This window comes from Rutidosis leptorrhynchoides, chromosome 3, assembly GCF_046630445.1.
Source record: "Rutidosis leptorrhynchoides isolate AG116_Rl617_1_P2 chromosome 3, CSIRO_AGI_Rlap_v1, whole genome shotgun sequence".
Taxonomy (NCBI): Eukaryota; Viridiplantae; Streptophyta; class Magnoliopsida; order Asterales; family Asteraceae; genus Rutidosis; species Rutidosis leptorrhynchoides.
This window is the reverse complement of record NC_092335.1, coordinates 555,478,689-555,550,777: the sequence shown is the minus strand read 5'-3', so window position 1 is coordinate 555,550,777 and position 72,089 is coordinate 555,478,689. Positions and strand designations below refer to the sequence as shown.

Below are 72,089 nucleotides of genomic sequence, written 5' to 3'. Positions count from 1 at the left end.
AGCTCCGAAAGCAGTGTGACCGGAATAGATCAACCAATCAGTCATCACCTATTCTGGATGAATTGGGGATGGGTTCGTAGCCTCCTCAATCATTGGAGACAAGAAGAAGGTGATCCCTTCCATCCACCACATTGCCCTCTTGATGAAGAACCTGAAGCACTTACCGGCGAACCTGTTCGAAACACCATTTTCTCGCTCATTTCCAGAGTATCTCGTCACGATTATATATTACATCAAATTTTAGATTTTATTTATCCGCTCGTCCGAACCGACAATCACCCCAGTGTAATAGAAGAAGTCAACGAGCTTCGCGCTCGGGTAGTGGCTTTGGAGAATATGGTGCAGAGATTACAAACACCAGCAGCAGCATCAGCAGCATAACCAGTAACACCATCATCAACGCCAATAGTACCATTACCACCCCAACCACAACCACATCGTAAACCTCAACTTTACACTCTGTCCCACGAGCACCAATGTCATACGCCCTGTAGATACCAAGGAATACCAACAACAATAACCGACGAAGTATTAATTCATAACTTCATTGGAGAAACATTCCGCGCAGATTATGTAATCTCTAAAGTCTTAGAGATTATCTAATCTAGCCCTAACCATAAATCAGTTAAGCGAACCAAAATGATAGAAGGAAGAGTAGAAACCCTGATAAAAATGGTGTGTGATTAACAAGCTAAACTTGTTTTACCAACAGCATCAACAGTACCGTCAGCGTCACCAGCATCATCAGTACAGTCAACATCAGATTCAACAACACCTATAACATCACAAACTCCGTCAGCTCAAGAATCACTATGGACATCATTACGAATCAATAACCCGTATATTGTATCAACGAGTTATGAAGAATTAACTCATTCCCTTTGAAGAAATTATATGTATATTTTATATATTTTGAAATAAAAATAAATCTTTCCGTGCTAAGCTATTGTGTGTGAATCTTAACTACTCGGTTAATTCATATTACAAATATGCAATAATGTACGTCCTTCGACCGCAACTTAACCAGCGTTAACTACAATCTCTGTCGCAATTCAACAAATTCCAATTCATAATAAATCAAGTATATATTTGATTTTACACTTTCATCATCGATGTACCCGAAACTTTTCAGATAACATCATTCGTACTTTGCGAAATTCACAAGAATTCCACGAACCGAACATCATACATCAATAAATAACGAAGTATTGATTCATAATTTCAATGTCATTAAAGAAATACTGCGTAAAAGTTATGTACTTTTTAAAGCCTTTAGGGATTATTCAATTCTAGTTTCAACCGTAAATCAAATGAGTTTAATTTAACATTAACTCATTAAATCTATGTTGCATCTGAAGAAAATATACATATATATATTTTCATAAAGACTGTAATAAAATTCTTTTGTACAAAATATTAATTGTAAAATTTTTTTTAACGGGTAGGTAATACCCGAGAGATATATAAATTCACAATTAATATATTACATTCTTCGAATCTGATTCAGCAAATCATCCATTATACTCCCTACTTTCACAACAATATACACTCTTTTATAGAAATAAAAACAACCATACTCATTCAAAATTTAATTACATATTCTGATTTTGAAATCTCAAAATTCAACTTGAGATATAACCAAAATCATCACTATTAGATCCTTACATCTTTCACAAGCTATATTTTGACTTCAAAACTGTGTTAGAACATCAAATGTATGTTAACGATTACAATCTGTGTTCAAACCCTTCGAAAATTTCTGAAGACACTTTGAATGATGAGCAATCGAGATGATGATCCAACCACATGTTACCACAGTTATGTACCCGAAAAACTCTTGAAACCAAAGTAAAAGTTTAAACAACGTATCCGCGTCAGATTCTTTAGCATTTATTAGCAAAAATAACTTTTCGACTCCTATTCAAAGTAGCCAGTTTTGTCACAACTCCTGCAAGTCAACTTCGACTTTTCAGTCAGACTAACCTTATTATAACCTTGAGATATACACCATCGTTACCAGGGAACCTTTTACATTCCACCACATTATTAACAGATGTATCAACAACTTCATTACCCTTTGACTTTAGCCTCTCCAAAAAGTCATTATAATTATTCATTGAAACCCCATCATTTACTCATTCGCATCTTGTAATGAGAATTTCCATACGAATCATTGGGAATTAGCAATCAGTATTTTGAAATCTCGCAGCATGTCTACGCCAACAGTTATATGTGTATATATAACGTCTATCTTCGGGACTTAATTTGAATGTGAAGATTCTGAAAAACACTTTGAACTACGAATTGGTTCTCCGAAAATGGAAAAATACTGATGAAGCAGCAAAAAAAAACTATAAACGACCTTAACAGTAAAAGTTTGATGATAATGAATAGGTGTGCTGGCAAAGCGCAGAAAAAGAGAAGTCTTGGAACTGGAAAACGGATTGAGCAAAGTAGGAAGGAGGCTGTGGACAAATTACAAAGACTGAACCTGACTTCAAAGGATCCAAATAATTCAGTATCTGCTGAAGTCATTAACGAATACCTTGCTCCTGACTCTAAACTCCTGCGGACAATATTCTTCATCATCCTCTGATATTAGAAATTCTAAAATATCATCATACCTTTCATTATAAATATCCTCCATATTTCTGAAGATATTTTCTTAATTTTTCTTATTTGAAATCATTTACCTCTTCGCGCTATCTGTATTACATCATAAAAGAAACTATTTTAGTTTCTAAATTCTGAAACATTCAAGTTTAAAATAGGAATATTTTGAAGTAGTGTTGGGAACTGAAGCATGAATTAGTATAATATAATGACACTTGATCAATGTGATTATATTACAGTAAGTCATGCTGAGTTTCTAAATGGAACGTGATGATTCACAGATCATAACATCATCATGTGCCATGTTATACGACTCTTGTATTCTATTTAACCTCTAAAATATCAAGAAAATATTTCTTGATGATTCGGCTTTTTCCAAGGTATTTTAGTAATTTGAGAAGTCAAGATCGTGCCATCTCAATTTCCTTCCTAGAACATTAACAATGTTCATTTCGAAATTCATATCTGTGAATTCTGGACCATTACAAGCGGTGCTTAATCGCAAGAAGAAGAAACGAAAGGACAAAACTCCGAAATAGAAATTGGGGTATAAATTGCAGCAAATAAAAGAGAGCATTAACTGTGAATGATAATGATTATAGAAGACAGAAGCAGAGACTTTGAAATATAAGGGAACATATAAAGCCCAACGATAAACCAGAAATTATAAACCATATATATCGATGCATATAGCAATATAAAGACATGGGAGAACTAGGAACACTATAAACCCAAGAGTATAGTAGAAGTAAATAGATTCTTCCGACGGTAGATGAAAAAAAGAAGAATGACCGATATGAAAGTTAGAAGTATATCGAGAATCAGAACTGGATGGAGCATATTGATGAATACTTTAAAATATGAGTTGAGGGGGAAAGAATAGAAGGTGATGAAACATGACTAGGAACTTAGAAATCAACAGATTTAACTCACACAATAGTAGAATAAGTGAATCAAACTCTCTAGTAAATAGGTTAAGTTTTTTTTTTTGATTAATTTAGTCAAACCACAACTAAATCAAGTGTGATTAGATCAACACCTAGAGCTATTATTCACCACCTGGGTGATTTGGACTGAGAGAGAATCGAAGGAGCTCACTAGATCTGAGTGTGTGTAACAAATGAGAGGCTTAACCTAAAATGAAGAACATAAGACTTTATATACCCCTGCTGTTGACACACCCATACGATTCATTCATCACACGTACGAGTTGGCTTCATCAACCGTACGGGTGATCACTCACTCGTGTCTTATCATTTATGTTGTAATTGTGACTTAGCTCAGCATCAACCATGCGTATGAGCCTGTCAGCCGTACTAGTGAGGCTTCACTCGTACGTCTGACTAAGCCTAACATAGTCAAACATCTAAATCTCGTTCCTGCAGTTCCTGTAACCACATACAAACACGGATAGGATAATAACGAGCAATCATGGTGGCCTGTAAACTGTTGTACCTGCAATGGACGTGGGTAGATATCTAGGGACTTGCATAAAATGCATCAACAGATGGTGTGAGTTGTAAGGAAACGAAGGAGGTGAATTTATAAGAAAATCTCCGACAGAACAATTAAAATGGATGATCGCATTTAAAGCGGATCCTAATTCCCTTGATTACCGGAGAGTCAAATCTTATTAAGAAGATTTTCTTCAAATCCCTTAAAATCTGGGAATCAATCATATCTACGTCAAATGATAAGATGAATCTACACTTACTCATTTCACTCTTCTATGTTAGCTTCATTCGTACTCTTCATATAAATGGATTGTTTATCCAAATTATTCGTTGATGATAAAACTCTAATTTTCAGCCCGTGTGCATCATGAAAACATACTTATTATCATTCACGACCTTTCCACTCAAATTTCGGGACGAAATTTCTTTAACGGGTAGGTACTGTGACAACCCGGAAATTTCCAACCAAATTTAAACTTTAATCTTTATATGTTTCTGACACGATAAGCAATATTTGTTAAGTTAAATTTCAAGAATTTTAAACTATGTTCATACATTCATTCAACCTCGACCAAGTTCCAACGATTCACGAACCATTAAACGAATATGATTATATATGTATATGTGTATATATATTATAACTTGAAACGTAAACAAAATATTAGATTAAATACTTTATATGATTGTATCTGTTTCAAAATGTTTATCAATGGAATTAGAAGATAAGATCAAATGATTGAATTATCAGATATATTAAATTATGATTACAAGTCTCTGTTGAAAGGCCCACGTTGATTTGAGAAATCTTTTCATTTTAACAATATTCGGAAAATGGTAAAGTGATTTATAAATATGAACAAATTGTCAATCATTGAGAACTAGACAAAGGATAGTGGAAGATTGAATCTCATAAAGACTCGATTGATCTATTTAGTTTCAAACGTACAAAAACTTTTTCAGTTTAAAAATAACTTTATTATTAAAACGTATATAACTTTTATAAATATCTAGAACCACTTTTGACAACTCATTACTTAACTAGTATGATAAAGATAACGATATTTATATTTTATTTTATTAAATATATATAACGATTTAAATTAATATTATATATATTATACGCGTATTATACGTACATAGTTTTATACTTTTACTATACTTAAACTTTACCTTTACTTTATTTTTACTTTACTTTAACTTTAATAATTCATACTTTAATAATTCACTTTAATAATTCATACTTTAATAATTCACTTTAATAATTCATACTTTAATAATTCACTTTAATAATTCATACTTTAATAATTTACTTTAATAATTCATACTTTAATAATTCAAAAATCTATTATAAATAGAATTCAATAGGTTTCATTATTTCATAGAAACTTGAAAATAGTTTTCTCTAAACTCTCTCAATCAATTTACATATATATATTTACTCCGTATTATCTCAAGATATTATAAGTATACATAAAATATTACGACGGAGTGCTGTCCGAGTGATTTCAAAGTTGTTTTTTCGAGTGGGATAGGATTAAGGAAATTATGGGTTATAGCTATGGAGGTGATTGAGTATGGTTCATGGGTATGCTCGTGAGGTCAATATAGTGTTTATCATCTCCGTTGCGTTTATGTACCTTTCCTGCAATATTGAATCTCAATATTGATATGTGAGTACTCATAATTTAATTTTTACATACTAATAGTGTATCCCTGACTAGTGCTCGAGTATATAGGATTATGCATGCTTGTACTTTTGATATTGCCATTAGATAGGTTATGTTGATTCCTGAATTAGTTACATATACGATTGAGATAAGGTATAAGATATGCATGTCGTTGGAAAGCTAGCGAAAAATAGTTGAATTTTGGTTTAAGAATCACTTGAATCCAAGTAACGGTTAGAAAGTTATGAAATAAACAAATTGCATAATTAATTTCGTAATTAAAATTGCTGATGATAATTAGTGAACTAATTTTCTGGGTTATAAAAAGTGGTTATTTGGATTCTACTCGTCGAGTAGATGAATTTTCATATAAAGCACGTCTCGTTTCATTGAACGGTTGTCAAGTTATGGACAAAAGAAGTTTTGCAAATTTTGATGAAATGTCGAAACGGGAACTGAAATTCTCGCTGATCTGCGTTGTTTCATATATAAAAAAAATACCACTGAATTCTTTGCTGTAACGTCTAACAAACGACTCTGGCCGTTTATCAATTCGAGTCTCGACGATTTTTCTAAAAATCATCAAAGTTGACGGTTTGGTCACATTTTAAAATTCTAAAAAGAGCCGAGACTTTTTTATTTAAAAATTTCAGTTTTGTATCAGTTGTCATGGTCGGCCTGATATGTGTTTACTCTTGCCAAAAATCATGTTATATCTTTGTGGTAATGAGAATTTGCAGGCTTTGACCGTTTGTCAATACGAGTTTTGAGGAATTTTCTAAAAATCTTTAAAGTAGGCTACTCGGTCACTTTTGTAAATTTATTAAAGCTGAAAAATTAACTTTAAAACGCCGAAAACGCGTTGGTAACTACGAGTTGTCTAGGTTTAGTTTACTTCTGTAATATTTATACTTAATCTTTTTGGTAATGTGTAACTTTTATCTTTGGCCGTTTATCAATCGGAGTTCCGATAATTTTTCTAAAAATAGCTGAAGTGGCCCGTTTAGTCATGTTTGACCGAAAATCATTTTTGTATAAGTTATTATATATTTGCATGCGACCTCATTTTTACTTTGACCTTTGACTTTTGACTTTAACCTTTGACTTTTGCATATTAGTCTCGAGCATTAGGATTGTGGTACACTATGACATAACCTAATTTGTTAGACAAATATTGACCAACACATAAATATATATAATTAATTTAGGTTCGTGAATCCGAGGCCAACCTTGCACTTGTTCAATGACGTTATATGTATTTTTACTACGAAATACAGTATGGTGAGTTTCATTTGCCTTTTTACCCTTTATATTTTTGGGACTGAGAATACATGTGCTTTTATAAATGTTTTACGAAATAAACACAAGTAATCGAAACTACATTATATGGTTGAATGATCGAAATCGAATATGCCCCTTTTTATTAAGTCTGGTAATCTAAGAATTAGGGAACAGACACCCTAATTGACGCGAACTCTAAAGATAGATCTATTGGTCCTAACAAACCCCATCCAAAGTACCGGATGCTTTAGTACTTCGAAATTTATATCATGTCCGAAGGAGGATCCCGGAATGATAGGGGATATTCTTATATGCATATTGTTAATGTCGGTTACCAGGTGTTCACCATATGAATGATTATTTTTGTCTCTATGCATGGGACGTATATTTATGAGAACTGGAAATGAAATTCTTGTGGTCTATTAAAATGATGGAAATAAATGATTATGATAAACTAATGAACTCACCAACCTTTTGGTTGACACTTTAAAGCATGTTTATTCTCAGGTGTTAAAGAAATCTTCCGCTGTGCATTTGCTCATTTTAAAGATATTACTTGGAGTCTTTCATAGCATATTTCGAAGAACGTTGCATTCGAGTCATTGAGTTCATCAAAGATTATTATTAAATCAATTTATAGTTGGATAGTGGATATTATGAAATGGTATGCATGCCTGTCAATTTTCGATGTAAAGAAAGATTGTCTTTTAAAAACGAATGCAATGTTTGTAAAATGTATCATATAGAGGTCAAATACCTCGCAATGTAATCAACTATTGTGAATCGTTTATAATGTATATGAACGGGTCCTTTCAACCACTTCCAACACCATCATAATATTTAACTTGATCACCATCTTATACTCTTATTTCATCTATTTTTGTTTCGTCTCTCGTAGCCCACAACTAATCGATCACTGATCACTACTATGAATTTATGTTCGGTTTTGAACCAACAACGAACACTATGACCATCATATACACCACACGAAACCATTGTTGTTTGTTTTTGTTCGAAGATCTTCACAACCATCTCATCTTCAACAACCCGACACCCTAACCACCACCCTCTACCACACAACCACCATGTCAATCCGTTGCTCACTGTTTCCGTTTTTCTAATCGTGATCAACCCCAATCCACAACAAACCCACGATCATACCATCGTCATCGACTGTTACTATTGATCGTCTATTTGTCACTCATGGCTTCTATTCGGATTATGTTTTATTATTAAACAAGAACTATCACCTTCGTGTGTTATCTTTTTCTTTCTTCTCTCAACAGCCGCAAGTCATCACCATCGTCCAACACCTCCAAGTTTCTATTTTACAGCTCAAGAACAACCTTAGGAGACTGTTAAAGCAACCTGTTATCATTACATTTTTATGTTGGCGGTCACGAAAATGATTTGAAACTGCTACTGCTATAACATTTTCTACTTTCCCTTCCAAATCAAAACAGTCCTCCACCGGTCGTCACACTCGTTTATTTGATTCAGTTTTCGACAACCATCATGATCACCACACCACCACTTCCACGACCGAAAACAAAACCCATTTGTATGGTACTTTTAGCAGTTGTAACCCTGGAAACCCAACAATCATTTATTAATGATAAACCTGCTATGTTTACAACCGTAAATCACAGCCCAACCGCCACATCAAGATTACTGTTATTTCTGTCGTTTGTCACTCCAAAGCACTACCTTTTGTGTACACTACAAACTCCATTTTTCTGTTTGAAATATGCTATTGTTATTATATTGTTGCTGCACATTTCCTTGTTGGCCAACAACTATCCACTCTTTTCTTTGTGGCCGACAACTCCAAATTTCATAACCCCACTTGATAAATCTTGTGAGCTGTCTTTTTTTTATTATTAAGGAATCCTTTTTGAGTCAAGTAATAAAACTGAATACTACATTACAAAAAAAAAAAAAAAAAAAAAAAAAAAAAAAACTCTCGTTTACCTAAGATAAGTTGGTTAGTTGGTGAATTCAATTAAATGGATTATAGAAACAGAATCCTTTAGTATATTATATGGGCTGCTATGGTTATGATATGATGGGTCAAAATCCATTCCTTCTGTTTTCGTGTGGGATGTAAGTGAAAAGGATTCGAAAATAAGATGATAGTGATGATCATGAGTTGATGGTGATGACGATTAAAGATCATGATAAACGTAATGATAATCGTGTTGTTAAATAATAATACGATAATAAGAATGATGATGATTAAATGATTGATGATTACGGGAATGATTTTTGGGCTTCATATTAGTGATAAGATTGGGCTTCCCTTTTAAATATCTTTGGCCTCAATGATTTTGGACAATGATTAATTTAGTTGTTGGGGCCGAAGGGGAATTGGGCCACTGCATGTTGTTGGGCCGAGATGAACATGGACTCTTAGTTTAATAAGAAGAAGATAGTGGGCAAGGGTTAAAAGGATTAAATCCGAGAATTTAATCAGGATGTATCATACAGTGGAATGGTTAAGAGTATTATTGAGTTAGCGGGAGGTTGCGGGTTCAAACCCGGGCTTGGGCATTTTTTTAGACTACTTCTTGGAGGTTCGTGAATCCGAGGCCAACCCTATAATTGTTCAATGACGTCATATGTATTTTTACTACAAAATACAGTATGGTGAGTTTCATTGATCCCCTTTTACTCTTTACATTTTTGGGGCTGAGAATACATGCAAATGCTTTAGTAACTGTTTTACAATAATTATATGCGTGAGTTTCATTAATCCCTTTTTAAATGCTTTCGCAATATATATTTTTGGGACTGAGAATACATGCGCTGCTTTTATAACTGTTTTACGAAATAGACACAAGTAATCGAAATTACGTTCTATGGTTGAATGATCGAAACTGAATATGCCCCTTTTTATTAAGTCTGGTAATCTAAGAATTATGGAACAGAAACCCTAATTGACGCGAACTCTAAAGATAGATCTATCGGGCTCAACAAGTCCCATCCAAAGTACCGGATGCTTTAGTACTTCGAAATTTATATCATGTCCAATGGAGGATCCCGGAATGATGGGGATATTCTTATATGCATATTGTGAATGTCGGTTACCAGGTGTTCAATCCATATGAATGATATTTTTGTCTCTATGCATGGGACGTATGTTATGATAAATGGAAATATGAAATCTTGTGGTCTATTAAAAGTATGAAATGATTATTTATGTTAAACTAATGAACTCACCAACCTTTTAGTTAACACTTGAAAGCATGTTTATTCTCAGGTATGCAATAAATCTTCCGCTGTGCATTTGCTCATTTTAAGGACATTACTTGGAGTTATTCATGGCATATTTCAAAAGATGTTGCATTCGAATCGTCGAGTTCATCAAGATTATTATTAAGTCAATTGTAGTTGGATATATTATGAAATGGTATGCATGTCGTCAACTTTCGTTGTAAAGAAAGATTGTCTTTTAAAATCGGATGCAATGTTTGTAAAATGTATCATATAGAGGACAAGTACCTCGCGATGTAACCAACTGTTGTGAATCGTTTATAATCGATATGGACTTTGTCCGGATGGATTAGGACGGGTTCTTACAGTTGGTATCAGAGCGGTGGTCTTAGCGAACCATGTCTGCATTAGTGTGTCTAACTGTTAAGTCGTTAGGATGCATTAGTGAGTCTGGACTTCGACCGTGTCTGCATGTCAAAAGTTTTGCTTATCATTTTGTGTCAAAAATTACCTGCTTATCATTCTTAGAGAATCACTTGCTTATCATTCTTAGTCTAGACACGTTTTACTGCATTGACTGCATGAATAGTGTATAGACAAAATTCATATCTTAGCGTATCTGCTACTTCATATCTTAGCGTATCTATTACTGTAACTTTGCCTGACAACTTTCGTAGATTCCTCCGTAACTTATGGGATTTTAGTATTATATATGCATATGTAAATTATGTATTGCAGGGTACTAATCTACATCCTATAATCTATTTCTTATCGAAAATTCTTCATCTGATCGTACCAGATGAATCCTGCAACCAGTTCGAGTCCCTCAGATTCCAATAGCTATTCCGATAGTTATTCCGACAGCTATTCTGACATAGATGTTCATCTAATCTCCGAAAACAGCGTCAGCGGCATGAATTAACCAATCAGCCATTATCAATTCATCTGATGGGTTCGTAGTCGACTTAATTAATGGAAACGCGCAGAAGGTAATCCCTTCCACCAACCGAATTCACCTCTTGACAATGAACCTGAAGCGTTTACCGACGAACCTGTTCGAGACACCATTTTCAGTTTCATTTCCAGGGTAACTCGACAAGATTATATTCTATCCACAATTCTGAACCTTATTCATCCGCTCGTTCCGACCGACAATCATCCTGGAGTAATAAGTCAACGAACTTCGCCCTCGAATAATCAATTCGGAGAATATGGTGCAAAATGTACCTGCTTCAGCAACATCACCGGCACTAACAGTACCATCAATAACAGCACCAGTATCATCAACAATCCATGCTTCAATATCATCATCTGTACTTTGAGCATAATCATCGTTCTACGAATCGTTCTACATAAACTATCTTCGTCCTTCATGGTGATTATGTAATCTCCAAGGTTTTAGAGATTATGTACTCTAGTTCTAGCCGTAAATCTAATGAATTTAATATCACATTGACTCATTAAATCCATAATTACGTCTGAAGAAAATATATATGTATATATGTTTTCATAAAGATTGTAATTAAAATTTTTATTGTACAAACTGTTAATGGTGAAAATATTTTAACGGGTAGGTAATACCCGAGGAATATTTAGATTTCGCATTAATAAGTTACACTGTACATTCTTCGAATCTGATTCAACAGTCATTTACTATCCTACTTACTCCACAGATATACGTATCTGTTCACCAAAGAATAACCATTTTCATTCCAATTAAATTTCACATACGAGTTTCTGCCGATCAAAACCCAAGTCAAGATTTGACAAGTGGCATAAGGAAGAAAATAATGAACAAAATAATGAACAAAATAAAATTTATTAGTAACCAATTAATTAACTACGTAAAACTTTAAAACTATGTTAACTGTTCCTAGCTAACTGTTACTATATGATTATTTCCTTAAAATATACTAGTTTTGGTGGGACTATTGAACTATTGGACTATTGGACTACTATTATGGACAATTAAAATTTATTAAAAGAGTAGAAAATATTAAATACAACACATTTCGACTTAAAAGATTGTAACTAAATTTCATCTTCTACAATTAAATAATTCCTCAAGTTGCCACTTGATTTCGTCTTAAACCTCAATTGTATCTTGACGATTTCAATTTGCGTTCAAACCTTTCATGATTCTTGAAAACACCTCAATCGATAGGATGAATCAACCACACTTTATCTACGGAAGGAAAGATTTATGCCTATAATTATGCACCTGAGAAATTCTCGGCAACTGAGTAAAAGTTTAACACGTAGCTGCGTTAGATCCTTTGGCATTTATTAGCAAAAATAATTTTGCGATCCCTTTTCAAAGTAGCCAATTTTGTCATAGCTCCAACAAGTCAACTTCGACTTTTCATTCGAAGTAGCCTTACTATAATCCTGATATATATACGATTAACCTTTTTATACCGGAGAAATCTTTTATATTCCACCATATTACCAGCAGACGTACCAGCAATCTCGTTGCTTCTTGGCTTAAATCTCTCTGACAAATTATTATATTTATTCATTGAAACCCTATCATATACTCATCCGCATCTTGTAACGAGAATTTCCATACCAATTACCGGGAATCAGCAATCAGTACTTTGAAAACTCACATCATATCTACATCAACAGTTATATGTATGACATTTATCTCTTAGAATTTTGATCTCTCATTCTGAAATTCAGAAAAGCACTATTTCACAAATCAATATTATGAATGTTGAAAAAGTTGCATGAAGCAGCAGAAACCGTAAACGACCTTAATCATCGTAAGTTTGATGATAAAGAATAGTATGTTGGAAAAGCTCAGAAAAGTTGGAACTGGAAAACGGATTGAGCTAACCACGAAGGAGACCAAGGACAAATACAAGGACCATACCCTATATTCAAAGAATCTAGATAATTTTGGATCCGTTGAAATCTTTAGAGAATATCTTGCTCCGAAGTCATGATTAAAATCTTGCGGAAAAATCTTTCTCCATCAACCATCGAACTTAGAAATTCCAAAATATAATCATCAATATCTTCAATATTTCTGAGGATATTTTCATAATTATTCTCGTCCGAAATTATATACTTCTTCATGCTTCCCGTGTATCATTATATTGGAAACATTCAATAGAAAATTTAGTACCGAAAAGCGGATTATGCTAAACTATAAAGGAAGCCGTGGACAAATCACAAAGAATCAGTTTGACTTCAAAGAATACAAATGATCCTATTTCTGATGAAATCTTTAGTGACTACCTTGCTTCCAAATTTAAACCCTTACGGACAAATCTCCTTCATCATCCATCGATATTAGAAACCCCAAGATATCATAGTATCTTTCATTATAAATATCCTCCATATTTCTGAAGATATTTTCATAACTAATCATATCTGAAATCATTAATCTCTTCGTGCTATCAGTGTTACATCATATAGAAACTTTTAGTTTCTATTTTCTGTAAACTTTCGAGTTTAAAATATGAATGTTTTGAAGTAGTGTTGGGAACTGATGCATGAGTTAGTATAATATAATGACACTTGATCAACGTGATTATATTACAGTAAGTCATGCTGAGTTTCTAATGGGACGTGATGAGTCACAGATCCTAACGTCATCATGTACCATGTTACATAACTCTTTCATTATGCTTAACTTCTGAACATATCAAGAAAATATATTCTTGATAGTTCTATTCTCAGTGATTCTGGTAATTTGACAAATCAAAATGTGTCATTTCGATTTCCTTCTTAGAACATTAACAATGTTCATTCCAAAGTTTATATCTGCGAATTCTGAACCATTACAAGCGGTGTTTAATCGCAAGAAGAAGAAATGAAGGGACAAAGCTCCAAAATATAAGAGAAAATATAAAGCCCAATGACCACACGGAGGTTACAAACCATGAATATTAATACGAATAGCAATATAAAGACACGGTATAATTAAGAATAGAATCACCCCAAAGTAATAATAGAAGAAAACAAAATTTTTCTGGTGAAAGATTGGAAAGAAGGATGACAAAAATGATAATTAGGAAAATATCAAGTATTAGAACTGGATTAAGCATTTTCACAAATCTTTTGAATATATGAACTAAGAAATAAAGTATAGGAATGGTGAGAATAATGGGACGAAAGAGTTTAATTTATAATGGAAATATCAGACGGAGAAATCGAGGCAGATCACCCTATTTAATTATAGAGATCTTAATCTCTTTATTCGCCGAACAACCAAATCCCTCAAATTTTGAAGATTTTCTTTAAATCCCTTGAATTCCGGAATTCAATTGCGACTACGTCAAAAGTTATGGAAAATCTCCATTTCTTCACCTTGATCTTTTGTGATAACTTCATTCATACGCTTCGAATAATCGGATTATTTTTATCCATATTACTCAATGATAATAAAACTCTATATATCAACTCATATTCGTCATGAAAACATTTTTATTGTTAACCATGACCACCTCACTCAAATTTCGGGACGAAATTTCTTTAACGGGTAGGTACTGTGATGACCCGGGAATTTCCGACCAAATTTAAACTTAATCTTTATATAGTTTCTACACAATAAGCAAAATCTGTAATGTTAAAATCTCAAAAACTGTGAACTGTGTTTATATATTCATTTGACCTTTGACTACTCCCGACGTTTCACGAACAATTAATTGTAAATAGATATGTGTGTATGTATATATAAATAATAATTCGAAATATAATTTGAAGTATTATATGTTGTTGTTATTAATAAAATAAAAATAGGATATTATAACAATTATTATTTAAAATATATCTTTATATATAAATAAATTATATTAAAAATAAATATTAAATAATTGTAATACTCGTTTGATGTTTCGATTAATATTAAGCAAGTTAAATTCAAACTTATGTAATTTTAAAATAAATGGTGATACGAAAATGAGTAATATAAATTTTAGGCTTACTAAAAATATATTTAGGATATAGTTATTAAATTTTAACATTTTTTATATTTTACCCAGGATCGAGTACGGGCAGTTGAATTAATTTTTATTTAATAGTTTTAAACAATTAACGACTGTTATTATAAAATAATGATTTGAATAAATAAAGATGTTTGATATAAAAATTTGGGATTTTCTGTGTACTTTTATCCATTATCAACGGGACACGAATTTCAGTCCGTAAGTGAAATAGTAGATGACGGCTAACTTATCCCATGTTTATATTTTAAATTATATTATAATAATAATTATATTATTATTGTTAAAAATTATTGATTCCTCTTTTCAATGGATTGAACGTCTAACAGATTGAGTAAAGAGACCATATTAGTTTAATGAGTACTGTATCTAATTGATTGGAGATATACTGTGTTGTGTTTGTTTGTGTTTGGTTGATTAGAAAATATTATGTTCTCCACTAAGCTTCAGTTCAATAAATATACATATACTTTGTATTAGAAAGACACACAAACCACCAACACAACATATTAAATCCTACTTAAATTTTCTGCTACTTTGCTACTATTCGGATCATAAACGATCACCACAATTGAAAACCCATTTCATGTTTCTTTCTGGTTGATGTCAATGCAAACAACCACATGTTACATATTGATAAACCACTTCCAACACCATCATAATATTTAACTTGATCACCATCTTATACTCTTATTTCATCTATTTTTGTTTCGTCTCTCGTAGCCCACAACCAATCGATCACTGATCACTACTATGAATTTATGTTCGGTTTTGAACCAACAACGAACACTATGACCATCATATACACCACACGAAACCATTGTTGTTTGTTTTTGTTCGAAGATCATCACAACCATCTCATCTTCAACAACCCGACACCCTAACCACCACCCTCTACCACACGACCACCATGTCAATCCGTTGCTCACTGTTTCCGTTTTTCTAATCGTGATCAACCCCAATCCACAACAAACCCACGATCATACCATCGTCATCGACTGTTACTATTGATTGTCTATTTGTCACTCATGGCTACTATTCGGATTATGTTTTATTATTAAACAAGAACTATCACCTTCGTGTGTTATCTTTTTCTTTCTTCTCTCAACAGCCGCAAGTCATCACCATCGTCCAACACCTCCAAGTTTCTATTTTGCAGCTCAAGAACAACCTTAGGAGACTGTTAAAGCAACCTGTTATCATCACATTTTTATGTTGGCGGTCACGAAAATGATTTGAAACTGCTACTGCTATAACATTTTCTACTTTCCTTTCCAAATCAAAACAGTCCTCCACCGGTCGTCACACTCGTTTATTTGATTCAGTTTTCGACAACCATCATGATCACCACACCACCACTTCCACGACCGAAAACAAAACCCATTTGTATGGTACTTTTAACAGTTGTAACCCTGGAAACCCAACAATCATTTATTAATGATAAACCTGCTATGTTTACAACTGTAAATCACAACCCAACCGCCACATCAAGATTACTGTTATTTCTGTCGTTTGTCACTCCAAAGCACTACCTTTTGTGTACACTACAAACTCCATTTTTCTGTTTGAAATATGCTATTGTTATTATATTGTTGCTACACATTTCCTTGTTGGCCAACAACTATCCACTCTTTTCTTTGTGGCCGACAACTCCAAATTTCATAACCCCACTTGATAAATCTTGTGAGCTGTCTTTTTTTTTTTTTTAGGAATCCTTTTTGAGTCAAGTAATAAAACTGAATACTACATTACAAAAAAAAAAAAAAAAAAAACTCTCGCTTACCTAAGATAAGTTGGTTAGTTGGTGAATTCAATTAAATGGATTATAGAAACATAATCCTTTAGTATATTATATGAGCTGCTATGGTTATGATATGATGGGTCAAAATCCATTCCTTCTGTTTTCGTGTGGGATGTAAGTGAAAAGGATTCGAAAATAAGATGATAGTGATGATCATGAGTTGATGGTGATGACGATTAAAGATCATGATAAACGTAATGATAATCGTGTTGTTAAATAATAATACGATAATAAGAATGATGATGATTAAATGATTGATGATTACGGGAATGATTTTTGGGCTTCATATTAGTGATAAGATTGGGCTTCCCTTTTAAATATCTTTGGCCTCAATGATTTTGGACAATGATTAATTTAGTTGTTGGGGCCGAAGGGGAATTGGGCCACTGCATGTTGTTGGGCCGAGATGAACATGGACTCTTAGTTTAATAAGAAGAAGATAGTGGGCAAGGGTTAAAAGGATTAAATCCGAGAATTTAATCAGGATGTATCATACAGTGGAATGGTTAAGAGTATTATTGAGTTAGCGGGAGGTTGCGGGTTCAAACCCGGGCTTGGGCATTTTTTTTAGACTACTTCTTGGAGGTTCGTGAATCCGAGGCCAACCCTATAATTGTTCAATGATGTCATATGTATTTTTACTACAAAATACAGTATGGTGAGTTTCATTGATCCCCTTTTACTCTTTACATTTTTGGGGCTGAGAATACATGCAAATGCTTTAGTAACTGTTTTACAATAAGTATATGCGAGAGTTTCATTAATCCCTTTTTAAATGCTTTCGCAATATATATTTTTGGGACTGAGAATACATGCGCTGCTTTTATAACTGTTTTACGAAATAGACACAAGTAATCGAAATTACGTTCTATGGTTGAATGATCGAAACTGAATATGCCCCTTTTTATTAAGTCTGGTAATCTAAGAATTAGGGAACAGAAACCCTAATTGACGCGAACTCTAAAGATAGATCTATCGGGCTCAACAAGCCCCATCCAAAGTACCGGATGCTTTAGTACTTCGAAATTTATATCATGTCCGATGGAGGATCCCGGAATGATGGGGATATTCTTATATGCATATTGTGAATTTTGGTTACCAGGTGTTCAATCCATATGAATGATATTTTTGTCTCTATGCATGGGACGTATGTTATGATAAATGGAAATATGAAATCTTGTGGTCTATTAAAAGTATGAAATGATTATTTATGTTAAACTAATGAACTCACCAACCTTTTGGTTGACACTTGAAAGCATGTTTATTCTCAGGTATGCAATAAATCTTCCGCTGTGCATTTGCTCATTTTAAGGACATTACTTGGAGTCATTCATGGCATATTTCAAAAGATGTTGCATTCGAATCGTCGAGTTCATCAAGATTATTATTAAGTCAATTGTAGTTGGATATATTATGAAATGGTATGCATGTCGTCAACTTTTGTTGTAAAGAAAGATTGTCTTTTAAAATCGGATGCAATGTTTGTAAAATGTATCATATAGAGGACAAGTACCTCGCGATGTAACCAACTGTTGTGAATCGTTTATAATCGATATGGACTTCGTTCGGATGGATTAGGACGGGTCCTTACATTTCTGGTTCTCTAAGACCAACGCTCGGATACCAACTGAAATGTCCCGTTCTTATTGATTAAAAACGTTCCATATTAATTGATTTCGTTGCGAGGTTTTGACCTCTATATGAGACGTTTTTCAAAGACTGCATTCATTTTTAAAACAAACCATAACCTTTATTTCATAAATAAAGGTTTAAAAAGCTTTACGTAGATTATCAAATAATGATAATCTAAAATATCCTGTTTACACACGACCATTACATAATGGTTTACAATACAAATATGTTACATCGAAATCAGTTTCTTGAATGCAGTTTTTACACAATATCATACAAACATGGACTCCAAATCTTGTCCTTATTTTAGTATGCAACAGCGGAAGCTCTTAGTATTCACCTGAGAATAAACATGCTTTAAACGTCAACAAAAATGTTGGTGAGTTATAGGTTTAACCTATGTATATCAAATCGTAACAATAGACCACAAGATTTCATATTTCAATACACATCCCATACATAGAGATAAAAATCATTCATATGGTGAACACCTGGTAACCGACATTAACAAGATGCATATATATAAGAATATCCCCATCATTTCGGGACACCCTTCGGATATGATATAAATTTCGAAGTACTAAAGCATCCGGTACTTTAGATGGGGTTTGTTAGGCCCAATAGATCTATCTTTAGGATTCGCGTCAATTAGGGTGTCTGTTCCCTAATTCTTAGATTACCAGACTTAATAAAAAGGGGCATATTCGATTTCGATAATTCAACCATAGAATGTAGTTTCACGTACTTGTGTCTATTTTGTAAATCATTTATAAAACCTGCATGTATTCTCATCCCAAAAATATTAGATTTTAAAAGTGGGACTATAACTCATTTTCACAGATTTTTACTTCGTCGGGAAGTAAGACTTGGCCACTGGTTGATTCACGAACCTATAACAATATATACATATATATCAAAGTATGTTTAAAATATATTTACAACACTTTTAATATATTTTGATGTTTTAAGTTTATTAAGTCAGCTGTCCTCGTTAGTAACCTACAACTAGTTGTTCACAGTTAGATGTACAGAAATAAATCGATAAATATTATCTTGAATCAATCCACGACCCAGTGTATACATATCTCAGTATTGATCACAACTCAAACTATATATATTTTGGAATCAACCTCAACCCTGTATAGCTAACTCCAACATTCACATATAGAGTGTCTATGGTTGTTCCGAAATATATATAGATGTGTCGACATGATAGGTCGAAACATTGTATACGTGTCTATGGTATCTCAAGATTACATAATATACAATACAAGTTGATTAAGTTATGGTTGGAATAGATTTGTTACCAATTTTCACGTAGCTAAAATGAGAAAAATTATCCAATCTTGTTTTACCCATAACTTCTTCATTTTAAATCCGTTTTGAGTGAATCAAATTGCTATGGTTTCATATTGAACTATATTTTATGAATCTAAACAGAAAAGTATAGGTTTATAGTCGGAAAAATAAGTTACAAGTCATTTTTGTAAAGGTAGTCATTTCAGTCGAAAGAACGACGTCTAGATGACCATTTTAGAAAACATACTTCCACTTTGAGTTTAACCATAATTTTTGGATATAGTTTCATGTTCATAATAAAAATCATTTTCTCAGAATAACAACTTTTAAATCAAAGTTTATCATAGTTTTTAATTAACTAACCCAAAACAGCCCGCGGTGTTACTACGACGGCGTAAATCCGATTTTACGGTGTTTTTAGTGTTTCCAGGTTTTAAATCATTAAGTTAGCATATCATATAGATATATAACATGTGTGTAGTTAATTTTAAAAGTCAAGTTAGAAGGATTAACTTTTGTTTGCGAACAAGTTTAGAATTAACTAAACTATGTTCTAGTGATTACGAGTTTAAACCTTCGAATAAGATAGTTTTATATATATGAATCGAATGATGTTATGAACATCATTACTACCTCAAATTTAGTAGGTAAACCTACTGGAAGTGACAAGAAATGATCTAGCTTTAAAGGATCTTGGATGGCTTGAAAGTTCTTGAAGTAGGATCATGACACAAAAACAAGTTCAAGTAAGATTTTTACTCGAATTAAGATAGTTTATAGTTATAGAAATTGAATCAAAGTTTGAATATGAATATTACCTTGAATAAGAAAGATAACCTACTATATATAACAAAGGTTTATTGATCTTAGATGATTACTTGGAATGGATTAGAAAGCTTGGAAGTAAATTAGTAAACTTGAAGGGATTTTTGAAGTGTTCTTGAAGTGTTCTTCCTATGATGATTATAGCTTGATTCTTGAAGTGATTTTTGATGAAGATGATGATTAACTACTGGAAAAATACGTTCATAATAGTGTGTGTGTGTTGAGAGAGAATTAGAAAGAGAATTGGAAGTGAAATGGAGTGAATGATGAGTGGTAATTGGTGAGTGGTGAGTGGGGTTAAAAGGAGTTCTAGTTAGTTGACTAGCTCATGGTAGAAGTTAAAATTGATTAGTCATACATGACATAATCAAGAGTGGAATCCCATGCTAGTTCCTATTGGTATATACTCATAGTAAGTACGTTTTGAAGCTGTGTATAATACGGGTAAGAATACGACTAGAATTCTTGATGAAAGAAAAGAATGGAAAAGTAACTGTAACCATTTTCGTTAAGTATGAGTGTTTTGATATATGTCTTGAAGTCTTCCAAAAGTATTTTAATACATCTAAATACACTACATGTATATACATTTTAACTGAGTCGTTAAGTCATCGTTAGTCGTTACATGTAAGTGTTGTTTTGAAACCTTTAAGTTAACGATCTCAATTAATGTTGTTAACCCATTGTTTATTATATCTAATGAGATGTTAAATCATTATATTATCATGATATTATGATATATTAATATATCTTAATATGATATATATACATTTAAATGTCGTTACAACGATAATCGTTACATATATGTCTCGTTTCGAAATCCTTAAGTTAGTAGTCTTGTTTATATGTATATAACTCATTGTTAATATACTTATGGAGATACTTACTTATCATAATCTCATGTTAACCATATGTATATCCATATATATATCGTCATGTCGTTTTTACAAGTTTTAACGTTCGTGAATCGCCGGTCAACTTGGGTGGTCAATTGTCTATATGAAACATATTTCAATTAATCAAGTCTTAACAAGTTTGATTGCTTAATATGTTGGAAACATTTAATCATGTAAATATCAATCTCAATTAATATATATAAACATGGAAAAGTTCGGGTCACTACAATAACTATATGCATCGATATTTTCTTCCGTAGATGAAGTGCGGTTGGTTTATCCTCTCGATTGAGGTGTTTTCAAGAATCATGAAAGATTTGAATGCAGATTGTAACCGTCAAGATACAAATGAAGTTTAGGATGAAATCAAGTGGCAAACTTGAAGAATTGTTTAGTTTCATATGTTATAATCAATATTTTAATTCATTTTAATTGTCCAATGTTATTAGTCCACAGTCGATAGTCCATAATTAGCAGTCCAATAATTCATATATAGTTTAATATATAATATTCGAATTAATTAATACGTATCGTGACCCGTATACATGTCTCAGACTCGATCACAACTCAAAGTATATATATTATTGTAGAATCAACCTCAACCCTGTATAGCTAACTCCAGCATTACTGCATATAGAGTGTCTATGGTTATTCCAAATAATATATATATATATATATATATATATATATATATATATATATATATATATATATATATATATATATATATATATATATATATATATATATATATATATATATATATATATATATATATATATATGCATCTATATGATATGTCAAAACCTTGTATACGTGTCTCGATATTTAAAGTGCGTAAAAATAAATAACAGAAATTAAATGACGATAAATAAAATTGCAAGAATATAAATTGCGATAAATAAATTGCGATAAATAAAATGTAATCAGTTAGCTAGGAACTGGTAGCTAGGAACAGTTGGCGTGGATTCTTAACAAAATTTCTCATAGTTAATTTGTTTGTTTCTAACAAATTTTATTTTGTCCAATGTTTTCTTCATTATGCCACTTGTTGGATTCTGATAGGTCAAAATCCAAATATAAAATTGGATGAAAATGATTATTCTACGGTGAACGGATACGTATATCGGTGGTTGTAAGTAGGATAGTAAATGACTGTTGAATCAGATTCGAAGAATGTACATTGTAACTTATTAATGTGAAATCTAAATATTCCTCAGGTATTACCTACCCGTTAAAATATTTTCACCATTAACAGTTTGTACGAAAGAATTTTTAATTACAATCTTTATGAAAAAAAAATATATATACCTATATATTTTCTTCGGATGTAATCATGGATTTAATGAGTCAATATGATATTAAACTCATTTGATTTACCGTTAGAACAAGAATATATAATCTCTAAAACATTAGAGATTACATAATCGCTATGTCGAATGAAAATAAATGATGTAGAACGTCATGTAGAACGATGATTATACTCGAGGTATAGAATGAGATGTCGAAGCTGGTGACGCGGATGTTGTTGTTGGTGGTACTAGTGCTGTTGGTGCTGAGGCTGGTGATGTTACTGGTGTTGGTGATACTGCAGGTGCTTGCAAATTGTGTACCGTGCTCTCTAAAGTTAACACTCGAGCTCCGAGTTCTTTAACTTCTTCTACTAACACTGGTTAGTTATCGGTGTGAGGTAAAGGTCGGATATCTTCTCTAGTTCCGTTAATGGTAGTCTCAAGACGAAAAATTCTTGCAAAAAGGGTATAAACCGTGTTGCGAACGGGTTCGCCGGTTAGCGGGTCAAGTACTCCAAGGTTAGGTGGTATATTTGGTTCATGATATGGAGTACCTTCTTCCCTTCTCCATAGGGTGAGTATGTCGCGAACCCACCCCCATTTTCTCAAGTAATCATGGTAGTTGATTGGTTGGTGTGCTCCTGTCACGCTGTCTTCGGAGTCAGAGGAACTTGGTCGATTCGTAGAGGCCATCTTAAGCGATCACAGAAAAGATTTTTGGTATGAAGAGTTTAGTGACAGAAATTGATAGTTGGATGGTATTCTCAATGCATAATGTGCATAGATATATATAGTACCAGGAGCCCTTAAATTACGGAGAAATTTACGAGAGATATCAGGCAAGGTCTACAGTAACAGATACGCTAAGATATGAATTTTGTCTATACACTTATTCATGCAATCAATGCAGTAAAAGGTGTCTAGACTAAGAATAATGAGCAGGTAATTTCCTAAAGATGATAACCAGATGATTTCCGACAAAAATGATAAGCGAAACTTTTGACATGCAGACACGGTCGAAGTCCAGACTCACTAATGCATCCTAACGACTATCAGTTAGACACACTAATGCAGACCTGGTTCGCTAAGACCACCGCTCTGATACCAACTGAAAGGACCCGTTCATATACATTATAAACGATTCACAATAGTTGATTACATCGCGAGGTATTTGACCTCTATATGATACCTTTTACAAACATTGCATTCGTTTTTAAAAGACAAACTTTCTTTACAACGAAAATTGACGGTATACACACCATTTCATAATACATCCAACTATAATTGACTTAATAATAATCATGATGAACTCAATGACTTGAATGCAACGTCTTTCAAAATATGCCATGAATGACTCCAAGTAATATCCTTAAAATGAGCTAATGCACAGCGGAAGATTTCTTTAATACCTGAGAATAAACATGCTTTAAAGTGTCAACCAAAAGGTTGGTGAGTTCATAGATTTATCATAACAATCATTTCAATATATTAATAGACCACAAGATTTCCGTTTATAAATATATGTACACTCGCAAGTGTATAAAAGTATTCTATAAGTTGTAGGCACCCAGTAACAAGCCTTAACGTTCATGTTTTACCCTCTGAAGTACACCAGATCAGGTGTGTTTAAAATAACCTCGAAGTACTAAAGCATCCCATAGTCAGGATGAGGTTTGTCAGGCCCAATAGATCTATCTTTAGGATTCGCGCCTACCGTACATAGACAAGTAGTTTAATGTTACCAAGCTAAGGGTATATTTCTGGTTTAAACCCACGTAGAATTAGTTTTAGTACTTGTGCCTATTTCGTAAAACATTTATAAAAACAGCGCATGTATTCTCAGTCCCAAAAATATATATAAAAGGGAGCAAATGAAACTCACAATACTGTATTTTGTAGTAAAAATACATATGACGTCATTGAACAAGTGCAATGTTGGCCTTGGATTCACGAATGTATTAATATTGAGATTCAATATTGCAGGAAAAGTACGTAGATGCAACAGAGATGATAAACACTAGTTTGACGCACGAGCAATACTCCCGAACCATACCCATAACCTCCATAGCTTTAACCCATAATTTCCTTAGCTCTATCCCGCTCGAAAAACAATTTTGAAATCACTCGGACAGCACTCCGTCGTAATATTTTATGTATACTGATAATATCTTGAAATAATACTGAGTAAATATATATATGTAAATCGATTGAGAGAGTTTAGAGAAAATATTTTCAAGTTTCTATCAAATAATGAAACCTATTGAATTCTATTTATAATAGATTTTTGAATTATTAAAGTGAATTATTAAAGTATGAATTATTAAAGTGAATTATTAAAGTGTGAATTATTAAAGTGAATTATTAAAGTATGAATTATTAAAATGAATTATTAAAGTGAATTATTAAAGCAAGAATTATTAAAGTGAATAATTAAAGTATGAATTATTAAAGTGAATTATTAAAGTATTAATTATTAAAGTATTAATTATTAAAGTGAATTATTAAAGTATGAATTATTAAAGTTAAGGTAAAGTAAAAATAAAGTAAAGGTAAAGTTTAAGTATAGTAAAAGTATAAAACTATGTACGTATAATACGTGTATAAATATATATAATATTAATTTAAATCGTTATATATATTTAATAAAATAAAATATAAATATCGTTATCTTTATCATACTGGTTAAGTAATGAGTTGTTAAAAGTGGTTCTAAATATTTATAAAAGTTATATACGTTTTAATAATAAAGTTCTTTTTAAACTGAAAACGTTTTTGTACGTTTGAAACTAAATCAAATAAATATGATAATTTTGTTTTCCAAAACTAGATATATTTAAGAAGCATTTTGTTTAAAGGTTAAAATAATGGAAATCGTTATATCATAAAACGTTTTAGAAAAGTAAAATCATATATTTTCATAATAGGTTTCAAGTTTTTAAATTACAGTCTGTTGGTGAAGCATGCGATAAAGTTCAAAGGTTAAATAAACGTATGAAATAATCTTAATGAAAAATGTCGAGTTACTTAACTTGTCGATATCCAACATCTAAGTTATTTACACTCCACGTTCTTACTTATAAATCACTTTACCATTTTCCGAATGTCGTCAAAAAAAATAGATTTCTTAAATCACAGTGGACCTTATAACATAGACCCGTAATCATATCACAATGTATCTGATAAATCAATCATTTGATATTATCTTCTAATTCCATCGATAAACATATTGAAACAAATACGTTCATGTAAAGTATTATACGTTTAATACTTTATTAATATTTTTAAGTTATAATATATATATATATATATATATATATATATATATACCTATATATACATATTTATTTATATATAACGGTTCGTGAATTGTCGGAATTTGGTCGAGGTTATAATGAATGTATGAACACAATTTAAAATTCTTGAGATTTAACTTAACAAACTTTGCTTATCGTGTCGGAATAATATAAAGATAAAGTTTAAATTTGGTCGGAAATTTCCGGATCGTCACACTCGGACCCTTAGTCCTCTTACTTGGAGCACCATACGAAATAACATTTCTCTCACTTGAAGGTTCACACCTTTTCGATCGTGAATACAACTCGAAACCTCTAGCCAAGTCAAATAATTCCATAAACGATTTCGCTTGACCCCGGCTAATTCTACTCTTCAAGTCATCATTCAAAGTCTGATAAAAATCCCCCATCAACAATCGATCATTCCCCAAATACTCCGGGCAAAAACGAGCCTTCGCCATAAAGGTCATCTTGAGAGTATTCAAATCCATAGAACCCTGTTGCAAAATTCGTAACTCATTACGCATTTCCGACAAATCGGCTGAAGTTCGGAACTCCTCGAAGAATTCCTTCTTAAACTCGTCCCATGATAACGCCAAAAACGGTTCACCACCAACAAGATCAATCTTACCATCCAACCAATCCTTTGCCCTACCCCGCAACAAACTAGTAGCGAGTCTTGTCCACTTCTCAGGAGGGCATTCAATAGTACGAAAACACCCTTCGACATCCGAGATCCAAGTTGTGCTTATCAAAGGATCCGGTTTTCCATCGTACATCGGGGGTTTAGTCCTCATGAAGCTCTTAAGACAACGCTCCATTCCACTACTACCTTGAAATTCGAAATACTTCCTATCCATTTCTTCTCGAAACGCACTCATTTGCTCCGCAACAGCGGCCGCAACTCTAGCGTTAAACTCCACGTAATTCGTCTCGATCCCATTTCCCGTTGCCATTCTAAGGAATGCAAAGCGATTAGATCACGAACGTATAAAGCACACACACAATACCGCCCCCATCTTGCTAAACACTCGTCGCACATCACTTGTTAAACACGATTTGCACCCGTAATAAGGTTTGCAAGTCCTTATTACGCACACACACCGTATCAACTCGTTAGTACCACGACCGCCTCGCTCGATGATATAAACAAACACAAACAAAATTCTACGCGATATAAACACACGCGAGAATTATAATCACAACACAATAACATATTAATAATATCTGCATTACTAATACAAACGTTAGTCCAACTACAACAAGGCACTAACTATAACTTATTCCGACCCGTAATCCTACAAGTCCCGCAACAATTAAGCACACATAAAAAGTCTAAGTCTAGGCACCTATCTCAAGTCACCTAAATCCCTTAGACCGTGCTCTGATACCACTTGTAACAACCCAAACCAAACCGCAATTGAACCCGCTTAAAATATCAAATAAAAAAAATTTGTCTGATCAGCATATGGCGCGGCGCGCCAGGTGGTTGCGCGGCGCGCCAAACCACCTGGACAGACTGCTGTTCCCGGAAGTTAAATACGCGAAAATGTTTGGCCACTTCCCGATTAAATTAGACAAAACGCTTTTAACCACATGTTCAAATATGTAAAACTAACACGTTCCATTAATAAAAAGGGTTTTACGACACCGGGCCCACATATGCCCAAATTACCCCTTAAAGTACCAAATACAAGTTTCGACCACACGACTCTTAATACAAAATAAAGCCGAGCATGGCGATTGGGGATATACTACCCAATCCTAATCAATCCAAAAGCAAGCCTTCTAAAGCAACTACGCGAGTCCACTAGTCCCACGCTTACCCGAGCCACCGCATCCATGCAATCTATAAAAAAAGTCAACAACGAGAGGGTAAGCTAACGCTTAGTGAGTGAAAATATACTACATACATATATATGTATAAAATGGACACGCCACACAAATATCAAATACCGCATACCGAAGCATCCATGTATAAGGCAAGCTAGTCTAAGCATACCGTACGATCACTAGGCAACGAGCTAAAGATACATCAACAAAATATAAGTTCACTAACGACGATGTGAACAACGCCAAGAAGCTACACCCGGAGGGTTAGCTACATCACGACAATACAATAGTGTATATATATAATAATATATAAACGAATAAGGTTAACCCATTAACCCATTACCGAAATACCAAACACCACAATGAAGATTGGCCGAACTACACGAGCCTTAGTAATCCGAAACCACACGAGATTACTATCTTCAACAAGACAACATAGAGGTTGGCCGAACTACACGAGCCTTAGTAATCCGAAACCACACGAGATTACTACCTCAATAAGATGACCGAACTACACGAGTCATTGTGAATCTGAACTACACGCGATTCACTTCTCCAATAACAAAACCCACGGTCACGGGATTATAAAATCCACCACATCGGGGTTATCCAAATCCATATCACAATACATGTGATAACGTACACACAAGTGTACACCTCGCCAAAAGGAGGTCAACCAAAATGCACAACCGTGCTAATTGGACTCATACAAAAGTCCATCAAATCCACCTATATGTGAAGTGAGCTCTATAACCGAGAACCACTTCACCCGACCCGCACCCATCCTACACATACATATGTACATAGGATATTAACACTCACCTTGTCGCCTTGATGAATGCTTCCAAATAATCCGCAACTTGTCAATGGAAAGTACCTAATCCATTATCACAATTACAACAACACACTTAGAGTGGATTTACAAACCAACCCTAATCGACACTTAGTGCCATTTCGACCCAATTGCACTTCCAAGCACAAACCGTGCCCAAACTAACCAATTATCACTAACACAAGTGAGAATGGTCCTAATATGCCAATTAAACCCCATCGCAAGTGTTAAACACTTATTGTTCTCAAAATCGCCCATAAACCCTAATTTTGACCCATAAAGTCAAAATCTCACCATTTGCAAGTTTTGACACCAAAACATATTTAACTTTGTTTTATACTTCAACTTAATCCATTTTAAGTTTATAAACCTCATCGAATCGGCATTCAGGTCATAATCATCAACAAACCCTAACTTTGACTCTAGTCAAAATTAGTCAACCATAAGAACCTTAAAGGTCTCCAATACATCAATAATCACTAATACTAGTGATTATATACCATTCTCAAGTCTTAAACATGGTTAAATCATTAACCAACCCAAAACCCGCCTCTTAACACTTATAAACCCGAATCTTGGTGTTAATCTTCAATTAACAACTAAATGGGTTCCATCTATGAATCATATAATCAAAAGCCCCAAAATTGAATGATGAAAACGAAAATGAAATTCGGAGTTAGAGCTTACCACTAGTATCACCGTGTAGCCAAGAACGAGGAGAACAAACTTGTCTACTACGCCAAAGATCAAAACCCGCTTCTTCCTTTCCAAAAATCTCTTTGAATCAAATGGGTGTTTGAGTTTGTTGAGAGAAAATTGAAAGAAAAGGAAAAAGAAATAGGGAAATAAAATGGGTGGATGAGGTTAAGTCCTCAAATCTGGCTCAAACGCGAAAAGACCGAAATGCCCTTTTAAAACTCTTAAAATAACCAAAGGAGTCTGCCAGCGACCATTGGTGAGGCGCGCGACCAGGTGGCGCGGCTCGTGACCAGCCAGAATCAGAATCCAGGTCTTACATATATATGTATATCGTGTTAGAATTATCTAACACTATTATATATTATCTTAATATAATTAAGACACATAATATATATATTGTCTGAATCACCCCACGACCCATTGTATACATGTCTCAGACTCGATCACAACCCATGGTATATATATTATTTTAGAATCAACCTCGACCCATTATATGCTAACTCGAGCATTACCACATATAGTGTCTTATGGGTTATTCAAAATAATATATATAGATGGTGTCAACATGATATGTCAAAACATTATATACGTGAATTATAATAGTCGGGGTTAATTCTACGATAATATATTATAATCTTAATAAAAAAAATCGTAAGACACTATATATATATATATATATATATATATATATATATATATATATATATATATATATATAGTGTCTTACGATTTTTTTATTAAGATTATAATATATTGTCGTAGAATTAACCCCAACTATTATAATTTGTATTTCTACTAATAAGGGATCAAGACATGTATAAATACATGTAGGATAAGTTAGCTAGGATATGGTTAGTATAGTTTTGTTATAAAAATTTTCGTAGCTAAAACTAGTAATTCTAACCAATTTTGTTTTACCCATAATTTCTTCATTACAAATTCGACTTGAATAAATCAAATGGCTATGGTTTCGTATCGAACCGAAATTTAATAATCTAAACAGAATAAGTATAGATTTAAAGTTGGAGTTACAGGTTACAAGTCATTTTTGAAAGAGGTAGTCATTTCCGTCGAAAGAGCGACATCTTGATGACCATTTTGAAAAACATACTTTTACTTTGTGTTAAACCATGATTTTTGGATATAGTATCATGTTCATATGAAATATCATTTTTTCAGAAAATAAACTTTAAATTCAAAGATTAAGATAGTTTTTATTTTTCCAACCCAAAACAGCCCCCGATTTTACTACAACGGCGTATGTCCGGTTTTACGGTGTTCTTCGTGTTTCCAAGCTTTAATTCATTAAGTTAGCATATCATTTAGATATAAAACATGTGTTAGGTTGTTTTTAAGAGTCAAGTTATAAGGATTAACTTTGTTTGCGAACAAGTTTAGAATGAACTAAACTATGTTCTAGTGATTACAAGTTATATTCTTCGAATAAGATATTTATAGTTATATAAATCGAATCAAAGTTTGAATATAAATATTACCTTGAATAAGAAAGATAACCTACTATAAATAACAAAGGTTTCTTGATCTTAGGTGATTACTTGGAATGGATTTGAAAGCTTGGAAGTAATCTTGCAAACTTGAAAGTGTTATTGAGTAGTTGTTTTGTATGATGATCAAAGGTTGAATTTATGAGCTAGATTGATGTAGATTTTGATGAAGATGATGAATAACACTTAGAACATCAAGAGAGAACTTGAGAGAGATGTGTTTGATGCACGAAAATTGAAAAGTGAATGTGTTTGTGGTGATGGTGAAAAACGTGAAAATGGAGTACACATATAGTCTCAATTAGTTTGAATTTTTGTTAGATATTTCATGCTAGTTGCCAAATGATGGTTCCCACATGTCTTGATGACTCATTAAGGCTGTTAAGAGCTGATCATTAAAGTGTATATACCAATAGTATGTACATCTAGAAGCTGGGTATAATACGAGTACGAATACTGATTGAATACGAGTAGAATTGTTGATGAAAACGAATGGGAATGTAATTGTAACCATTTTTGTTAAGTATGAGTGTTTTGATATATGACTCGAAGTCTTTCAAATGTGTATTAATACATATAAATACACTACATATATATACATTTTAATTGAGTCGTTAACTCATCGTTAGTCGTTATATGTATGTGTTGTTTTGAAACCTTTAAGTTAACGATCTCGTTAAATGTAATTAATCCCATTGTTATTATACCTAATGAGATGTTAAATTGCTATGTTATCATGATAACATAGTGTGTTAATATATCTTAATATGATATAGAAATATTAAGACATTATTACAACGATAATCGTTACCTATATATATCGTTTCGAAATCTATAAGTTAGTAGTCTCATTTTACGTATATAGTTCATTGTTAATATACATAATGAGATACTTAAATATCATTTCATCATGTTAAACATATATATATATATATATATATATATATATATATATATATATATATATATATATATATATATATGTATATTATCATGTCATATACAAGTTATAACGTTCGTGAATCATCGGACAAACTGGGTGGTCAAACGTTTACATGGAAACCATTTCAATTAATCAAGTCTTAACAAGTTTGATTGCTTAATATGTTGGAAACATTTATTCATGTAAATATTAATCTCACATAATATATATTATATATAATCATGGAAAAATCTGGGTTATGACATGTAATACAAGATTGCACTTCTCAACCCGTTTATGGAGAAACACCAGTACGTTTAGTGTATAGTTTGTGAACGAGTCGCTGGAAGAACTCGAAGAAGACGACATATTGTGATGAATGGTGTTGTAAATAACTTAAATATTATAGAGAGAAAATGATAAAAAAAAAAGAAGAAGATATAGTTGTGTGTGTAAAATGAGTAAAATAAAGATGGTATTTATAAGAAAGAAAAGAAAAAAAGAATACAAAAACTTGCCGTCTAACAACTAGTTTTTCAAAACTTTGAACTCCAATGGCTATTTTGTCCACCGTCGGTTGAAGGATTTTGATAATCGACGACGAGATCGACGCCGTCGCGGTGTTGACCGACTGTCGATCTCGGCGTCGATTTTGAGGGACGGTGAAAAAAAATTTCGAACACCGCGTGCTCTAATGTAACCTCAAGGATTGTCAACTTCCTTATTAGCCAATGACGTATCTTTGAATTTACGTGAATTCGTATAATATATAATATACCGTTGTACTGACGATTTTGTTTATCATTTGTAAGTTAGTGTTTGCTTGCTGTAAACAAAATAACATCGAATTTACTTAGTACATACTAGACTTATATTTAATTATTTTTTTTAATATATATATATATATATATATATATATATATATATATATATATATATATATATATATATATATATATATATATATATATATATATATATATAAAAGTTAGGTTAGTGTTTTATTGTAGACCTAGTTTTATGGGAATGAAAGAATATATATTAGTTTTTCAAAAATATAAATGGGTTGAGTATTTATCCAAATCTCTTTCTAACCAAACAATTACTAAGACCATTTGTAACGATTGTGACGTTTCTTTCTGGCGTTTCTTATTTTTTGCAATTTTTGATGAGTTGACCATATTTCTTTTTTTTGGTGGAGTAGTGGTGATGTTTCTTTTTGGTGTTGGTTAGGAGTATTGTGATTATGTGTTAAAATATAATTGAGTTAAGTATTAAAAGAGGATAAAAATAATATTTCAAAATTAATAAAAAAATGAAAAATACAAGAAACATCCGTTTCTTTTCTCGTCACTATCCAAATAACACTAAAGTGGCACCAAAAGTGATGACTTGTTACAGCCAAAAATGACGTTTCTCTTGGTCCACATCAACAAGTGACTCCGTTACTTGCAAGCGTTACTTGTGATTCCTAATAAAGGACTGAAAGTTGAATCGGATCGAATCATACACGACCCTAGTTGAATTAATTGCAATGTTAAGTATAAATATTTATTTTTTAATATCGACTTACTTATGTAATTTTAATATTAGTGTTATTTATATCAACGATTGTTCATAAATATAATATTAATTAATTTATATATGTAAAATAGTTAAACGTAACCTTTAAGATTACGTTTATCATTTTTGGCTTTTAAAACGTAATAGCACTAGTATCGTCTTTTTAAAAGAAATTTATTACATGACCGTTAAATAAAAGTAGTTGAAAAAACATTTAATTATAATAAACAAATTAATTAATCAAATACGTTAATTTTTTAGTTATCGTCTTCAACTATTTGTAAAACTGTAAAAGCTAGTAATAACTTCAACAATTGACTAAACATATAGAAGGCGGGAGAAAGAATCCTTTTTCAAACATTTGGCTTGTTTTCCCAAATCCAAATCCCCAATTTCCTTTTTACGCAAATATCTGAATCCAGAAAAAGCTCGAAGAAGAAGAAGAAAATGGAGCGAATAAACGTAGCAGTTAGAGCAAGACCTCTATCACCAGAAGATGCAAAAACAAGCCCTTGGCAAATTTCCACCAATTCCATTTTACTTGCTAACCCTCCCACCAAATTCGATTTCGGTAATTAGGGTTTTCAAATTCTTACTAACTTAATTAAAGCTGACATTATTTAATTTAGTTTATATGTATGTATGTATGTTATGTGAATTTTCGTTGTGAAGTTAAATTAGGTTTTAATTTTTGGTTTTATTTGTCAATTGCAGACCGGATATTTAGGGATGACTGTAAAACAGTGGATGTATACGAATCGCGAACTAAAGATATTGTTTCCGCTGCTGTTGGTGGTTTTAATGGTATGCTTTTGTTTTTAATGCATTAAATTTTGAAATAAGCAGTTAGCATCTGATGCCACTACATTTCGCAAATGCTCAGTTTTGGTGATGGTGAATCTATATCTTACTGAGAATCTGTAATTTGGCTTGTTATTAGTGCTGTACAAGTGAAAAAGGTAAAAATAAATGATATATAAAATTTTGAATTCTAGATCTTGTGAAGTAACTGACTTGTAGATGTTAGAAATGGACGTTTTGGGCGGGTCGGGTAACACGTCAAAACAGGTTTTCTTTAATGTGTCATTGGATTTGATGGTTGTGGACACCTTTTGTCGTTTTGAACAAATAAAGTTATGCGTTGAATCTGACTGCAAAAACTGTATAACTACAAAGATAACCAGATTTTACTTGAATCAAAATGGTTTGGACGTTGTAATGATTCATTTCATTTATTTCGTTTGACCCGCTGGAGACAAACCATAATTCAAGCTGACCCATTTGGCCATTTATTATCAAATGGGTTTAACATTCATCTGATAACTAGGGTATGCTATAGCAAACTTAAATACCTAATCGAGTAATAAATCTTTTTAGAATAAGATGATAGTATTCAGAAACCAGAGGGGCTTTGGCCCATAGGTGCCACACGAACTCTACAACTTATAAGTTGTTGGTGTGTCATTTCCTTTGGTGCTTCAATAATAGAAAAAAAAACGAAAAAGAAGAACCAGTTTTGTAAGACGTGTAAAATATGGTATCTCACACAACATCAGTCCTTATTAAAAATGTTATACTGTATAAGAAATTCATTCCTTACTCGATAGTCACATCATATGATGATAAAAATTCATATTGATACAAGTAATTAGTTATTACAATCTTGTAGAATTATTATAAATTTACAACCAAATGCCAAATAATTGCTTTTGGTTACACATATAGAAGTCTTTGTATATTGAATGTTCATGGATTTTATAGGTACTGTTTTTGCGTATGGACAAACCAACAGTGGAAAAACGCATACAATGCGTGGGTCTAATGATGAACCTGGAGTCATCCCTTTAGCAGTGCATGATCTATTCAATATGATACAAAAGGTAGCTTTACCTCTTTCTAATTTTACGTATCAATTGTTTGAAACATTAAATTAAAAAAAATACCTTATTTTTAAAGGAAATGGAGCGGGAGTTTCTTTTAAGAATGTCATACATGGAGATCTACAATGAGGAAATCAATGATTTGTTGGCCCCTGAGCACCGTAAGCTTCAAATTCATGAAAGCATTGAGGTAAAATTTATTATTTTCATTGTTCGATAAACTGGCGTATGATAAATAGTGTTTTCTCATTCTATTTTCGTATGTAGCGTGGTATATTTGTCGCTGGCTTAAAAGAAGAAATTGTTACAAGTCCACAACAAGTTCTTGAGTTCATGGAGTTCGGCGAAGGTAATTCGTAATATAATTTTATAAATATATATATAAGCTTTGTTTGTAGTGTTATATCTAATGACATTGAATTTTGGGCTCGTGGGAGTGTTACTTTTTTCTATTTTATTTTTAATTTTTAGTTTTTAATTCTTTTTAATTTGTAGCTCATCGCCATATTGGGGAGACAAATATGAATGTACACAGCAGCAGATCTCATACCATTTTCCGTATGGTATGATTATTAATTCTCTTAACTTTTCTTAATTGATTTTCTTCAAGTTTACGAGATGAAGTTTGCTTGTTTAGATTATCGAGAGCAGGGATAAATGTGAAGATGAATATGCAGAGAGTTCATGTGATGCTGTACGTGTATCTGTTTTGGTATGTGTTATGTAACACTGATTTTTTCTAATGTAAACTTATCTTTGCTTTTTTTAATTCATTAGTGATTTATATTTATATTATTGTTTTTTTACCATTCTATGTGTTAGAACTTGGTGGACCTTGCCGGTTCAGAACGAGCTGCTAAAACTGGTGCTGAAGGTGTTCGTTTGAAAGAGGGGTCCCACATCAACAAAAGCTTAATGACACTTGGGACTGTAATCAAAAAGCTTAGTGAAGGTGCTGAGAGCCAAGGGTAGGTTCAAATTTCCCTGACTATAATCAATAATCAATTACATTAAAAAAAAAAGATTTTGACTCACCGATTCTTGTTCATATATATTATATTTGTTGTCCAATATAGGGGTCATGTTCCATATAGGGACAGCAAACTTACACGTATTTTGCAGCCTGCACTCGGAGGCAATGCAAATACAGCCATCATTTGTAACATTACCTTAGCGCAGGTAAACCTAGATATCATTTTGATTTTTCCCATAATTATTATTATTTTTCTTATTGATTATTGATATATAGAGTAGCATTCCAGTTACAAAAGTGTTCTTTCAAGTCAATAAGAGTCACAAACATAATATTTTTTTTAGTTATAATCTGTTAAGTTGAACACAGATCTCTTTAATATCTTTATTCTTTAATTCTTACATTCCTTGATGTCTTCTTCTTTTGATTGCAGGTTCATGCTGATGAAACTAAAAGCAGCCTTCAATTCGCAAGCAGAGCTTTACGTGTCACCAACTGTGTGCATGTGAATGAGGTTTGTTATAAATACAATATTTCATATTATCTTGTTCTTTAACTCACTTTTTTTATCATCGTTCTATACTTATTGTAATTTAACAGATTTTGACGGATGCTGCGTTGCTAAAGCGTCAAAAGAAAGAAATCGAGGAGCTTAGAGCAAAGTTACAGGTTAATAAAACATTCTATATAAGGAAAGTTACTTTAGTATTTGATCACTATTCATTGTAGGTTGGTATAACTATTATTCTTTCATCTGATCTTTTAGGGTTCTCATTCAGACAATCTAGGAAATGAGATTCTCAACTTGAGAAATACGTTGTTGCAGGTGCATAATATAACACTTAACTAAATAATTACCATATGTCAAACATATTGTACAAATTATTAATTTTGTTACGTATATGTAGAGTGAATTGGAGAGGGAACGAATAGCTTTGGAGTTAGAAGAGGAAAAAAAAGCTCAAGCTGAAAGAGAGAAAATGTTGCTTGAACAATCTAAAAAGATCCAAAATTTGAGCTCGATGGTTTTGTCAATTAATAGAGATGAAACGTATAATCAACCCAAGAAGGTTTGATTTAATAATTATAATTATAATTATATTTCTTATAATAGATATCTTTATCTTTATGGTTTTTGTATCATCATCTAACTTGTGTTCCTAAAATTTCCCTAAAAACTTAAAAAGGCAAAGCGGCGTGATACATGGTGTCCAGGGGAACTTTCAAAGGTGACAAACGAGGTATTAATATATTCTACCATATATTTCTTTTAATTGTATGCTATATATATTATATATGCAACATTATAATTGTCATATTTAAATATTTTTGTACTTGATATTTTGTCTATCTACGGTCTCCAGTTACCTACAATGATCCCGGGACAAGCTTCTGCAATGAAACCGGTCAGAGTTGACCGTGAAAGAGGACCTCTCTTACCTTTTGATGCCCTAGTAAACGATAACACTTCAAATACATGCAACCAGGAACGAGATCGTAATAACGTGACGTCACGTGATTTTGGTCTTCCAGATTCACGCTCATTGATTCATGTTACAAGCAGAAAAAAACCACCTATTAAGAAAAAGAACTTACATACGGTTGGTTTTAATTTATATACTTTGAGCATTGTACCTTGCAAATCCTTTTTTGAAATGCATGTGATTGTTTTGCTTGCAGGAAAGTGCTGAGTTAACCGAAATGCGAACAGATTATGAGAACTTGCTCTTACAATTTGAAACTGAGGTCTGTGTTTTTTTCGTTGTTTTTTAATGTAAATATAGAATATAGATAGATATATTTACATTTTTTAAATCTTATTGATATCTTTTTGTTACAGAGAATGATGAGTTTTATACAAATTGACTACTTAACAAGAAGACTTATGGAGTCGAACACATCTGATGGTGATGAAGCGGCTGTTCGGTTAACAAACGTTAAATGTCCGAATGAAACGGAGGCCGATATCGTTGTCAAACAACTTCAAGAAAAGGTTATAGTCTTGTTAATATTTTCTTTTACTAACAAGTTTCCATTTTAATTGTTTTATGTGACTCATATCTGTATGTCGTATTGCAGATCTCGATTTTGGAGATAGAGAAATCTTCAAGTATGCAGAATTTAGAGTCTGCTGTTGAGTTAGAAACAGAGAAGAATGCGTACGCTTGTAATAAGCAAGAAGAGGTTTGACTTTTGGAGACTTTTCATAAAATATTATTGTATAATTGCAACAAAGTGATATAATTTCTTGTATGGGTGTACGTTTATATGGTGGAGATGTTTTTTTGTTTTGTTATTGTTTTATAATAAGTTTTAGTTTTAGTTATCTTTGTTCCTGTTTCTGCTCTAATTAGCTCATTTGGTTATCTGATAGCTACATATAGAACTCCTGGCTGCACAGGAGGAAGCCAGATTGGCTCATGAAAAACTTACTTCGATGGTAAGTTACTATAAAATTTGATGCATGTGTCTCACGTTTTGTTGATAATAAGGTTTTACTATGATGTAATTATTATATGCATTATTATTATTATTATTATTAAAACTAACAAGTGAAAGATGAAGTGACAAATGTATATATGAGACTACTAAATATAATCTGAAGAAAGTATCAGTTGAGAAATTTTAACTATTAGTTTTCCAATTACTCTTTGTTCATGAATTTAATTTAATGTATTGTTAATATGTAGGAGGAGAACAACAAGGTGTTAATGAAGTTATTTGAAGACATCCAAGATATAACATCTGATGTTCAACATTCAAAAGCTGTTGTTGACTCAATGATGCAAGAACATTTGCAAAGTTGTTCTGCATTTTCAGATATTATTGCTGTGAGTAATTCCAACTTTATAATATTAAACGTTACAAATTGTTAAATATCTCTAATACTATGAGTTGAGCACAGTTTTGCTAAATTTTGCAGGATGTTAAGTCTTTTTCTTCCTGTAATAATATTCAAATAAAAACACTACTTGGCGACTATGAAAAAATTCATTGTTCCATGAAAGCCAAAGTAGATGCACTTGAACATGACAAGGTATGATTCATTATTGAAATTGTATTTTTATTTCATATTATATGATCTTATCATCTTCAATTATGAGATTTTTGTTATTGTTGTAGATTTTTATGAACAATCATTTGGAGGACCTTCAACAAAGAATCGAACAAGAACGTCTAAATGGTGAAAATTCAGCTCAGGCTTTAAGAGTATGTCGTTGATTTCCTAGATTGACCAACTTTGACTTTATCTGAAAACTCTTCTAAATGTGCAAATTTTGTGTTTCAGGAACTCTCTGAAACTCATGAAATGGAAACAACCGAGTTTCTATCTCATATCAAAACACTCGAACATGAGTTATCATCTCTTTCGTCTTTGGTATCGGCTAAGGAAAAAGAAAGTATGAGGAAAGACCTTGAGAAAACGAAGGCAAAACTTAAAGAAACTGAATTCAAATTAAGGAATATGAGTCAAGAGAAGACAAAGTTAGAGGTAATGTCTCATTTTTTGTTATTTATGTAATGATCAGCAACAAGTTATCTAATTGTACGTCTATATTTGTTACATATAGGGTGAAAAGGCTTGTGCAGAGAGAGAAATAAAACGGTTACACGGTCAAAAAGCTATTCTTGAACGCGATATAAACAAGCGCGAGTCTATTGCTGGTAGAAGGCGAGATTCCGTTATGGATAGAAGCTCAAATATTTACAACCCAAAAAAAGTCAAAGGACATGCTGTTAGCGTTGACCAGGTATTGCAAAGTAGATAATACCAACTGGTTCTGATCAAGCGATTTTTTTAGTTCTAAGTATGCTATTGTTTCACTATTTAGGAAGAGTTCAATAAACTTGAAGTACTTGCATTTGAAATGGAGGCTACTATTGGTTCTTTAGAAGAACAATTAGCAATCGTTAACGATGAAAAGGAACAAGCGGTTTTAAGAGCCGAAAGTCTAGACCTTAAAGTGCAAGAACTATCAGATAAATTGAACTTTACAAACTCAGAATTACAAACTTTAGAGGAACTTGTGTCAAGTCTTGTAAGTTATGCTCATCATTGATTACATATTAAATTTTTGCGCGTTTTCTTTTCTCCATTCGAAATGATGATTCGTATTGTTTCAGAGGGCCGAATTGGAAAATGCAGCACAACATAATCAGAATGCGGATAGCTCTATTACTAGGTTGGCGGAGGAAAAGGATGAATTGGCAATGGTATTGAGTTGCTCACTTTATTATTACACGTGTCGAAACCACTGTTGCAGAACTTGGAATTACTCTTCGAGTACTTGGTTTTTGCAACTCGGATAGTACTCAGCAAGTACTTGGTCAAACTCAGTCAAACTGGGTCAAAATTTTGGATTGCTCGGAAAATCGGTCAAAATTGGTCAAAACTAGATCAATATGGGTCAAAGTCAAACATGGTCAAAATTGGTCAAAGTCAAATATGGTGAACACCCGAGTACTCCCCGAGTTTCCGAGTACTCCCTTACTAGGGATATTTGCAACCCTGGTTGAAACTGAGTTTCTTTTCACTTGATTCTTTTAATTACATTCGGCTACTTGCAGCAACTTACTGATGCTCTCCTGACAAATGAGGAAGAAAGGGCCATATGGTCTGCCAAAGAAAAAGCATCAATTGAATCAATTGAAAACAAAACCAAGTTGTTTAATGACGAGATTGCTTCGCTAACAGATTCAATGTCAAAGGTAATGGACATTTATATTATTTTCTTACACAAAAAATTTACAATCTATAATGCATGTAAAAGTCGGCAGAGTCGGCAATGCTTCGGTTTGAGGACTAGCCCATCCCGACTCGCCTAAAAACGTTTTAAAAGTCGCACAACGCTAAAACGTTGGGTCAAAGTTAGGTCAATATTTTTATATTTTTTAGAATTAGATTTCATGCCATATATCTATGTTTGAAATATTTATGTTTTATGTTTAATATATACATGTTGAATTTATTTATGACTAAAAGTCAACATTGGTGAATGCCCGAATCTTCCTTGATTTGAAACTTTTACAACCTTGTATATTTGATACTTTTTTATTGTTTTAAGGCTAGGATTGAACTAGATGCCTGCAGACAAGAATGCCAGCTCATCACCTCAAAACTGGCTTTAGCAGAGGAGAAACTTGAAATGGAGAACACGTGCAGTATGGAGAGATCAATTGAAATCGATCAACTAAAGAACGATCTCAGACTGCTTGATGACCAGAAAAGAATATCTGAAGATGTACGTTTAAGACTTCTTATATCTTTATATTCTGTTTCTTTCTAATTCATCACAATACACACTTGAATTATATATCGACATTTTTATTACTGACAATCGTTCAGGTTTTGATGTCGAAGCTCGAAACTCTTTCTTTGAAATATCGAAATGCATGTGAAGAAGTCGATAAGGTAAAAAGATCATTTTTTTTCAATGTTTGGGATTTTTTTTATTAGAAAATAACTGAACACGTTGGGGCATATTTTTTATCAGCTCTTGAATGGCAAAAATGAAGTTGAGGAGTTGAAGACGAAGCTATCCACCTTAGAAGTCAAGATACACAATGTAAGTTCTCTGTTCTTCAAATAAAATAGTCAAGGTTGCAAATATCACTACTCGGAGAGAACTCGGATGTTGACCAAGTTTGACTTCGACCATATTTTGACCAGTTTTCCTAGTAATCCCATGTTTTGGCTGAACTTTGACGGATTGACCGAGATTGACTTTGACTGAGTACTTTCTAGTACTGACAATAATACATCTTGTTTTTTTAAGATAGCTATCAGTAAATCTTAACATTTATTTTGCTAGTATCTCATTGTGAACTTTTTCCTAACCATTTTGTAATAATCTCTATCATTAGTAACTCAAACAAGATATTTTAAAGTTATAAACTTGAGCAGTTAATATTTTATATGTATATAAAGTTGCCTCGAATTAGCTTGTTAAAAGATGGAGGAGTTTTGCTGTATGTGCCTATGTATGTACTCCATATATGTTAACCTAAAGCTAGACCTAATCGCACAATTAGTAACACTTGAATTCTACTCATTATCTTTATTCATGTTTCACCAATTAAATTTTCATTTCAACCAATCATCCTTTTAGGCATGCCTTTAGACTTGTAACGCCTACTTAACATTTTTCGTTCTCAAATAACTTAAATAAATGTGAGCTTTTTGCTCGTTTCAGGACAATGTAAAAAACAGTTTAGAGAGACCAAAACTGAGAATGAGGCTGAATGGAGCACAAACAAAGCTGGATAGCATTCGAGTCAGATGCGAAGAAGAAATAGAGGAGAAAGCTTACATGCATAAACAGTATGAAGAAGCTACAAACAACTTAAAGAGTAAATATGCGGCTAGAGGAATCGAAATAATGAACCTCAAGAAACAGCTTGCTCTAAAGGGGTAGTTTAGTTTGTCCCCAGTTCTCTAATACTTGTTTTTATATATTATTATTATCCGTCTACATTACATATGTAAGTAGTAAATATACAACAGCAACATCAAGTCAACAACAATACCTGATCTCTTTTTTGGACATTTGGAAGTAGAATTTATGACTTCCACTAGTTTTGGCATGAATAGCTCAATTGCGCTCATGTATGCTGTTTTTGGTTTGGTTTGGTTTGGGAGGTTATTCAAAAACCATGTGATTTACTGAAACACAGCAACACTCGTTTCACGTACTGTATGTGGTAGTTCATATATACTGTTAATTATTTACTAACTGTATAATTTTAGTATGGTTTATGGTTATGTTTGTGTTGTGTATTAGTCTGAAAATAAATCTACCAATTAGGATTTACCCACGCTAATTAGTAATCTTCTTTTCCCAAGTATGTGTTTACTTTTGTAAACTTTTAGTCACCTCTTATGGCTACAGATCATGCATGATTGCGGGCAGCTTTTAAAGCAGGTTGTTTGTTGCCTCTTGGTTTGCTCGCAAATGTGACGACCCGGAAATTTCCGACTAAATTTAAACTTAATCTTATTATGATTTCGACACGATAAGCAAAGTCTGTAAAGTTGAGTCTTAAAATTTTGGAACTGTTTACATGAATTCAATTGAACCTTGACCAATTTCGACGATTCACGAACAATTATTTGTAAATAAATATGTATATATTATATGAATATAAATATAAGAATATATAATATTTTGATATAATAAAGTATACTTTAAATAATTGGAATTTAAAATGTAAAATAACAGTTAGAACAATTAAGTACTCTTAATATATATAATAAATATGTATATGTTATTAAAAATCTATGATTTCTATTAAATATATATAAAATATATATTAACTATTCAGTAAATATCATCATATAATTTAATATTATATAAGTAATGATATTATATTAAATTACAAGTTTGAATATAATTGATATATTAATATCATTATCATTACTTTCAATATTATTATTATTATTGATATTAATATTAATATTTGTATTAGTAATATAATTATTTTTAATATAAAACATATATGTATAAAATCTGATATGTATAAATTGTTATATTATTATTATTATTATTAATATTTTTATTATCATTAATAATGTTAATATTATTATAATTAGTAATATTGTTAGTAGCATTAGCAAGATTATTATTATCATTAGTATTAATCATTTATCATATTAGTATTTATTATTACTAGTCTTTTTATAAAAAAAAAATAAAAAAAATAATAATATTATAGGTAATATTAGTAATAATATTATTAATAATATTTATGAGCTATATATATATATATATATATATATATATATATATATATATATATATATATATATATATATATATATATATATATATATATATATATATATATATATATATATATAGATAATCAGATATAAATATAAATATAAATATATATAAATATATATAAATTACAGTTATATAATTATATATATATAAATGCTTATACAGATAAGTATATATACGGTATAAACAGATTATACACAAATAATGAACGTATTCTGTTTCAAATCCCTATCAATCTGTAGATGATTTCTTTTCTGATTCAAACTAGTACAAATCATGACATCAAGATTTCAATTACAGCCAAATTCTGTTAACAATCTCCATCCCTTTTTAATTTTTTTTTTATTTTTTTCTGTACTGGAAGTTCTTCTGTCGACTGCCTTTTGCTATAAATCAAACGAATGACTTAACGTTATGGAAAAAGAAAAATCAATCAACTTTTCACTCTCATTATCAAATACAACCCGTTACCCACTGCAATTCATAAATTAAAACAGAAAATATAAAAAGAGTATACGGTTCTGCCCTGTTCGTTATACTTTTATTTAATACATCGAATTTCAAATTAATTCAAAAATCTATAAATGCTGTTAAGTTAGAATTCTTCCAAGAAAACTATCTGGAAAGTTTTAAGCTCTAATTTTATCTATCAAGTCCTAATTTTAAGGTCAAAGTTAATTTCTAGAAAGTCAAATAATATGTTCTTGAAGAAATTCGAGTGTGATTTTACGTTTTAAGTCAAATTGTTGATTCAGTTAGTTTCTAGGAGGGAAATTCAATCCTTTTTATGTTATAATCATCATCTAAAACGATCCATATTTCAAAATCAGATTTCCAAGTGTTCTTCGTTTTTTTTTAACTGTTACAGCTCTTTTGTTTCTGTTAAAGCAATTTAAAATCTATTGAGTTGTTTCTGTTTTGGTTATAAAATCCTAAAACCAATTTATTAATTCACTAATATGATTTAATGTTGGAGTTCAATGTTTTGTTTCGCGAACCAGTTCGATCTGTTTTCATTATATATTAATTTTTTTTTTATAAAATTTAATTTAAACAAATCATAATCGTTTCTCTTTTAGAGTCCTAAAATCAAAAGAATTAATTGTTGTTACTTGGATTTGATTATGGGATGAATTACGTTTTAAAAATGAGGGAGAAGAATATCACAGAATAATAACGGGTTTAAATACAAATGGGTTGTGTTAAATTCAGAGAAAACAGAAATGGCTCGATGGTTTAGGGAGTGTGCGGGTTAGCAAGAGGTCACGGGTTCGAGCCCGGTCTGAGGCATTTTTTTTTTTATAAAAGCTCTTGAAGGTAGTTTACTAATTATGATAATTATTATTATTATTATTATTATTATTGTTATTATTGTTATTATTAATTGTTATTATTATTACTAGTATTATAATTATTGTTATTGTTATTAATATAAGTATTAGTTATTATTTATTATTACTATCATGATTATAATTACAATTATTATGATTATTATTGTTATTACTAATATTATATTATTGCCTTTAATAATAAGATTTCTATTATTATTATTATTATTATTATTATTATTATTATTATTATTATTATTATTATTATTATTATTATTAAGTAGTAAGTATTATTATCATTTCATTGTAATTATTATTAAATTTTTCATTGTTATTAAAAATTAATGTTATTATCATTATTATTATTATTAATATAATTATTATTATTATTAATAATATTATTATTATTAGTAAAAGTATTATTATTGATACTATAGTTATTATTATTATTACAATTATCATTATTATTATTATCATTAGTAGAAAACTTATGATATATTTTTTGTTATAAGTATTATCATTACTAATATCATTACTATAATTATTATTATTATCAGTATGGTTATCATCATAATCAAATACGATTTTTATTACTATTATAAACGTATTTTACCACATAAATATTATTTATATAAAACTATACTTAAAAGTAATATTACATATAAATATGTATTAATCATATTAACAATCTATATATAAATATTTATATATAAAAAATTAGATATTTTTAAAATAATAAGTTATATATATTAATAAAATCATATAAATATTAATCTTTTTGAATATATACACAAATTAAATATATATACAATACATGAAATTGTTCGATTACAAGTATATGTATTAATATACATATGAATGATATAGGTTCGTGAATCCGAGGCCAACCTTGCATTGTTCAATGTCGTCACATGTATTTTTACTACAAAATACAGTATTGTGAGTTTCATTTGCTCCCTTTTTAAATGCTTTTGCAATATAGATTTTTGGGACTGAGAATACATGCGCTGCTTTTATAACTGTTTTACGAAATAGACACAAGTACTTAAAACTACATTGTATGGTTGGATTACTATACCGAATATTGCCCCTTCAAGTCTGATAACCTAAGAATTAGGGAATGTTAATGTCGGTTACCAGGTGTTTATCATATGAATGATTTTTATACACTTGCGAGTGTATGATTATTTATTAAATTAAAACTTGTGGTCTATTGAAATTATTGAAAAGATTGTTTAAGATAAACCTATGAACTCACCAACCTTTTGGTTGACACTTTAAAGCATGTTTATTCTCAGGTATGAAAGAAATCTTCCGCTGTGCATTTGCTCATTTTAGAGATATTACTTGGAGTCATTCATGACATATTTCAAAAGACGTTGCATTCGAGTCGTTGAGTTCATCAAGATTAATATTAAGTCAATTATAGTTGGATATACTATGAAGTGGTATGCATGCCGTCAACTTTCGATGAAATGAAAGTTTGTCTTTTAAAAACGAATGCAATTTTGTAAAATGTATCATATAGAGGTCAAGTACCTCGCGATGTAACCAAATGTAATGTATTCGTCCAGATGGATTAGGACGGGTCCTTTCAGCAAAGCGAGTCGGAACTCGGGTCCGAACGGGAACCAAAAAAAACTTAGTCATCCCAATTTGCATCAGTAGAATTGCACTTAGGTAATTAATAGTTAAAAATAACCTGATATGTTTATGCAAGGAAAAACTGCTATAGGTTCTAGGAACAATTTTTCTGGTTATGCACGTCTCATGCTGTTGTTTGAACGATTGAACCTATGGTGGTTTAAAAGTCATCAGAGTTTTTTTTCTGCTAACTGTCTATGGTACCACCACTCGGTTAAGTTGTGTGGTCGGAATTGGTTGGTTTGAAGTTCTGACGGGTTTTTTTTCACCCATTTCCACTTGTGATTGCCCTATGTGGTTATGTTGCATTGAGTTTGCATGGCGGGATTTACTTGTGCTATTGTTAGACTTGCTTTAAAGTTGAGTTGTAGTTAGAATCGTAGTGTTATTGATGAAGATCAAGGTACATTGGAACTTGGAAGATAAACGCTCTTCACAACAAACAGTTAAAAACACGAACGTGCTCTTAATGCGAAAAACAATAAAAAGAGTATAAACTCAAAACTTTTTAAATTCTGCTAGATAGATGGCCCTCAACAGCTTACATATGCTGATACTCAGTAACAAAAAGGTAAAGGAACAGTACTGGACTAGGACTCCTAAACATTTAGATAAGATACGGAAATTAAAATAGAATATTAATATATTAATTAACTAAACAATTGTAAACTAACTACACAGGAGTCTTCTTTATCGATCCTACACCATACCGACCTTGACTTCGTCAACTTGGGTCCACGTCATACTTTGGTACCACATCAGTTATTTGGGCGAAGTGTGTGGTCATATTTTAGGGTCGTTTGGTTATGTTGTATTTGAAAAGTAATTGTCATAGTTTACTTAGGTCACTTTGGTTGAAGGCTTGAAACAATTGTCGTTGCAAGTCTTGTATGGCATCTTACTAGCTTTTATTTAGTTTTTATATAATACATCGTTTTAAAAATTGTAACAAAACTAAATATAGTAAAATAAAAGCAAATGCACACCATACTTGGATTCTACCAAGCCTAAAATAATTTACAGTTTCTAAATAGCGATATCTTGCAGGATGTTTATGACTGATTGAAAATCAACATAACCATTTTAAAGCACAATTCATTAGTAGAAAAAACTAATATGAAATAAATTAGATCACTGTCAAAATATAAAAAATGGCATACTTAGATAATCACAAATGAAGGTTTGATATCATCATAAAATGACATTTTCCAAATAAAAAAAACATTACTACAAGTACAAGCTGGAAAAGCTGTTCACAGAATTTTGTGTTTGCGTTCTAACGCATTGGTGATCCTTGTAATACAGTATGCTGCACTTAACGGATAACCAGAAACTGCACACAAAAAAAGAAAGTGTATAATCAAAAATAGATACGAACTACTAGTTAACAGTTATGTCAAATGAATCATAAATCAATATTTGCAGGTAAACAAAACATAATTTCCGATTTTAGTTTCTTGAAAGAAAATTTCAATAAGATGAATATACATACGAATTGAAAATACATATGTCATGCATTATATAATATAACTTGATATTAAATAGAATGAACTTACTTGATATGAAATCCTCTATGTAGTCGTTCTCGATTTTCCCGTGGGCCATTGCCCCAACCTGAGCATAGATAAGTGAAGTATGATAACATTTTCTAAGTAAAAAAGGCTTTTTAATACAACCAAATTTCTACACTTTATCTCAAAATCACTTCTTTGCAACATTTTTTTATTTATTTTTCTTTTAGCATTTTCACAAATGTCGTACTTCGTTAAAGTCAAAATAATAGTTAGAAAAGTCAACTACTAAATTCAGAATAAGATTAAGTCAACGCTACTTAAAGTTTACATACCACAAAAACTAGAGTTGCATCTTTGTCCACCGTAGCCACATAGTCATGCATATCAACCAACTTTTCCAAACTATGTGAAAACCCTGGTCCACAAATACAAAATTAAATCTGTAAGTTGTAACCCCTTTGTGAGCATATAAATAGAATTGAAACACATTTTCCCTTTCGGGATTGTTTCATATATAATTTTGTGACAAGTATTCCATGTTAATGTTTCCAATTTACCCAAGATTCATAATTTTCTTGTTATTATTATAGGATAAGTCAGGTTAAGTGAACAAAATATCAACAGGTTCTGCAAAATATAATATAAATTAATAATGCATATACAGAAAGGGCAAAAAACAATGTACAGAACATAAGTAATGTATAGCTTTTATGACTGTATGGAAGCGTAAATACTATAAAAGGTAAAGAATGCCCCAACTCTTTGTGTTATGGTGGTGGACATTCAGGTTTAACTTGATCAGACATAGAGGTAAAAAGGTAAAAATGCAAAAACAAACAGGAAGTTATCAATGAATCTATGCGCGGACTTAACATTCTTACTCAGTTAATCATTCAATAAAGTTGTGTGTTTCATTGCATATAAAAAATTAAAAATTACAAAAGTAAGAAAAAAATAAAATAAGACAAACATGATTACATAATAGTTTAAATTGGAAAGAGAAAGCAATAATCAATTAGAAATCAAGATCAAGAAACGATTGCAAACCTATCTTGCGAGAGTTGACCGGAAAATATTGGGTTACAGGATTCTTGATCACACGCATAAGCTTTTCCCGTCTTCCAACCGCAGAAATACTTAATTTCTGAAGTAATTGCACTAGAAGTATCAAAAAGTTTTATATCAGTGTTCAAACTTCAAAGGGTCATTAAAAGATCAGTTTTTCAGATTGAGTTTTAGTGTTTAATAACTAATATTGTATAGTTTTAGGCTTTATACGTCTCTCATATTTGGTATCTATTTCCCCTTATAATGACAGCTCTGTATTGTAATTTTTGGGAGTCTTTGTATTGATTGTTTACTTGACTTAACAATCAAACAATCATGATGGTTTGTTTATATTGTATTTAAATCTTTAGAACTTACACATGATACCAGCAAAACGTTTGAATGTCCTCGGAATACGAACATGAGGTTTGATTTCAAAAAGTACACCTTTCTCGGTTCTCACATACAAAGCTCTTAGTTTACCAGCCTTATTCAAAGGACTATCCAAAATGTTCAAAATCGCCTACATCAAACAGATAATTTACCGCAATCAATTCAAAAACAACAAAAAGGATATTATTACCAAAACAAAAATAATACTTTCATACATTTCAGATCATACTAAATTCTTGATTATAAAAAAGCTCCAAGAAAGTAAAATTACAATACCTGATGAGAAATATCGGGCCTGTACTCAGCAGGGTTTCGGTTATTCTTCCTCAGAAAATTGGCGTGATCCTCTGAATTTAACAATTGATAACTCTGAAAAAAACACACAAATAACATACATCGATCACGATTCATATATAAACCAAGTAACATAACCCTCTGACTTCAACATTGACCCTAACTCGAAATTATACAACTATCAACTTTACATCTCAAAAATATCAAACATAACAATGGCTCAATATGACAAAATGGGAACACTCTACGAAAATTGTATTATGCAATGTATGGTCGACTTGCTTGATTCGAAGAAGAAGAGCCCACTTTCATATTGAATTCAGGCTTTCATTAGCTCCTTCAGGATGGGATTGACTCTGAATGTAATGTTTCACTATAGGATAGTTTTATAACAATGTAAAAAGCTACCAACTCATATAACCAACCAGGGGCGGGGCGAAACTAGGTGGGAACCCGGGGAGGGGCTGCCACCGTTGGATTTGAAATTTTTAGTGCAAAAATTTTGGATTTTTTTGATTTGCCACCGGTGGATTTTTTTCCCCCAAAAGTCTTCATATTTTGCTCAAAAACTCCATATATTAACAAAGAAAGCTATATATTTAGCACAAAAGACTCCATATTTTGCCAAAAAATTTGTGCTACGCTTTAAAAAAGAATTTGGCCCCTTGTGAAAAAAAAAAAAAAAAAAAAAAAAAAAAAATCTAGTTTGCCACTGTTAACAACTAACTCCAAAGCATTCAATCTTGTAGTCAAACAATTCATATTTATTTAGCATACTTAATAACATAAACATAAAAAAGCTATAAACTTTTATAAACAACTAACCTTCCCAACTTTAGCAACTTCCAGAGAAGCTTTCTCAAGAACAAAAATAACACCAGGGGTATTTTTGTCATTTCCCTGTTGCTCATTCAAACTAACTGGAATACCAAGTTCTTTTGCAGCTTCTTCTGCTACCTCTTCATCTGATTCTGTAACCCCACTTTTTAATTTCTTCTGGGCCCCATCTTCTTCAACAAACCCTAAATTTTCTTCTTCATCTTCTTCTTTATCATATCTTTCAGTTTTGCTCTTCTTTCTTTTACGCCCTTTGACTGCAAATGGTCTCACCATCTTTTTAGGGTTTGATTACAGTAATACCTGCTTTAGGGTAATAGGTTTTCAAATTTTTTTTTTTTTTTGTTGAAAGGCAATAGGTTTTCAAATTAGTGTTGTATAAGTATTAAACGTATACATAATTTATAGAATAATAAAAATTTAATGAAATTTACCTTGAAGCTTATCAGCAGCGGCGGCGGAGGGTGTGTGACCGAGGTTATGTGGAGCATGGGAATGGAGGTTTTGGTATATGTTTTAGTTAAAGAGCATTTTCATTAAGCCCCTTGAAGCTTTCTGTAGTTTCTAATATATCCCTTAAACCTTTTTTTTTTTTTTTAACAAAACCCTCCTATAGTTTGTTATAACAAAAAATGTTACTGATCTCCCTCAAAAATATTGTCTAACAATTTTGTTTGATTTAGGATATCTTTTGCTATGAGAATTGATATTTTCAACATTAGTTTTGATAAATTCACTCAAATTTACTTACATATTTTGAATTATATCTTGTGTAAATTTTTTGATACAACTGATTCGAGGGTGTTTTTGGAAGATAACATTAAATAATGATGGATGTATTGGATTTGAAAATATCACCTCCCGTTGGCTATGTTCAAGAAGAATTTGACTAAATTTACTTGGGTCTGAAAAGCAAAGTGACTAACCACGAGTTGTATCGTGCGATTATGATACGACCCTCTAATATATGAGGAAGAATTTCAATAAATTAACGAGATATTACCAAAATGATTTTTTAAAACGTGTTATAACAATTAACCCGCAAATTTTATAACCAAAACGCCCATGCATATCGCAAGAGCCAACTTGCAATTTGCGAATGGCAAATTATTTAAAAACGCTAATTTCAAATCGCGATTTTCAAATCACAAGCCGCCTCTTGAGATTTGCAATATGCGACCATATCCTTATCTAGATAAAATTTTTGCATAAAATTCTTCAAGATTTAATAGATTTGTACGGATGTTTCAACCTTATAATTAGAATGGTGAATTAATGTGATCGAGAGGAGCGCTAAGGTATATCATTTTCTTAAGTTAAGAATGAAGGACATATATTGGAGTAGCTGCTCTTCTGGTAGTATAGTACTAAACCCACATATAGTTTCATAAAATGAAAATGAAGTTCGAATCGATCTCAATGGATCATTCGTGGCTGCCTAGAGGAGATAAGGATGACATGATGGATTGGGCCCGTGAGTTTTTTGACTCAAAACGTACACTCTTTGTCAAAAAAATGTCTATGTTACTATTTAATATTTTCCGAAATAAATGTTCTTTTATTAAAAATAATATTAAGAAGTCATTGAAATTTCAATTAACTTATCTTAAAGAACATTTTATGTTGGATGATACTTTTTAGAACATAAGAGTATTAATTTTGTTTTTTTCCCGAAAAATAGCTTTTAAATTTTTCGTTTTTATGTTTGTTTGGCGCACCAACTTATGATAGCGTATAGAAGCTTGAGTTTATAATTTTAATAAGCTCTAAATTATAAATTTTCTTTGGTAGAGAAATAAAAAATAGAGCTTATAAAAATTACAAGATGTGTTTGGATCACACAATTTTAGAGGTTATGGGAACTTAAAAATGAAGAGCGTATGATTTTATAGAGCTTATGGCGTTTGAAGCTTGGTTTGGTAAAAAAAAAGAAAAACTTATGAAAAACGTAGAGCTTAAAAAGTAAGCTCGTCCCAACTATCTTAAAAAATTAGCTTCCCTAGCTTATGAGATGATAATTTACATAATTACCCTTCACATAATTATTATTATTATTATTATTATTATTGTTATTATTATTATTATTATCATCATCATCTTTTCTAGTAAATTTACACGTATAAGCTCCATCTCTTGCTCCAACTATCTTACAAAACATTTATAAAAAATAACAAGTTCAAGCTTCTAGCTTTAAAAGTAAGCTTCTAGTTTGACCGACTTTGACTGACTTTGACCGACTTCGGCTAAAGACACCTTTTATGAAGAGATCTTTTTGTAAAATAATTTTTAAACACAATGTGTCACACACAGACAGTAGAAGAGGGTCCCATTTAGTGATCACCCCAATGAAAACCATCCTTTGACTCCCAAATTCCCCCATGTCATACGCTCCTTAACCTTAGGTCTTTCTCTCTCTCTCTCTCTCTCTCTCAAATATTCTTTTCTACTCCAGAATTTTCAACCCTAAATTGATTGCTTTTAAAGACAAATTTACCTAAGAAGCATTCAAATCTTACGTCTTGTAAGTCAAGTCATTATTCACTTGAATTCTCTGACTCCATTTCAGTGAAATTTCGTGTGAAAACCTAATTTTTACCTCCTAGGGTTTTTGCGCAAAAACAGAGATCGTCCGGGTGGTTCTGGAATTAAATCGATTTCATTGACAGGTCTGTTACTTTATCATCTATCATTTGTTACTTGTTTATTAGAGTTTGATTTTTGGTTTGAATTGAATCCAATTTTAAAATTACTGCCTTTTAGTTTCTCCAGTTTGGGGATTTTGGATAAAGGAAGTGAATTGTGATTGTTAGGGTTTTGTGATTGGTAATTAGGGAAAAAGTTTGGATCTTTGGAGGAAAAAATGGATAATTCTGATTATTCAAGAAATAGGAATAATGATTATTTAGGGGTGAACAAAATTGGGAAAAATATTAGGAAGAGTCCTTTACACCAGCCTAATTTTCAGAACTCTGCTAGGCAACAACAACAACAACATCAACCACAGGTGTATAATATAAACAAGAATGATTTTCAAAGTATTGTTCAACAACTTACCGGTTCGCCCTCGCGCCAATCACAAGAGCCACTTCCTATACCTCCCGTAAACTCACCTAAACCTGGTAATTCGAGGCTGCAACGAATTCGTCCGTCACCTTTAACACCGTTAAATGTAACCCGACCCCGAATGCCCGTTCACCACGCACCACAACCACCACCACCCCAAGAGCAGATGCTTCCTTATCATAGTCAGGCACGGCCGCTGCAGAACGGTGCAGTTCCTTTTAATGGTAGCAATCTTGGTAGGCCTCCTCAGCGGCCCCCACCGTATGTGGCAGGTCCACCCATGAATGCTGGTGATCATCCAGGTTACACAAATATAGCTGAGTCTCCTATCTCCCAATATATGCGTTACCTTCAGCATTCTATCAATAATTCACCACAAGGTCATCCACCAGCTCATCAGCAAGGTCACCCGCCAGCTCATCAACAAGGTCATCCACAGTATCAGCTAAATCCTCAAGGCCAAAGCCAAATGCAAGGTCAAGGTCAACAAAACCAGCATCAGTACCCACTTCCATCACCTCGGATGAATGGTGGCCCACCTCCTCTTCCATCACCAAGAATGAATGGTGGTGGCCCACCTCTTCTTCCACCACTTCCGTCGCCAAGAATGAACGGCCCACCGCCACCTTTACCATCGCCGAGTTCCCAATTTCTTCTGCCATCACCATCTGCTTACCTAAATTTATCATCTCCTCGATCACCATACCCGTTACTTTCACCTGGATATCAGAATCCTCCACCTTTAACACCCAATTTTTCATTTTCACCGATGAATCAACCGGGAGCGTTTAATCCCGGACCTCAACCGCCACCGTCTCCTGGCATGGGCTTTCCATCTCCCGGGTTTTTCTCTATGAATAGTCCAAGATGGAGGGATTAAATGGACAATGGAATTTTAAGGTGCTAATTTTCTATGGATTCATCGTTGTAGCACTTTGACAGAAGGCTGTAAAATAGTCTCTTGTAAGTGTTTTTTGTTGTTTCTGTTCATAGCCTTTGAATGCTTGTTCAGAATTTATATGATCATCTGTTGAACAAGTTTTACATTAGGTGTATTAGTGAAAATTCAAAGACATATATTGATTGTTGATGCTTGACCAGAAATTGTTGTTGAGTCATCAACAATTAATTTTTTACGTAGATTGTCTGTTCCAGATCTGTATCTGCATTTAATACCATCTCATGTAATTAAACTGTAGTTCACATAATTTGTTTTTAGTCCATAGACTTGTTAAAATATATGTTTGTGGGTATTGTGTTTTGTTACTTCATCTAATGCTTTGTGATTAGTTAATCTTGTACTGAACTTGACACAAATATGTTTTGGTTGGTTTATTGTTGTTTTTTTTTTTATTACACAAAGTAAAGGTTAGTGTGTGAGCTTATGAACAAAAATAAAGCTACTCTTTTGTAATGAGAAGTTAGGAGTTTGATCTTTTAAAACACCTTAGAATTGTTCTTATTAAAATGCTGATTGAATGCACAAAAAAAGGAGACAACAAATCCAGCCCCGGCTCCATCAACCACCTGCTGGTTCACGGCTAGGGGTGCACTAGGTTCAGACCTCAAAAGTGCTTCCGTTTGTCTCCTAGCTGGGAACAGTATGGCATTTAAGGCTGTTCTAGTGGCAAGAGCGGCTCCCATGGCTTAGTATAGACCATGTGGACCTTGTGCTGGGAGAGTTTGTTTAACAGCATCTACTATTGCATCAGCGTATTTTGGGAGTTGCTCAGGAAATTGACGTTGTTGACTTTTTAGTTTGACCTTGATGGCGTCAAATGGATGTCGAACTGTTACTGAGCAACCCGTTGTATTGTTCCGGCTGTTAAGTCCCTCCTTTAGTTTGCAAGCATGATTAAGCACATGGTTTAAGTATATTATTAATATTATATTATTAATATTAATTATTAATAATAACTATTGATCCGTTGTTCAGTTGTCTTAAATTATCAATTAACATACATAACAGTTAAACTCATGAATGCGAGCAAATGGAATTTGAGCTATCGAAACTGTTTTTTAGAAAGAACGCAAATAAATCAGGTCTAAAACCTTTATAAAAACCACCAACTCCCTCAGATTTAAGTATTATTTTTAAAAGCGTCAACTGAACCCGAATACTTTGGGTTCTTATAATCATCAATCTAGATCGCACTCTTTATGACATCAGTAGGGTAAACAGATTCAAAATGCGCCTCCAATCAAACCTCCAGTTATAAATATCGAACCAGAGTCTAAAGTCTAAACCAGATATGTCGGTCCCACCAGCAAAATACTGCTTCAGGGCTTCATAAACACCAAAGATAGCTGCAATTCCAGGTACTTCACGAGCCATTGTGGGGACCGAACGCTCACACCTTCTTCGAACTGCAAGACTCGCCTTGCCACGTCCGTTGGACCCGCATACTTTACTGCAGCAGTTGTTGCATCCCCTGGACCGGCTACTGCACCCAATGAATATAAAATAAACCACCTAACATAAGATAGATGCATGGGCAACAACAGAGTCAAATAATGCAAGTCATAGAATATACATTTATTTACACATATACCGATATACGCAACAACATTTTTACAAAACCCCATTCTCAAACTACCATAGAAAAGCATACAAACATTATAAAATGTAATATATTTTCACCTACTTGGTTATGGGCTTATGGCCTTATATGGGTTAATGAATGAATGTATATCAGCATTCAATGCACACATCTTAAAATCCACAAGATTACAAATTGAAGATTTGGTTGGGCATCAATAAAATCCCCGCGAAATAAAGCAACTTTCCGTTCGCTTAAAAGAAAAGAAAATATACATATTTTGTCCTTAATATGCTCAAAACATACATACCTGTCGTTTATATGTACCTAAGCTCTGCAGTGACGGAACCATTTTTTTTTTTCACTAGGGGCGAATTTTTTTTAAAAGCCTTCACGTTTAATTGAATTTTTTTTTTCTTCCATTCTTCCTTGAAAATACAACCTTTTGAGTCATTTGGGTTGAGGCAAAATCTGGAGGCTTTTGGGGGCAAAATCAAATTTTAAGCCTAAAAATTATAAACTTAAATCCACTAGGGCAAAATCAAAAAATCCAAAATTTAAGCCTGAAAATTTCAAATCCGTTGAGTCAGGTGCCCTGCCCCTATAGTTTCGCCACTGGTGCAGAGATGATTTCCCATACTATTATTATTATAATGTACTGTAAACCTTTGCAATCATGGATTATGCACTAACTATACTGATAAAACTAAAAAAATGTAGAAAGTGTTTCCAAGTCCATCCAATCCAATCCATTTTGACTTGTTACCTATCATGCCTAAGTGCCTAACCGTCCGCCCATTTTACTAATTATAGATTTAGATGTACAGACCTATAGTAATTCAGGTGTATGCTTTTGTATAGTAATTGCTCATTGATACGTGTTCTTCTTTTAATGTTCACTTTCATATTCTTGGATGATGGGAAAGAGATGGGCCAATATATTTGTAAGCAACAACTTCATTTTACAGAGGTTTGGTTGAGAGGCTTGTGTTGTGTGGCTTATAAATAATGGATCTTTACTAACGATCTTTTAGTAATCCAATCTATATATGTATATTTGTAAGTTTGATTAATCATCAAATATGTCTTGCATGATCAAAGGCAAAATTTTGTCTTTTTATTTCTAAGTTGAATCTTACTCATCACTTTATAAGCTGTTCAAATTTATGAGACAAACAGAGTAAAGAATAAAGAAATGGGAAGTTTATATGAAATCACCTCATGAAAGGATACTTTCATAATAACAGGCTAAACATGCAAGTGACACTTCTTATTGGTTAGTCTGGAAAAATGCTTAAATAAACGGGTAAAAATATAAAGTTTTATCTGTTCAGCCGAGGAAGGGTAGTATAACCAGATTATTCCGTGACCATTTCCGACCCCTTTACCTTACACCAAGATATGATGATAGTAAGGTTTGAACATGAGACTTAAATATAAGGGCCCAACCACTAGGCTAAATGCTTAAATAATAGTCGAAACACAAAACACACATAAAACAATTAAAACACAAGTAATTCACTAATTTTCTGTTTCTAGTTTTAGTTTCATACAAGTTATGACTTCTTTTTTCCTGCCTACAATCTGCATTTCTATGTCATACATATCGAATGATCCATGAAACCTTCATTTCCTTTTTCTTTCCAACTTCATTTGAATATACGTAACAAACACCCTTTACTTTGGTTTTCTTCTTAGTAATTTCATTATAGAATAATTTTTTTTTTTTTTTGCATTCGCAGACAACATAATGATATCATAAGATTCTGTAAATCATAATGGCCTTAACTCTTAGCAATTCCACAGTTCCATTATCACCACTTTCTACCCTAAACGAAAACCATAAGCTTCACTCATGTGTACATATTAAGGATTTGGTTACAAGATCACAAGAATCAGTTTGGATCTGTGGTGCATCTTCTGTTAATAGGAAGGGTACCGACGTAATTTCATATGGCGATGGTGGTGAAAATGGTGGTGGAAATAGTGGTGAAGATGTTCTTGAAGAGTTAAAAACCTTTTGGGATGATGGTTATGGGACTCAAACAATAAAGGATTGCGCAGTAGCAGCCATGGATTTGATTACGACGAGTGATAAAGGACCTCCCAGGTGGTTTTGCCCTGTCACATGTGGCAAACCGTTTAAAGATTCGCCACTTCTTTTGTATTTACCTGGTAATTGGTATTCAGTATTTATATTTGTTGCACAATAATTATGAACTTGTTAACTTTCTATTCATATTAGTATCTGTTTATACTTTAAAGTTCCTAAACGGTCGTGGTACATGTTCTTATATTTTGGGTTTAATACTTTGTTTAGGAATTGATGGAACTGGAACCGGGCTTGGCGTACATATCAAATCTCTTGGGAAGTAAGTTGTAGATGAATGCTGCGATTTTGGAGTCATATGATAAAATGTTGAAAACTATTCTTCTAGATGAGTCAGTTTTTAAAATGTTCGATTTTTCAACTTTAATTACAGGGTTTTTCGTGTCCAATGCTTGCATATTCCTGTTTGGGATCGAACACCACTCGAAGGTTATCATCATCTCATGCAGTTAGTCCATCTGCTAACTTTATAAACCTAGTTACAATAGACTCTTATTTCCAAATAATATTAGAGAAATAAGACGCAATTTGGCATAAATTCAGACACACACAAGATACATTACTGTGTATCGTGCGCTACTTGACTTAGTTTGCGTTTGTTTGCCTCTTAATTGAATGATTCAGTACTGAATGTTGAACGATTCAACCTTCAGTGCATTTGTTTTTTACCTCTAAATAAAAAATGATGCTGAATCATTCAGAGTTGAATTACTTTTTTTAACAAATTGATGAGCTTCTTGAGTTGTATAAAGGTTTGATTGAAATTGTGGAAGAAATGATGATGATTGAGCACACTTTGTCCCCAAATAAGCCAATTTATTTGCTTGGAGATTCTTTCGGAGGAGCCTTAGCACTTGCAATCGCTGCTCGCAACTCTACAACTGACTTGATACTCATACTTGCAAACCCAGGTCTACTTTTTCACGCTTATCCCAATTTCTTCTATTTTTTGTGTAATTTCGTTTTCTTATTACTGATATAATTAATCCATTTCAGCAACTTCGTATGAGAAGACAATGATACACCCGCTAATGTCTGTTATAAAGTCTCTGCCTGAGGAACATTATGGAATATTTCCTTATGCAATTTCCCCCTTTTTTGGTAGGTTACTATTTCATTCAGTTCAACATACTGAACCACTTATACTTGGTTTTCATTAAGTTCAAATTTGATTTATATGTTGATCTATTCCATATTTAATAAACATTGTGTTATGCTAGCTAGGACTTATTTCTGACATGTCTTACCCTTTTTGTAAAAAAAATATTTTAACGAATACCGACATTTTCCTTTCAGGTAATTATATAAAGATGGCAATGGTAAGAAGCACTGGTAGAAATCATATGCAAACTCTATCGGAATTGCCTGCCAATATTAGGAATGATCTACCATCTCTAACTGTAAGAACTTATACCTCGCAAACGGGTCGGGTTGGGTCAGGTTGGGTCAAAGATCAAACGGGTCTGGGTCAAACCGGGTCATATTTCACATGGGTTGAACGGGCGGGTAGAGAGTTGGGTTGGGTTGGGTCGAGACCTTTTTTTGTTTTTTTTATTATTATTATTTTGTAAAGTAATAATTTTTTTTCACGTAGTTTCGGGTTGGGTTGTATTAGAATCTATGATGAACTGCTTTAAAAAAAAAAAAAAAAAAAAAAAAAATCTATGATGAACTTAAAAACAAGTAATCCACTATAAAATAGAGCTCCTAAGGATTGTGTGTGTGTTGAATCTGAATTGGAAACACGTTCAATAGCATTATTATGTCCAGTTTCTGGTAACTATTTTATTTATTTATTTATTTATTTTTTTGGTTAATAGTCGTTGGCTAGAATAGTACCTAAAGACACGCTTGCATGGAGATTGAAGTTGGTTGAATCAGCAGCTGCTTATGCTAATTCTCGTCTTCATGCTATCACTGCTCAAGTACTCGTGATTGCTAGGTTTCTTTTTTCTTTTCCCAATTTTTTCGTTACTATATATACATATTTACGTAGCACACTAATTTACAATTATTTTAAGTAAATTTAAGTTCACAAGCCACGTAGAATCTAAAATTTCTAATATGCTTGCATTTCAGTGGCAATGATTATATGTTACCTAGTAAATATGAAGCCCAAAGGCTTTCCAGACTATTAAAGCACTGCGAAGTACGTTTGTTTGAAGAAAATGGGCATACAATCCTATTGGTACTGTTATTTCGTTACTTAGTTTAAATAACATTCAACAAGTAAAAAGGAGCTTATGAAAACTAATATTGTGTTTTTGTTTGTTCAGGAGAGTGATGTTAATGTGTTGTCTGTTATTAAAGCGACTCATATGTACCGCCGTTTTTCTAAGCATGATATCTTGAAGGACTTTATTTCTCTTAGTATCACCGAATTTAAAACCTCGGCCGTTGACACTTGGTAAGAAAAATGCACAAGTTTGACATGATTACACGGATAGTTCCTGTGTTTTGCCCAAAATTAACGTTTGGTCCCTGATCTTTTTTCTTCCGTTGGTAGTAATTGGTGTTTACATATATTGTGTGAATAGTCCGTGCGTCCAACGGTCATAATATTTTTCGTTAAATCACTGCGAGTGCATATCACGTGAGCAGGGGCGAATTGAGAGGGAGGGGGGGGGGGGGGGGGGGGGGCAGGGGGGGCGCTCGCCCCCAGTCGATTTCGAAATTTTAGTGTAAAAATTTGGATTTTTTTCATTTTGCCCCAAACCCAAAAGCCATTTCCCCCAAAACCTACATATTTTGCCTCAAAACCTTCAAATTTTGCCCACAATTCTCTAAATTTTGCCCCAAAACCTTCAAATTTTGCCCACAAACCTTCAAATTTTATCCAAAAACCTCAAAATTTTGCCTAAAAACCTCCAATTTTTGTCCCAAAAACTCCGTATTTTGCCCAAAAAAGTTGCTACGGTTTTAAAAAAAAATTTCGCCCCCGGTGAAGAAAAATCCTGCTTCCGCCACGTGACGTGAGTGCAAACAAAAAAGTAAAACGACATTTTTGCACACACGTGATATGCACGTGTGGTGACTTAACGAAAGAATTCAACGACCATCAGACACGACGACTATTCGCGCTAGATTTGTATATTATGAAGACCACAAGTGCAAGAAAACATTTTCAGGGACCAAAATTAGTAATACTAGGCAAACTACTTTTTATTTTCTTGTAATTGCAGTATAATGTAATCTTTATGATACGATGCAGGTGGTATCGTCTTGCTATGGGTGCAGCTTTGTTTTCAACAATGGAGGACGGAAAAATAGTGAGAGGACTTGCAGGAATACCAGATGAAGGCCCGGTTTTAATCGTTGGGAATCATATGTTAATGGCGTTTGATTCTTTTCCACTTGTTATGGAGTTTCATAGAGAAAAGAAATATGTGCTTCATAGTTTAACCCACCCTGAACTTTTTAATATCAATGCTGAACATGAAGATGTTATGATTCCAGTTACTGATATAATGAAGTTAGGCGGCGCAATTCCTGTTTCCGGTAGAAACTTTTTTAGATTACTAGCCAAAAAATCGCACGTTTTACTTTATCCTGGTGGTGTACGGGAGGCTCTACATCGTAAGGTGCGTTATGATTCACTTTATCCTGGTGGTTTGTTGGTATAAATTTCTCTTTAAAAGCAACGATGTTTTTTTCTTTCTATATAGACTTTTCAGATAAAATTTTCTCGATTCAGGCTACCTCTAGGGAAGGGTAGTATTTTAACTCAGATGTACATAGCCTAATTGGGTTATCCTGTGTTTGTTTCCGACCCTATTCCCTAGCCACTCTAAGATATGCTTCTCAAAGGGGTTTAAACATGTGACCTTTTGTGAAGATTTTTTTGATAAAGTTTTCTTTGTTCAGGCTACTCGAGGAAGGGAGTATTTCGAAACCTATTCCTAAGCCACACCCTAAGATATGCTTCTAAGAAAGGTTTAAAAGTGTGACTTCTTGTGAAGATCTTTCGGATAAAGTTTTTTCTGTTCAAGCTACCCAGGGAAGGGGAGTAATTTAACTCAGATGTACACAGCCTAACCGGGTTATCCCGTGTTCGTTTTTGGCCCTATTCCCTGGCCAACTTAAGATATGCTTCAAAAAAGGTTTTAAACATGTGACCTCTTGTGAAGATATCTGTACCCCAACATCTTGGGTTTTCTATAAAGATTGTAAAAATTAATTTTTGTGTGTGGCTATACAGGGTGAAATTGGCAAGCTGTTTTGGCCTGAAAAACAAGAGTTTGTAAGAATGGCAGTTAAGTATGGGGCTACCATTATACCATATGGAGGAGTTGGTGAAGACGACATATTAGAAGTATGAAACTACTCATTCTATTTATAATTTTGCTTGACCCAAACTGACTTTAAACTCAAATCAACTCGTCGTGTTGTTGATGATCTTATTATAATATGTTGCCAGCTTATCGTTGATTATAACGATATAAAGAAAATACCTTTTCTCAATCTGATGTGGACTGCATATAATCAAGGGAGGAAAAACTTAAGGTGGTTTTTTTTTTTTTTTAATATTTTTTCAATCGAATTGTGTTTTATTATGCTGACATAAAAGATATAAGACTAAACCGTTTTTAATGATGTCAGGGAGGGGATGGGAGGAGAGATCGCCCAGCAACATTTCCATATGCCGTATTTTTTGCCCAAGAGACCAGGTCGAGTTTATTATTTGTTCGGGAAGCCTATAATAACAAAAGGAAAGGAACATATGTCAAACGACAAAGATTATTTGCAAGAGTTATACTCGCAGATAAAATGTGACGTCAAAAATAATATGGCTTATTTGTTAAAGAAGCGAGAAGAGGATCCTTATAGAGACATCGTTGATAGGTTCGTGTGGCTAATGATTAATGGGACTTTAGATCAGATTCCATCATTTGAGACATGAGTTTTACAGTCATGTATATATGCGTAACTTTTTGCTCGCGGGTGGAAGTCTAACTCGTCTATCAAATGTGGTTTACTTGCGTAACTTTTTGCTCGCGGGTGGAAGTCTAACTCGTCGATCAAATGTGGTTTACTCTATCAGAGGTACCAACATTTTGTCATATAATCATGTTAAAAGTTCAATGCTTGAATGCTTGATCATGTTCTGTTACCATGGTATAGATAATAGATACTAGTAGCTTATGCGAAATTACCTTTATAAGATTTTTATTTATTGGAAGTTATCTATTCACTAGGTTTCGTGGACATGTTTTTCTTATAATTGTTGGCGATTTTTAACTTACATTTTGTTGATCTCCCATGCTTTGAATGGAGTCGATTCATGTAAGGAGCGTTCATATATGTATTGTTCACATATGGTGGAGTTTAAGTGGCTTTTGGTCCCTTGGTTATTAGTCTCATTTGAGAGATTTTTTCATGTAAATTGTGTGCCTATCACTTTTATGTTTGTCAATTTAATATTGGCTTAAACATGGTTATGTGTTTCTTGATGTTGTGGTGGTGATCGGTCCAAATGGACAAAGTCGATCTCAACAACTGATATCAAAGCGAGGTTCGCAAAGAAAGTTGAATTATGAGGAGGAAGCGAATACGAGAAGAAAACACAATGTAGTTCGTCATATTCTACACAATGATGAGAGAGTTGGCGATGTGGGTTTGTTAATCGTTGGATCTGTGTGAAATTTGGGCTAGAGATTCAGAAGAGGTTAGTGCATAATATGATCGTTGGGATATTTAAGTCACAGTTGTTTTGCTGGAGTAATGAGTGTACGAAGTTTTTAGTAGAAGAGTTCGGCAATTTCATCCCAATTGAGAAGAAACGAGTGTTGTAGAGTCGTTAGCCGTTGAATTGTCGTGATTAATAGAGAAAAAGGTTTTAAACGCATATATTTTATTGTGAAATAGCTATGTAGTGATAAAAGGATCCAAATAAGGGATACACGTGTTTGAAATTGTGACCGAAATCTGATAATGTGACGAGTTGTTGACGAACATGTACGAGATTATGTTGAAGTTGAATTGGTGGCGATGATGATGAGAGGTTCAAGACGATGAGTCTCAGTAGAGTACGTTAATCATGGAGGGTTTTCTCTGGCGAAATTCTTACTAGAGATTGTTGGACAGTATGTTCAGGAAAAGATAAAGTCAACGACAACAAGTTGAAGATCAAAATCCACGTCATGTCAGAGAGATTGAGTCTTAAAAGAATTTTAGAAAATAACGATATTCGAAGGACCGCTCAGGCCTTGCCTGAGTGGTATACGAGGGGGCGGCCTGTTTGTACTCGACGAGTAGGCGCATGTTCGATTTCAAGGGCCGCGGTCTAATTGGTAATGTCAGCAATTAGCTTCTCGAAGGGGATTTTCCCAACCTTCAACAGTACTGACAGTGTTGTTGCGATTTGAGTTTTCTCCTAACGCGTTTGTGAGTGGCATATGATCGCGAGGTTAAGTCCCCTCTGGGAGATGCCGATACTGCCGTTAAAAAAAAATTGAAATCCAAAGGGCTAGAAAAAGGCTGGCGATGGTGAAACAAATGGTGTGATAACTTTAGATGATTAAAGTATGTTGTAAGAAGAGATGTCTTTAAGGTTTAGGAAGGTTATGTTAGGAATTGGCAGAAGAAGATCCAAACAAAAAACCACTTCACAAAAGACTCGTGTAATTGAATTACACCCACAAACAACAAACAAATAAAGCAAAACGATAAATGACACAAGATTTTTACGTGGTTATATCCCTAATCCATTGGTGTAAAGAAGAGTTTAGTCCACGGACGCAAACCAAAGATTTTCTTTATTAATTTCGTGTACAATTTTAGAGGAGGCTAGAGTTACAATTTATAAGAGTAAAAAAATAAGGAAGCAAAAACCGAAAACTTGTTGTCCAAGTCGAATCTCGCGTCTGACGACATCCTGAAACCCATTAGACTTCGTGGTCGAACACTAATCTCATGTTCTGACCAACCATGTCACGCCTAATGACATACCCCTCATGTTTGGCAAGGGTCACGTTGCTACGTTCCTTTTCCTTGTTCAAATTCTCCACAACTCAATAATCTCCCGTTTGGAGACTTTGAACAAACCCTGCACCGTTATTTAATCGAAAATCAACCTCAACTATTAACAATGTATATACAGCCCACAACAACCCCATATTATCTTATTAACAACTCTTTTTTTATACCGCCAGATGAAACACCCGAATCACGCCTCATTTCCACATCGCTATGCTACAAGGGAAGGAAGTCTTTTGACACCAAAAACATCGTTGAGTGATAATCCAATCTCTTAGTTTCTAGCTTAGGCCATCTAGGTTTCTTCGCCACCATTGAAGTGTGCCAGACTTTAATTACAGGATTTAACAGGAAGCTACACCGCCTCACTTATCGCTCTAGACACATCCAATCCTGCCACTGACATGACAAAGATTACCCGTAAAGATTACCCCGTCTATCTATGATTTTCTTTCCCAAAAATCAGAAAACCCCGACAAACACCTTCGTAGACTCTCCGTCAAGGCACCCAGTGAGAACATAGTCACCACCTCAAAATCTATGTAACACCCGTTTTTCAGTTACACGTTATTTCGAGCGTCATTCGAAATACGAGGCATGTAAGTGTATATTTGGATCCCAAATAAAGTTGGAGTTGATGTTCTAAAACCTTACCATTGGATAGTAAATCTCATTACGTTTCCAACGATATTTGATTCGTCAAAAACGGAGTTACGGTTTGAAAGTTACGACCAAAACAAGTTCAGTTTCAGACTCAGACTTTGGGACTCCGTCCAGACTTTAGGACGCCGTCCAACAATGAAGGTTAGGACGCCGTCCAAGCTTTTTGGACGCCGTCCAAAGTACCTGACAGGCCAGCAGCTGTATTTTAAAGGTTTTAAGAGAGGGTATTTGAGTTTTTTTACTTGGGGGTCGGTTTTGAGCCATTAAAACTGATCCACTCTCATTCTTATCCCCATTTCACCATCTCAAACACTCTCATCAAACCCTAGTGAGAGAGAGAGGTTCTAGCAAGAGAGAGTTGGGGATTTGGAGAAGAAGAAGTGTGATTCGGGTTGGGTCTCAAGAGTTAAAGTTGTTCACCTCGTTCACGGCTACGTGGTGGTAGTGTTGGTAAGCTCTAAATCCGAATTTCTTTGTTAAGATTATTGTTTGAGTTAAAGTTTGTGCTAGTTAGAGTTATAACCCATTTATTGTGAAGTTTGGGAGTTTTGGGGAAGATTCATGTATGTAAACCCGAATTGGTGACTTAGGGTTTCAATTGATGGAATTGTTAGTTTGGACCTTGCATGTGTTAGTTAAACCTTAGAACACTTGTGTTGACTTGATTTTTGGGTGTAAACCCTAATCTAGGTCAAAATGGGTCGAATGGGTATTTTGGGTCAAGTAAGCTTGATTCGGTGTCAAACTAAGTTATGGGTCAAGATTTGATGAACCAAGTATATAAATATTTGATTCAAGTGTTAAATGGTATTTTGGAAAGTTAGTCACTAGCCGTTAGTGATTAAAGATGTTTTTGGGACTTATGTCAAAATGGGCGGTTTGTGGTGATAGGTGTAAACCCTTGGTTAAGGGTGTTGAAGTCGAATTCTCTCGTAGAGAATGTATGTTGATTGTTTGTATATCTATATGCGTATTATAGGTAAAAGGTTTGCTCGGTTGCTTTTGGAGGCGATTTACGTTTGTAACTTGTGCGGGCAATTCGAGATGAGTGGAATAATTATATGCGTATGTATATAATGTATCTATTTGTTGTAGCGTGAAATGTGTAGTGTCGAGGTGCTAAGACACCATGTTTCACGTGAAGAGTGTAGCATCGAGGTGTTAAGATGCCACTCGGGTGTAGCATCGAGGTGTTAAGATGCCACCTAGGAGTGTAGTGTCGAGGTGTTAAGACACCACTCCGTAAAATAATGAGTGTTGCATCGAGGTGTTAAGATGCCACTCGGGGTGATGTGCCGAGGTGTTAAGGTGCCACCCTAGGGGTTAGTGGTGCGAGGTGTTAAGTGCCCTAACAGATGTTATGAACACCGATGGCGTTTTCGCGAGCGCCGTTCCCTTGTACTATTGGTTAACCATGGTTATTTGTGTTGTAGCGTAAGCATATTATATTTGTTCATATTATATATGCTTTTGTTATGCTAGCTTGATTATTGGAGGTTATAGCTTGTAATTGTGATGATAAGCTAATTGTGTTGCTAGCATGTATGCGGTATATGAGTAAGTGTTTGCAAGTAGGTATATCATATATGTATGTGTATAATTATTGCATTCACTAAGCCTCGGCTTACCCCTCTCGTTGTTTACCTTTTTACAGGTATTGTGTTATTGATGCTAGCTAGTTGTTAGACTAGACGTGCAGGAGCGGTTGGGCTTGATGGGGTAGCTTTCGGATAATTGGACTCGGATGGGGGTTTTGGTAGTCCCCGGGATTATGCTCTTGGTATCGGGTTGGGTTGTAGAGTTCTAATCCGTCTAAAGAGATAAATGGGTCAAAACTGCTACTTTATTTGTAAAACGGGTCATTGTGAGCCCGGGGTTGTAAAACTTGTTTTTATGGTGGCAATATCTTAGTTTTACTTAATATGCCATATTGTGAAAATGGTTTCGTTGAAAAGTGTCGGGGAGCGAGTTTTTCGCTCGCGTGTAAACAAAAAAACTGATCAGTACTTTTTAGTTCATTGGGACGTCGTCCCAAATCCTTGGACGCCGTCCCAGTTGTAAAGGCTGGACGCCGTCCCGATTTCTGGACGCCGTCCAGATGGGCAGTCACAGAATTTTTTTTTTGTGTCGTGTTTTTGGTAAATCAATGTCGGGTTGTTACAAGTGGTATCAGAGCATAGTCTAAGGGAATTAGGTGTAGTGACCCGAACTTTTCCATGTTTATATATATTAATTGAGATTGATATTTACATGATTAAATATTTCCAACATGTTAAGCAATCAAACTTGTTAAGACTTGATTAATTGAAATATGTTTCATATAGACAATTGACCACCCAAGTTGATCGGTGATTCACGAACGTTAAAACTTGTAAAAACTATATGATGACATATATATGGATATATATATATATAGTTAACATGATACTATGATAAGAAAACATATCATAAAGTATATTAACAATGAAATACATATGTAAAAATAAGACTACTAACTTAATGATTTTTAAACGAGACATATATGTAACGATTATCGTTGTAAAGACATTTAATGTATATATATCATATTAAGAGATATTCATACATGATAATATCATGATAATATAATAATTTAAAATCTCATTTGATATTATAAACATTGGGTTAACAACATTTAACAAGATCGTTAACCTAAAGGTTTCAAAACAACACTTACATGTAACGACTAACGATGACTTAACGACTCAGTTAAAATGTATATACATGTAGTGTTTTAATATGTATTTATACACTTTTGAAAGACTTCAATACACTTATCAAAATACTTCTACTTAACAAAAATGCTTACAATTACATCCTCGTTCAGTTTCATCAACAATTCTACTCGTATGCACCCGTATTCGTACTCGTACAATACACAGCTTTTAGATGTATGTACTATTGGTATATACACTCCAATGATCAGCTCTTAGCAGCCCATGTGAGTCACCTAACACATGTGGGAACCATCATTTGGCAACTAGCATGAAATATCTCATAAAATTACAAAAATATGAGTAATCATTCATGACTTATTTACATGAAAACAAAATTACATATCCTTTATATCTAATCCATACACCAACGACCAAAAACACCTACAAACACTTTCATTCTTCAATTTTCTTCATCTAATTGATCTCTCTCAAGTTCTATCTTCAAGTTCTAAGTGTTCTTCATAAATTCCAAAAGTTCTAGTTTCATAAAATCAAGAATACTTTCAAGTTTGCTAGCTCACTTCCAATCTTGTAAGGTGATCATCCAACCTCAAGAAATCTTTGTTTCTTACAGTAGGTTATCATTCTAATACAAGGTAATAATCATATTCAAACTTTGGTTCAATTTCTATAACCATTGAAGCTAGATCCATTTTTCTCTTTTCCAGTAGGTTTATCCAAGGAAATTAAGGTAGTAATGATGTTCATAACATCATTCGATTCATACATATAAAGCTATCTTATTCGAAGGTTTAAACTTGTAATCACTAGAACATAGTTTAGTTAATTCTAAACTTGTTCGCAAACAAAAGTTAATCCTTCTAACTTGACTTTTAAAATCAACTAAACACATGTTATATATCTATATGATATGCTAACTTAATGATTTAAAACCTGGAAACACGAAAAACACCGTAAAACCGGATTTACGCCGTCGTAGTAACACCGCGGGCTGTTTTGGGTTAGTTAATTAAAAACTATGATAAACTTTGATTTAAAAGTTGTTATTCTGAGAAAAATGATTTTTATTATGAACATGAAACTATATCCAAAAATTATGGTTAAACTCAAAGTGGAAGTATGTTTTCTAAAATGGTCATCTAGACGTCGTTCTTTCGACTGAAATGACTACCTTTACAAAAACGACTTGTAACTTATTTTTCCGACTATAAACCTATACTTTTTCTGTTTAGATTCATAAAATAGAGTTCAATATGAAACCATAGCAATTTGATTCACTCAAAACGGATTTAAAATGAAGAAGTTATGGGTAAAACAAGATTGGATAATTTTTCTCATTTTAGCTACGTAAAAATTGGTAACAAATCTATTCCAACCATAACTTAATCAACTTGTATTGTATATTATGTAATCTTGAGATACCATAGACACGTATACAATGTTTCGACCTATCATGTCGACACATCTATATATATTTCGGAACAACCATAGACACTCTATATGTGAATGTTGGAGTTAGCTATACAGGGTTGAGGTTGATTCCAAAATATATATAGTTTGAGTTGTGATCAATACTGAGATACGTATACACTGGGTCGTGGATTGATTCAAGATAATATTTATCGATTTATTTCTGTACATCTAACTGTGGACAACTAGTTATAGGTTACTAACGAGGACAGCTGACTTAATAAACTTAAAACATCAAAATATATTAAAAGTGTTGTAAATATATTTTGAACATACTTTAATATATATGTATATATTGTTATAGGTTCGTGAATCAACAGTGGCCAAGTCTTACTTCCCGACGAAGTAAAAATATGTGAAAGTGAGTTATAGTCCCACTTTTAAAATCTAATATTTTTGGGATGAGAATACATGCAGGTTTTATAAATGATTTACAAAATAGACACAAGTACGTGAAACTACATTCTATGGTTGAATTATCGAAATCGAATATGCCCCTTTTTATTAAGTCTGGTAATCTAAGAATTAGGGAACAGACACCCTAATTGACGCGAATCCTAAAGATAGATCTATTGGGCCTAACAAACCCCATCCAAAGTACCGGATGCTTTAGTACTTCGAAATTTATATCATATCCGAAGGGTGTCCCGGAATGATGGGGATATTCTTATATATGCATCTTGTTATTGTCGGTTACCAGGTGTTCACCATATGAATGATTTTTATCTCTATGTATGGGATGTGTATTGAAATATGAAATCTTGTGGTCTATTGTTACGATTTGATATATATAGGTTAAACCTATAACTCACCAACATTTTTGTTGACGTTTAAAGCATGTTTATTCTCAGGTGAATATTAAGAGCTTCCGCTGTTGCATACTAAAATAAGGACAAGATTTGGAGTCCATGTTTGTATGATATTGTGTAAAAACTGCATTCAAGAAACTGATTTCGATGTAACATATTTGTATTGTAAACCATTATGTAATGGTCGTGTGTAAACAGGATATTTTAGATTATCATTATTTGATAATCTACGTAAAGCTTTTTAAACCTTTATTTATGAAATAAAGGTTATGGTTTGTTTTAAAAATGAATGCAGTCTTTGAAAAACGTCTCATATAGAGGTCAAAACCTCGCAACGAAATCAATTAATATGGAACGTTTTTAATCAATAAGAACGGGACATTTCAGTTGGTATCCGAGCGTTGGTCTTAGAGAACCAGAAAATTTGCATTAGTGTGTCTTATCGAGTTTGTTAGGATGCATTAGTGAGTCTGGACTTCGACCGTGTTTTCTTTAAAAAT

The 72,089-nt window shown here is 32.9% G+C and overlaps 4 protein-coding genes across 5 annotated transcripts; 3 read left to right on the top strand and 1 right to left on the bottom strand.

Moving 5' to 3' along the window:
* The first annotated feature begins 34,019 nt into the window (after positions 1-34,019).
* Positions 34,020-43,117, top strand: LOC139898567 (kinesin-like protein KIN-7O). The gene is made up of 31 exons (XM_071881320.1): positions 34,020-34,143; positions 34,287-34,376; positions 35,334-35,452; positions 35,529-35,642; positions 35,720-35,801; positions 35,948-36,015; positions 36,090-36,164; positions 36,275-36,420; positions 36,529-36,631; positions 36,859-36,939; positions 37,026-37,094; positions 37,192-37,251; positions 37,334-37,495; positions 37,613-37,666; positions 37,790-38,026; positions 38,106-38,171; positions 38,266-38,418; positions 38,505-38,609; positions 38,800-38,865; positions 39,116-39,256; positions 39,349-39,462; positions 39,549-39,635; positions 39,715-39,918; positions 39,998-40,177; positions 40,259-40,465; positions 40,551-40,640; positions 40,995-41,135; positions 41,492-41,668; positions 41,773-41,838; positions 41,921-41,992; positions 42,620-43,117. The coding sequence occupies exons 1-31, from the start codon at positions 34,020-34,022 to the stop codon at positions 42,839-42,841; spliced, it is 3,675 nt and encodes a 1,224-aa protein (XP_071737421.1). The 3' UTR covers positions 42,842-43,117.
* Positions 43,118-48,253: 5,136 nt separating this feature from the next.
* Positions 48,254-51,771, bottom strand: LOC139898566 (uncharacterized). The gene is made up of 8 exons (XM_071881319.1): positions 51,698-51,771; positions 51,252-51,566; positions 50,409-50,501; positions 50,118-50,262; positions 49,740-49,850; positions 49,025-49,107; positions 48,735-48,792; positions 48,254-48,511 (listed from the first exon to the last, which is right to left on the bottom strand). Exons 2-8 carry the CDS (start codon positions 51,537-51,539, stop codon positions 48,432-48,434), a joined length of 858 nt encoding a protein of 285 aa, XP_071737420.1. The 5' UTR covers positions 51,540-51,566; positions 51,698-51,771; the 3' UTR covers positions 48,254-48,431.
* Positions 51,772-53,723: 1,952 nt separating this feature from the next.
* Positions 53,724-55,546, top strand: LOC139898565 (protein HAIKU1-like). 2 transcript variants are annotated; one of them, XM_071881317.1, is made up of 2 exons: positions 53,724-53,929; positions 54,095-55,546. In XM_071881317.1, the coding sequence occupies exon 2, from the start codon at positions 54,124-54,126 to the stop codon at positions 55,204-55,206; it is 1,083 nt and encodes a 360-aa protein (XP_071737418.1). In that variant the 5' UTR covers positions 53,724-53,929; positions 54,095-54,123; the 3' UTR covers positions 55,207-55,546. The 2 variants fall into 2 exon arrangements, with proteins under 2 accessions (XP_071737418.1, XP_071737417.1); XM_071881316.1 differs by having other exon boundaries at positions 54,024-55,546.
* Positions 55,547-58,644: 3,098 nt separating this feature from the next.
* Positions 58,645-63,876, top strand: LOC139902045 (phytyl ester synthase 1, chloroplastic-like). The gene is made up of 13 exons (XM_071884703.1): positions 58,645-59,041; positions 59,187-59,238; positions 59,350-59,405; positions 59,729-59,887; positions 59,973-60,077; positions 60,273-60,376; positions 60,797-60,918; positions 61,056-61,164; positions 61,253-61,383; positions 62,188-62,557; positions 63,175-63,288; positions 63,394-63,479; positions 63,576-63,876. Exons 1-13 carry the CDS (start codon positions 58,645-58,647, stop codon positions 63,874-63,876), a joined length of 2,106 nt encoding a protein of 701 aa, XP_071740804.1.
* Positions 63,877-72,089: the final 8,213 nt, after the last annotated feature.

What these genes read in the sequence shown, in the direction of transcription:
- LOC139898565 (XM_071881317.1), top strand. Translation starts at nt 54,124, where the DNA reads ATGGATAATTCTGATTATTCAAGAAATAGGAATAATGATTATTTAGGG.
- LOC139902045 (XM_071884703.1), top strand. Translation starts at nt 58,645, where the DNA reads ATGGCCTTAACTCTTAGCAATTCCACAGTTCCATTATCACCACTTTCT. An exon ending in ATGGGCATACAATCCTATTG is followed by an intron (nt 61,165 to 61,252) that starts GTACTGTTATTT and finishes TTGTTTGTTCAG; the next exon opens with GAGAGTGATGTTAATGTGTT. An exon ending in GTGAAGACGACATATTAGAA is followed by an intron (nt 63,289 to 63,393) that starts GTATGAAACTAC and finishes ATATGTTGCCAG; the next exon opens with CTTATCGTTGATTATAACGA.
- LOC139898566 (XM_071881319.1), bottom strand. Translation starts at nt 51,539, where the DNA reads ATGGTGAGACCATTTGCAGTCAAAGGGCGTAAAAGAAAGAAGAGCAAA. An exon ending in GGTCAACTCTCGCAAGATAG is followed by an intron (nt 49,108 to 49,739) that starts GTTTGCAATCGT and finishes TTTGTGGACCAG; the next exon opens with GGTTTTCACATAGTTTGGAA. An exon ending in CATAGAGGATTTCATATCAA is followed by an intron (nt 48,512 to 48,734) that starts GTAAGTTCATTC and finishes TTTTGTGTGCAG; the next exon opens with TTTCTGGTTATCCGTTAAGT.
- LOC139898567 (XM_071881320.1), top strand. Translation starts at nt 34,020, where the DNA reads ATGGAGCGAATAAACGTAGCAGTTAGAGCAAGACCTCTATCACCAGAA. An exon ending in CATTTTCAGATATTATTGCT is followed by an intron (nt 39,257 to 39,348) that starts GTGAGTAATTCC and finishes TAAATTTTGCAG; the next exon opens with GATGTTAAGTCTTTTTCTTC. An exon ending in TAGAAGTCAAGATACACAAT is followed by an intron (nt 41,993 to 42,619) that starts GTAAGTTCTCTG and finishes TGCTCGTTTCAG; the next exon opens with GACAATGTAAAAAACAGTTT.